The sequence below is a fragment of the Aegilops tauschii genome, chromosome 6 (genome assembly GCF_002575655.3).
Source record: "Aegilops tauschii subsp. strangulata cultivar AL8/78 chromosome 6, Aet v6.0, whole genome shotgun sequence".
Taxonomy (NCBI): Eukaryota; Viridiplantae; Streptophyta; class Magnoliopsida; order Poales; family Poaceae; genus Aegilops; species Aegilops tauschii.
The window spans coordinates 223,807,202-223,879,290 of record NC_053040.3 but is presented as its reverse complement, the minus strand read 5'-3'; the positions used below and the strand labels follow the sequence as shown (position 1 = coordinate 223,879,290).

The following is a 72,089-nucleotide window of genomic DNA, read 5'->3' as shown; positions in this document are numbered from 1 at the left end:
TTTGTTTGGGGAACATCCCAAGATATCGCTTTCAATGAGCTTAAGAATTTGCTTACTCATGCTCCCGTGCTTGCATTACCCAACTTTGACAAACCTTTTGAAATTCATTGCGATGCTAGTGGTAATGGCATAGGAGGTGTGTTAATGCAAGAGAAGCGCCCCATAGCATACTTTAGTGAGAAACTCTCCGGCGCGCAACTCAATTATCCCATCTATGACAAAGAGCTATATGCTTTAGTGCGAGTTTTGCGTGAATGGGAACATTACCTTCGCCCTCATGAATTTATCATCCATACCGATCATGAAACGCTTAAATATCTTAAGGGTCAAACTAAGTTGAACAAGCGTCATGCTAAATGGAGTGAATTTATTGAGTCTTTTCCTTATGTCATCAAGTATATTAAAGGTAAGGAAAATGTTGTGGCGGATGCACTTACCCGTATATGCATGCTTGTTACTCAACTTGAATTGAATGTCATTGGCTTTGAGCACATAAAAGACTTGTATGAGCATGATCCTACTTTTGCCATTCCTTATGCCAAATGTTTGACGCATACATCTTGGGAATGCTATTACATCAAAGATGAATATCTTATGAGAGCTAACAAACTTTGCATCCCCGAGTCTTCTCTTCGTTTGTTGCTTTTGCAAGAATCTCATGGAGGAGGACTAATGGGACATTTTGAACGCGACAAGACCCTTGCTACGCTCTCCAAGAACTACTTTTGGCCTAAGATGTTCCGCGACGTCAACCGCTTCACCAATCGATGCTCTACATGTCGCAAAGCTAAGTCTCAAACTCAATCTCAAGGCCTTTACATGCCACTTCCAATTCCATATCAACCATGGGAAGATATTAGCATGGATTTGTGCTTGGTTTGCCTAGAACTAGAAACGACAAGGATTCTGTTTTTGTTGTTGTGGACCGATTCTCCAAAATGGCTCATTTCATTCCTTGGAACAAGATAGACGATGCTTCACATGTTGCCAATCTCTTTTGTAGGGAAATCTTGCGACTTCATGGAGTGCCAAAGACGATTGTCTCAGACCGCGACGTCAAGTTCTTGAGTTACTTTTGGAAGACTTTATGTGCCAAGCTCGGAATCAAGCTACTATTCTCCACGGCATACCATCCACAAACCGACGGCCAAACGGAGGTGACAAACCGTACACTCTTCACTCTTCTCCGCGTGCTAATCAAGAAGAACATCAAGGAGTGGGAGGAATGCCTACCTATCGCCGAGTACGCCTACAACCGTGCAAGACATACGACTACCGGCAAGTCCCCGTTCGAGGTCGTCTATGGCTTCAACCCATTGTCACCATTGTACATTCTTCCTCTACCACTACAAGAGCGCACAAATGTGGACGCGAGTGCCCGAGTCAACTACCTCAAGAAGATGCTGTTGGGGATCGTTGCAGAAATTTAAAATTTTCTACGCATCACCAAGATCAATCTATGGAGTCATCTAGCAACGAGAGAGAGAGGAGTGCATCTACATACCCTTGTAGATCGCGAGCAGAAGCGTTCAAGAGAACGGGGTTGATGGAGTCGTACTCGTCGTGATCCAAATCACCGATGATCCTAGCGCCGAACGGACGGCACCTCCGCGTTCAACACGCGTACGGAGCGGAGACGTCTCCTCCTTCTTGATCCAGCAAGGGGGAAGGAGAAGTTGATGGAGATCCAGCAGCACGACGGCGTGGTGGTGGAAGCAGCGGGATTCCAGCAGGGCTTCGCCAAGCGCTACTTGAGGAGGAAGAGGTGTCACGGGAGGGAGAGGGGGGAGCCAGGGCTTAGGGTGCGGCTGCCCTCTCTCCCCTCCACTATATATAGGGTCTAGGGGGGCGCATGCCCCCTTGGAGATCCCATCTAGAGGGGGGGGGCGGCCCCTCGGGGGGCAACGGCCCCCTTAGGGTTTCCAACCACGGGGGCGCATGCCCCCTCGGGGGGCAACGGCCCCCCTAGGGTTTCCAACCCTAGGCGCCTTGGGCCCTTGGGTGGGGCGCACCAGCCCACCAGGGGCTGGTTCCCACGCCACTTCAGCCCATGGGGCCCTCCGGGATAGGTGGTCCCACCCGGTGGACCCCCGGGACCCTTCCGGTGGTCCCGGTACAATACCGGTGACCCCTGAAACTCTCCCGGTGGCCGAAACTGGACTTCCTATATATAAATCTTTACCTCCGGATCATTCCGGAACTCCTCGTGACGTCCGGGATCTCATCCGGGACTCCGAACAACTTTCGGTTAACCGCATACTAATATCTCTACAACTCTAGCGTCACCGAACCTTAAGTGTGTAGACCCTACGGGTTCGGGAGACACGTAGACATGACCGAGACAACTCTCCGGTCAATAACCAACAGCGGGATCTGGATACCCATGTTGGCTCCCACATGTTCCATGATAATCTCATCGGATGAACCACGATGTCGAGGATTCAATCAATCCCGTATACAATTCCCTTTGTCTATCGGTACATTACTTGCCCGAGATTCGATCGTCGGTATCCCAATACCTCGTTCAATCTCGTTACCGGCAAGTCACTTTACTCGTTCCGTCATGCATGATCCCGTGACTAACTACTTAGTCACATTGAGCTCATTATGATGATGCATTACCGAGTGGGCCCAGAGATACCTCTCCGTCATATGGAGTGACAAATCCCAGTCTCGATCCGTGCCAACCCAACAGACACTTTCGGAGATACCTGTAGTGTACCTTTATAGCCACCCAGTTACGTTGTGACGTTTGGTACACTCAAAGCATTCCTACGGTATCCGGGAGTTGCACGATCTCATGGTCTAAGGAAATGATACTTGACATTAGAAAAGCTTTAGCAAACGAACTACACGATCTAGTGCTATGCTTAGGATTGGGTTTTGTCCATCACATCATTCTCCTAATGATGTGATCCCGTTATCAATGACATCCAATGTCCATGGTTAGGAAACCGTAACCATCTATTGATCAACGAGCTAGTCAACTAGAGGCTCACTAGGGACATGTTATGGTCTATGTATTCACACATGTATTACGATTTCCGGATAACACAATTATAGCATGAACAATAGACAATTATCATGAACAAGGAAATATAATAATAACCATTTTATTATTGCCTCTAGGGCATATTTCCAACAGTCTCCCACTTGCACTAGAGTCAATAATGTAGTTACATTGTGATGAATCGTACACCCATAGAGTTCTGGTGTTGATCATGTTTCGCCCGTGGAAAGAGGTTTAGTCAACGGATCTGCGACATTCAAATCCGTATGCACTTTACAAATATCTATGTCTCCATTTTGAACATTTTCACGAATGGAGTTGAAGCGACGCTTGATGTGCCTGGTCTTCTTGTGAAACCTGGGCTCCTTGGCAAGGGCAATAGCTCCAGTGTTGTCACAGAAGAGAGTCATCGGCCCCGATGCATTGGGAATAACTCCTAGGTCGGCAATGAACTCCTTCATCCAGAGTGCTTCATGTGCTGCCTCTGAGGCTGCCATGTACTCCGCTTCACATGTAGATCCCGCCACGACGCTTTGCTTGCAACTGCACCAGCTGACTTCCCCACCATTCAAAATATACACGTATCCGGTTTGTGACTTAGAGTCATCCAGATCTGTGTCGAAGCTAGCATCGACGTAACCCTTTACGACGAGCTCTTCGTCACCTCCATAAACGAGAAACATATCCTTAGTCCTTTTCAGGTACTTCAGGATGTTCTTGACCGTTGTCCAGTGTTCCATGCCGGGATTACTTTGGTACCTTCCTACCAAACTTACGGCAAGGTTTACATCAGGTCTGGTACACAGCATGGCATACATAATAGACCCTATGGCCGAGGCATAGGGGATGACACTCATCTTTTCTTTATCTTCTGCCGTGGTCGGGCATTGAGCCGTGCTCAATCTCACACCTTGCAATACAGGCAAGAACTCCTTCTTGGACTGATCCATATTGAACTTCTTCAATATCTTATCAAGGTATGTGCTTTGTGAAAGACCTATGAGGTGTCTCGATCTATCTCTATAGATCTTGATGCCTAATATGTAAGCAGCTTCTCCAAGGTCCTTCATTGAAAAACACTTATTCAAGTAGGCCTTTATGCTTTCCAAGAATTCTATATCATTTCCCATCAATAGTATGTCATCCACATATAATATGAGAAATGCAACAGAGCTCCCACTCACTTTCTTGTAAACACAGGCTTCTCCATAAGTCTGTGTAAACCCAAACGCTTTGATCATGTCATCAAAGCGAATGTTCCAACTCCGAGATGCCTGCACCAGCCCATAGATTGAGCGCTGGAGCTTGCATACCTTGTCAGCATTCTTAGGATCGACAAAACCTTCCGGCTGCATCATATACAATTCTTCCTTAAGGAAGCCGTTAAGGAATGCCGTTTTGACGTCCATTTGCCATATTTCATAATCGTAGAATGCGGCAATTGCTAACATGATTCAGACGGACTTCAGCTTTGCTACGGGTGAGAAGGTCTCATCGTAGTCAACTCCTTGAACTTGTCGATAACCCTTAGCGACAAGTCGAGCTTTATAGATGGTAACATTTCCATCCGCGTCCGTCTTCTTCTTAAAGATCCATTTATTTTCTATCGCTCGCCGATCATCGGGCAAGTCTGTCAAAGTCCATACTTTGTTTTCATACATGGATCCTATCTCGGATTGCATGGCTTCAAGCCATTTGTTGGAATCTGGGCCCGCCATTGCTTCTTCATAGTTCGAAGGTTCACCGTTGTCCAACAACATGATTTCCATGACAGGGTTGCCGTACCACTCTGGTGCGGAACATGTCCTTGTGGACCTACGAAGTTCAGTGGTAACTTGATCATGATCGTCATCATTAACTTCCTCTCTAGTCGGTGCAGGCACCACAGAAACATTTTTTTGTGCTGCGCTACTTTCTGGTTTGAGAGGGGTCATCTCATCAAGTTCCACTTTCCTCCCACTTACTTCTTTCGAGAGAAACTCTTTCTCCAGAAAGGACCCGTTCTTGGCAACGAAGATCTTGCCTTCGGATCTGAGGTAGAAGGTATACCCAATGGTTTCCTTAGGGTATCCTATGAAGACGCATTTTTCCGACTTGGGTTCGAGCTTTTCAGGTTGAAGTTTCTTGACATAAGCATCGCATCCCCAAACTTTAAGAAACGACATCTTAGGTTTCTTTCCAAACCATAATTCATACGGTGTCGTCTCAACGGATTTCGACGGAGCCCTATTTAAAGTGAATGCGGCAGTCTCTAAAGCATAACCCCAGAATGATAGCGGTAGATCGGTAAGAGACATCATAGATCGCACCATATCCAATAGAGTGCGATTACGACGTTCGGACACACCATTACGCTGTGGTGTTCCAGGCGGCGTGAGTTGTGAAACAATTCCACATTTCCTTAAGTATGTGCCAAATTCGTGACTCAAATATTCCCCTCCACGATCTGATCGTAAGAACTTTATTTTTCCTGTCACGTTGATTCTCAATCTCACTCTGAAATTCCTTGAACTTTTCAAAGGTCTCAGACTTGTGTTTCATTAAGTAGACATACTCATATCTACTCAAGTCATCAGTGAGGGTGAGAATATAACGATAGCCACCGCGAGCCTCAACGCTCATTGGACCGCACACATCAGTATGTATGATTTCCAATAAGTTGGTTGCTCGCTCCATTGTTCCGGAGAACGGAGTCTTGGTCATTTTGCCCATGAGGCATGGTTCGCACGTGTCAAATGATTCATAATCAAGAGACTCCAAAAGTCCATCTGCATGGAGTTTCTTCATACGTTTGACACCAGTGTGACCAAGGCGGCAGTGCCGCAAGTATGTGGGACTATCATTATCAACCTTACATTTCTTGGCATTCACACTATGAATATGTGTAACATCACTTTCGAGATTCATTAAGAATAAACCATTGACCAACGGGGCATGACCATAAAACATATCTCTCATATAAATAGAACAACCATTATTCTCTGATTTAAATGAGTAGCCATCTCGCATCAAACGAGATCCAGATACAATGTTCATGCTCAAAGCTGGCACTAAATAACAATTATTGAGGTTTAAAACTAATCTCGTAGGTAAATGTAGAGGTAGCGTGCCGACGGCGATCACATCGACCTTGGAACCATTCCCGACGCGCATCGTCACCTCGTCCTTCGCCAGTCTCCGCTTATTCCGCAGCTCCTGCTTTGAGTTACAAATATGAGCAACCGCGCTGGTATCAAATACCCAGGAGCTACTACGAGCGCTGGTTAGGTACACATCAATAACATGTATATCACATATACCTTTGGTATTGCCGGCCTTCTTATCCGCTAAGTACTTGGGGCAGTTCCGCTTCCAGTGACCGTTTCCCTTGCAATAAAAGCACTCAGTCTCAGGCTTGGGTCCATTCTTTGTCTTCTTCCCGGCAGCTTGCTTACCGGGCGCGGCAACTCCCTTGCCGTCTTTCTTGAAGTTCTTCTTACCCTTGCCTTTCTTGAACTTAGTGGTTTTATTCACCATCAACACTTGATGTTCTTTTTTGATCTCCACCTCCGCTGATTTCAGCATTGAATATACCTCAGGAATGGTCTTTTCCATCCCCTGCATATTGAAGTTCATCACAAAGCTCTTGTAGCTAGGTGGGAGCGACTGAAGGATTCTGTCAACGACCGCATCATCCGGGAGATTAACTCCCAGCTGAGATAAGCGGTTGTGCAACCCAGACATTTTGAGTATATGCTCGCTGACAGAACTATTCTCCTCCATCTTACAACTGTAGAACTTGTCGGAGACTTCATATCTCTCGACCCGGGCATGAGCTTGGAAAACCATTTTCAGCTTTTGGAACATCTCATATGCTCCGTGCTGCTCGAAACGCTTTTGGAGCCCCGGTTCTAAGCTGTAAAGCATGCCGCACTGAACTAGGGAGTAATCATCAACACGTGTTTGCCAGGCGTTCATAACGTCTTGGTTTGCTAGGACGGGTGCTTCACCTAGCGGTGCTTCAAGGACATATGCTTTCTTGGCAACTATGAGGATGATCCTCAAGTTCCGGACCCAGTCCGTATAGTTGCTACCATCGTCTTTCAGCTTGGTTTTCTCTAGGAACGCGTTGAAGTTGAGGTTGACATTAGCGTGGGCCATTTGATCTACAAGACATATTGTAAAGATTTTAGACTAAGTTCATGATAATTAAGTTCATCTAATCAAATTATTAATGAACTCCCACTCAGACAGACATCCCTCTAGTCATCTAAGTGATACATGATCCGAGTCAACTAGGCCGTGTCCGATCATCACGTGAGACGGACTAGTCATCATCGGTGAACATCTTCATGTTGATCGTATCTGCTATACGACTCAAGTTCGACCTTTCGGTCTCTTGTGTTCCGAGGCCATGTCTGTATATGCTAGGCTCGTCAAGTCAACCTAAGTGTGTTGCGTGTGTAAATCTGGCTTACACCCGTTGTATGCGAACGTTAGAACCTATCACACCCGATCATCACGTGGTGCTTCGGAACAACGAACCTTCGCAACGGTGCACAGTTAGGGGGAACACTTTCTTGAAATTTTTAACGAGGGATCATCTTATTTATGCCACCGTCGTTCTAAGCAAATAAGATGTAAAACATGATAAACATCACATGCAATCAAATAGTGACATGATATGGCCAATATCATTTTGCTCCTTTTGATCTCCATCTTCGGGGCGCCATGTTCATCATCGTCATCGGCATGGCACCATGATCTCCATCATCGTGTCTTCATGAAGTTGTCTCGCCAACTATTACTTCTACTACTATGGCTAACGGTTAGCAATAAAGTAAAGTAATTACATGACGTTTCAGTTGACACGCATGTCATAAATAAATTAAGACAACTCCTATGGCTCCTGCCGGTTGTCATACTCATCGACATGCAAGTCGTGATTCCTATTACAAGAACATGATCAATCTCATACATCACATATATCATTCATCACATTCTTCTGGCCATATCACATCACATGACACATGCTGCAAAAACAAGTTAGACGTCCACTAATTGTTGTTGCAAATTTTTACGTGGCTGCTATAGGTTTCTAGCAAGAACGTTTCTTACCTACGCCAAAACCACAACGTGATATGCCAATTTCTATTTACCCTTCATAAGGACCCTTTTCATCGAATCCGATCCGACTAAAGTGGGAGAGACAGACACCCGCTAGCCACCTTATGCAACTAGTGCATGTCAGTCGGTGGAACCTGTCTCACGTAAGCGTACGTGTAAGGTCGGTCCGGGCCGCTTCATCCCACGATGCCGCCGAATCAAGATAAGACTAGTAACGGCAAGTAAATTGACAAAATCGACGCCCACAACAACTTGTGTTCTACTCGTGCATAGAAACTACGCATAGACCAAGCTCTGATACCACTGTTGGGGATCGTTGCAGAAATTTAAAATTTTCTACGCATCACCAAGATCAATCTATGGAGTCATCTAGCAACGAGAGAGAGAGGAGTGCATCTACATACCCTTGTAGATCGTGAGCGGAAGCGTTCAAGAGAACGGGGTTGATGGAGTCGTACTCGTCGTGATCCAAATCACCGATGATCCTAGCGCCGAACGGACGGCACCTCCGCGCTCAACACACGTACTGAGCGGAGACGTCTCCTCCTTCTTGATCCAACAAGGGGGAAGGAGAAGTTGATGGAGATCCAGCAGCACGACGGCGTGGTGGTGGAAGCAGCTGGATTCCAGCAGGGCTTCGCCAAGCGCTACTGGAGGAGGGAGAGGGGGCGCCAGGGCTTAGGGTGCGGCTGCCCTCCCTCCCCTCCACTATATATAGGGGCTAGGGGGCGCATGCCCCCCTTGGAGATCCCATCTAGAGGGGGGCGGCGGCCCCTCGGGGGGCAACGGCCCCCTTAGGGTTTCCAACCAGGGGGCACGCCCCCTCGGGGGGCAATGGCCCCCTAGGGTTTCCAACCCTAGGCGCCTTGGGCCCTTGGGTAGGGCGCACCAGCCCACCAGGGGCTGGTTCCCACGCCACTTCAGCCCATGGGGCCCTCCGGGATAGGTGGTCCCACCCGGTGGACCCCCGGGACCCTTCCGATGGTCCCGGTACAATACCGGTGACCCCCGAAACTCTCCCGGTGGCCGAAACTGGACTTCCTATATATAAATCTTTACCTCCGGAACTCCTCGTGACGTCCGGGATCTCATCCGGGACTCGGAACAACTTTTGGTTAACCGCATACTAATATCTCTACAACTCTAGCGTCACCGAACCTTAAGTGTGTAGACCCTACGGGTTCGGGAGATACGTAGACATGACCGAGACAACTCTCCGGTCAATAACCAACAGCGGGATCTGGATACCCATGTTGGCTCCCACATGTTCCATGATAATCTCATCGGATGAACCACGATGTCGAGGATTCAATCAATCCATATACAATTCCCTTTGTCTATCGGTACGTTACTTGCCCGAGATTCGATCGTCGGTATCCCAATACCTCGTTCAATCTCGTTACTGGCAAGTCACTTTACTCGTTCCGTAATGCATGATCCCGTGACTAACTACTTAGTCACATTGAGCTCATTATGATGATGCATTACCGAGTGGGTGCAGAGATACCTCTCCGTCATACGGAGTGACAAATCCCAGTCTCGATCCGTGCCAACCCAACAGACACTTTCGGAGATACCTGTAGTGTACCTTTATAGCCACCCAGTTACGTTGTGACGTTTGGTACACCCAAAGCATTCCTACGGTATCCGGGAGTTGCACGATCTCATGGTCTAAGGAAATGATACTTGACATTAGAAAAGCTTTAGCAAACGAACTACACGATCTAGTGCTATGCTTAGGATTGGGTCTTATCCATCACATCATTCTCCTAATGATGTGATCCCGTTATCAATGACATCCAATGTCCATGGTCAGGAAACCGTAACCATCTATTGATCAATGAGCTAGTCAACTAGAGGCTCAATAGGGACATGTTATGGTCTATGTATTCACACATGTATTACGATTTCCGGATAACACAATTATGGGCATGAACAATAGACAATTATCATGAACAAGGAAATATAATAATAACCATTTTATTATTGCCTCTAGGGCATATTTCCAACAGATGCATGAAGATACAAGGCACACCATCCAGCGCCAAGTACAACGACTCGCGACCAAGCTCAACGTAAACAAGCAACCCATGATTTTCAGTATTGGAGATCGTGTGTGGCTACACCTTCGCAAGGACCGCTTCCCCAACGAACGCAAGTCCAAACTTCTACCACGAGCCGATGGACCCTTCAAAGTGCTTGCACGCTACAACAACAACGCCTTCAAGATCGACATCCCACGCGACAAGTACAACGTGAGCGACGTCTTCAACGTCAAGGATCTCTCGCCCTACCATGGTGATGAAGATTTTGATCCGAGGTCGGATCTTTCACAAGGGGGGGGGGGGGAGATGATGCGAAGCATCCCAAGGCCATCCCCATGGACCTACCTACATCTCCCACGACACCACTTGGACCAATGACAAGAGCTCATGCGAGAGCCATCGAGAACGAGGTTAACTCTCTCCTTGTTGAACTCCCCCTTGACCCACTTGAGACATGGCTACTACCTCAAACGGAGATGCTTTGTGTGCTTAGGTACCATGTAAGCAACCAAGGGGAAGGAATGGTGCAAGATGGACATCAAGAGCATGGAGACAATCTGCCCAGCCCTGAAGGACCGGAACAACCGCCCAACTACCGCCAGCGCGGAACAACCGGCCGACTACCGCCCAACAACCGGTCCACCTTCTGTGATCGAGCGGTGCAAGGCCGGTACTGCACCGGATGTACCGGTAACTACCAAAAGACCGGTACTACCGCCCCGACAACCGGTACAACCGCTGGCCCCTTTCGACGTTCACCTCCAGAAGCCAGCGCCTGACCTCCCAGCGGTACTACCACCTTCCATGTCCGGTATTTCCGCCCTGCATGAGTTCCCAACGGAACAACCGCCCCCGTGACCGGTACTACCGGCCTGCCTGTGCGCAGTGAAAGGGTCAACGACCCGTGTGACCCCAACTTACCCCTTTTGACCATAAGTACTCGTCCCCTAGCTCTGAATTAGGGTCAGCAAAGGATTACTCATGTTTGTGTGAGAGCTTTGCTCATCCACTTGGTTACCTTTCTCCTCGGAGACGCGCCTCCACCGGAGAAGATCCTTCCAAGCGGATTCAAGACCCCCTCTTGGGTGGCCCCTTCAAGACCTCCTCATGGAGAAGAACCAGTTACCTTTGTATCGTCCTTTGTTGGACTTGGATCTTGTATCTCACCTTTGTGTTTATCGATCTAGCGCATGTGTGATCTATTCTTGTTGGTTGAGTGATTTCTCTCGTGTTTCTCCACGTTATCCCCTCGCGTTCCTCGTTGGGATCCGCTCCTTTCGTGAAAGATCGGCCATCTAGGGTTCCACCCTACATCAGGTCGCCTCCTCTCTCACTCGCTCCTGCAGCCGCCTCCCTCCCTCCCTCCCACACAGGTGGCTCCCACCAACCACGACGACGGCGACAACGGCCACGAAGGAGGGCGGCAGACCAGCGACGCTGGTGATGGCGTCCATGGCAGCTATGCAATGAACCCTGAACCATTTTTATTTGTATTTAAAGGTGTTGCTTATTTATGCTCAAGTGGTGTTCGTGCTAGGGCGATGATGATTACCTTGGCTGCAATTAGTGTGCCTTTGAGCAATTGAGGCACCTGTGGGTATCAAGTTGGATCCTCCCTCTTGTCTCTAGAATCCTTTTTTATCTTGTGATACTTGTTGTTGTTGTCCTTGGATGGTCATTCTTGTTGAGTGATAACCAGGGCAGCTCTACTGTATAAACAGATTGATCTGGTGATAAGAGATGATGGGGGTAGGTTATATGATCGAGGAAAGGCGAATCTGAGCCCACTATGCAATAAAACTATAGCTACCTCCCCTAATGTGTGTAGTATTGAAGGCAAAAAAAAGAACTTTTCATGTCTTGCTACTTTAAAATTCCAAAAAGGTTCATTCTTCCTTTCTGGTTACTTAACCATGATTTTTGTTTTGCTTTGGTTCTGGTTGAGATACTAAAGGTTGTTTATATATGAAAAGAACAAACACTTGTAGTTTTGTATGCCTCAACTGTTGCTTAGGATCCAGTGTTGTAGTGCTTTGCCTAATTACAAATAACTCTAATCAATAATAGTGGTTCTTTCCTTCTGATTTGAACTGAGAGAGAATCACTGATTCTTGATCTTAAGGTGACCCCATTTTTCTATGCCTCATGCTCATGCTGCTCTATGTTCCCTTTTAAAAATTCTTGCTTGCATTTTGGGTTGGTTTCTGCTCTATATTCCCTTTTAGCGTTTCTTTCCGTTGTTGGTGCACTCACTTTTGGCGTTCATTTCATGCCCAAGATCTTGCAAATTATGCCTGTGCCGAGCTTGCTTTAGAATACGGGCTGCAGAGACGTCGAGGACTCAAGGTGAGACACGTTCGATTAAAGACGCGAGACTCCTCTCCCCGTCAATCTCGCGCTGCTTCTGCTCACCATCCCTCTCTCTGACCGCTGCAGGTCACCGATGTTGTGGAGCTGGACAAGGTTTCCGGGCAGTTCATCGACCGCATGTTCCTCCTAGAGAAGGTGAGCAATCGTCATCGATCCATCAAGCTAGCTCTTCGTCATGCATGGAGATTGATTGTAGACATTCCTTTTTCTGCTGGTTACAAATTCCAGGGCTAGAGATGATTTACTCTGCCAGGCGGTAGCACTCAAAGCACACAGGATCCTGAACCTCAACAACAACCCCTACTTTTCTGGGCCCTAATGTAAGGTCAATCACGCCTGTTACTTCAAGCTAGAGTGTACTCTGAAGTAATCTGAAGTCTTAAGATTTTATAGCTCTGGATCATTATCATGCATGTGGGTGCTGTGTTGATACATGCTCTCTGCATGCATATGTTGTTGTTCATTCTGAAACAGACCTGAACTTAACTTTAAGTCAACTTCGTCCATGGCAGGTTGCAACGGCCGTGACCGCGTCGAGGCTCGGGCGTGTGGCCGTCGACGTGGAGCAGGCAGAGGAGGAGCGACTACTACCCCAACGGCAGCCTCTTCTCCCTTGTCCACGGTAAGTGCCTCTTCTCCATTGCTGGTTGCTTTGCTCCTTTTATGTTGCTATACACTGAAATGAAATGTATGCACTGAAATGAAATGAATATACTCCAATTTGAAAAGGAGTATATAGGTGTTGAGCCGTGCCATGAATAATAATGCAATAATCCTCTGTTCTCTTTTTCTTTTGCAATCCATCACTGCATTATTATTCATGCCACCGTCCTCTACTCGGGAGACACTCTGTTTCGGATGCTCTGTTTTTATTATTGTTCCTTCTGGTTTCTGCTGCTGTACACAGTCCAAATATGTTGTGTGTGTGTGTGTCTATATATATATTCTTTGTACTTCCCTTGATTATTTTAGTGAGCGGAGTTGTGATCTGTAATGCCAATTTTGCATTTCTTTTGTTAGCGGAATCGTGGTCTGTAATGCCAATAGGCAAGGAATCTTTTTGTTTTATGCATCAATGTGTCGGTACCATGTATTTGATTTTGTCTTGGTACACACATGACTTGATCATGTGAATGATCAATGCCAGTCACATTATGGTAGTTCTTTTACAAGCAACAGAATTTAGCTAATCCCTCCTACTGTATAGAGGCTGCCTCAACATATTCCCTCTTTAGTTTCCAGTCTCCTACTGTTACGGTTTAATTTCCTTGGAGTTTCTTTGTGATAGTCTAACGGGCAGTCATTGTTTCTTTATGCATGAAAGCACAAATTTTGAAGGAAATAAAATGCATGTATGTTCTGTTTACTCTCTCTTTCCCCGCCTCTGATATGTCCACCAAAATGTTGGGTTCACTTGAAGGCAAGGATGTTATTAATTTACTCTTGCAGGAATTTTTATAGAAAATATATAGTTTTACTTAACGACGAGGGCTCACCCTCAGATTTCTGTTATCATAAATCAGTGTCCTATAGGAGATAGAAAGTATATAGCAATTTTTTTAGTTTTCGCGATGTTTGTGTCTTTCATGTTCAGTTAGTCTATTAGTGCAGTGCTTATTGAACTTCTGTTGGAAAGGAGGCCAGTAAGAAGATGTCACCATGCATCTCAGTGCCACTGATTTTTTGCTTGGGTGCACTATTTTTGGCTGTAACATTCTGAATAATAATTTGAATTTGTCTAATTTAACATTCAATATACATAGTGTTTTATGTTTTTCACCACCGAAATCCATGGTACTAAGTAATTTACTTAATCTATTAACATCTGACATACTTCATATATTAGGCAAATGCAACCTATTATGCCTCAGCTATTTGATATATTAAACCTCCCTACCATATTCAGAACTGGCATGATGCAGAACTCGCATGGCGTACCCTGTTTCTGGATGACTATTGATATTTCTGGGTGATTTGCAGTTCGGTCGGTGCCGTGGCGGAGGGTTGTCTTGTGGTTTGACCGGAGAGGGAGCACACCAAAGAAGCGATCTCGTCCCCATTGGTCAGGTACCCTTCGTCTTTTTCTCGTTCGACCTCTCCAAGGAAGTTATATAGGTAGAGTAAGCTAATTGTGTTTTGCAGGTGTTGTATAGGATACTACGGTTAAAGATTGTTCTCATTTATATTGATGTTGCTGATTATCAAATCAATGGTTGTTATCTAGAGTGCTTCTCCTTCAGATTTGACGTACTATGTCTTCCAGCTTATACTATATATGATTTCTTTCCATGGTTTTAACTAATTATGGATATGTATCTAATTATGTTATTTTGGCATCAACAAATTACTCACCTAGCATTTATTCTGCTATATGGAAACAATCGGTGCCTATTTCTTTTTGATCTGAACTCAGACATAATTCTGCTATATGTAAACAATCATTGGTTCTTTCTTTTCTATCTAAACTGAGAAATAACTCTAATCAGTTGTTTTTTTATTTACTGTCCAAGTATCATTCTTACCTAAAACTTGTGCCAAAAATGGACATTGACCTCTAGGATGGCCTCACTGAAACTGACATACCCTCCCTCCTACTCTTCAGACTTCTACAACTATATGTATTACTCATGTTTGTTGCTTTCCCAATGAAACATACCACATGCCCAGCAAAAAACAAAGTCCCATCCTACTGCCCGCAGGACTTTAGTCTTTAAAGACTAAATGCATGGGTCGCATGTAAGCTGGTTTTTAAAATCATTTCCTATAGCATCTACAGAATTTATCAGTGTTTAAGCAGCATACATGCTCCTCTCTGCAGCTATCCACTGTTGTTGAGAATCTCGAAAGACACGCTTCAGTATTATGCCTCTTATAAGCGAGAAGCCTGAATTTGTGCTCTCTTTTGGTAGATGCAGTATGTAATAACGAATCACGCCGACCTCTGTCTAAATGCATGGAACTTGGTGTTGAGTTATCTGAATTGCTGCCCAGGATCCGGTTTGTACTTTATTTACCTATAATATGGTATGTAATGACAAGGAAGTCGAGGACTAGGTATGGATGTTGTTTAACTATATATTTGTTGGCGACTGTTTCTTAAATAGTTAGCTGGTCCCTGTAGTGTAATTTGTTGAGCCTTTTGATGCTCTCTTTGATTTTCGATCCATTCTTTGTGTCTGATTAAAATTACCAATGTTGCTACCAAATACTTAAGTACATGGCAACTCTAATAGAGTTTTAACTATCTAATTTTTCATAAGACTGGATCAGGTGCAATGTTAAACGACTGTAAATTAGTTGGTAAACACAACTACATTATGCTATTTTTTATATTTGCAATGCTTTAATGACTCTATTAGCAGGTTGGATATTACTATACCCGGCAACGGTGCTGCTGGGTGTGGCAAGCCGCACTTCCTACCTAGTGAACTTATGATGCATGGACAGAGGCAGCGTATCTAGGTATGGTCAACCTGAGTGGGTGTTATGTGACTAACGATTTTGTTTGTGGATTTTATCACTGAATTGATCTCCAACATACAATTGATAGGGTAAGTGACGTGGAGGTGTTCCTCACAACGACGAGGTCTTTTGGGGTCCGGCTGCCGGCCCTGGAAGCAGAGCGCCTCATGGAGGATGCCACTGTGCCGACGTCGGCCCTGGGGCCCTGACCACTCTCAGTGATTACCTTCCAGTCGCGCAAAATTTGATTGACTGCAATTTTTCCCTAGGTGTTATCTTTTCAGTTTTGATGTGGACCAAGATTTAACCAAACTTAGATTACTGATGTATTACACTCATTACATCATGTGTTCGGTTTAACTGTATCAAATCAATATTCCTGAGATCTTTTATAGAAGTCTCAACTTTACATGTATTTGTTGTTTTCTTTTTATTTGATTATTATGGAAACATTAGTGGTATAAGAATAACAATTTTGTTATTCTAAATTCTGAAAAATATGGTCCTGTAGTAATGAGATCTCCTTGCCATTGTTAATTTGAATCTAGCTTGGAGCGTTCTAATCTGACATATGTATAATTAAATCTTGATATCCTCCATCGGTTCATTCTTTTCATATTCAGTCAGATTTCAAATTTTCAATAGCTGCCTTTTTCTGTTGCAGATTAAGCATGAAGAACCCATTCTCGCAAAGAATACTGTGTACTCTGGGTTGTCTGGTAATAATCCATTGTAATGGATCTTTGTGCACATATTGTACTATTGTGCAATGGAATGGCGCAACATGTAATGGTTTTTCACTAACAAAAATTCAAGGCAATATGATCTTCAAATTTCTTCAATTAATTTAGAAGTAAGGCATAGTTGTCAGCAAGCATTTCAATTGTCACGTGATATTTCAATTCACTTTGCAACAATTGAGAAGCATAAGTCCCGCTGCAACACGCGGGGTATCATCTAGTTCTCCCAGCTCCCCACCCAGATAAATCTAAACTGTAACAATACATAATAGCTATGTCAAACTTATATTAGACAAATGGTACATCCCATAAGCATTTCCATCACATGAACAAAGAAATACACAACTATAATGGAAATTGCTTAATCCAAGACAATGGTGTAATATTCAGGATGCTATGAGAAGTTCTTATTATTATACTTAAGTTCGATAATTTACATCTCAAAGATGTCAAAATGGTGAAAAGGGGGAAAAGAAATGATGTATAAACCAAACCAATGTGTTGCCTCTAGCCGCTATACATACTAGCGCTAAAATAGCTCAACATAAGGTGTACTCGCAATCAAGCAAACGGGTCAGGATCTCCTGGCAGCTTGGTCGCTTCTCCGGTTCTGTCCAGCAATCTACCGAACAAAATTGCAACATGTTTCACACGGTCAACATCAAGTTCTTGACCGGAGCTTAGGTATCACTGAATTTTGTATGTTTGCATATATTTCAAAAGTAAGCAGATTTGGCAAATAGATGTATGCAGGTTGCCAACACATACCATTTGTATAATAGCACAGCAACTATTTTGTGTAACTAGGATTCCACCGTGGGACAAGTATAATTATATCTACAATCCTACGTAGTGCACCAATATGGACCAATAACAGCCACTGGAATTTCAATCAGGCGGTTCACAGTTGGGAGCAACTGGAACAGTTGGATCCTATGTATTGTCAGGCTCTAACTAACTGACGAACACAAACACATGGAATTTCAGAGGAATTCTTGCTTGATTTCAGAGGAAACTCGCTAGGGTTCTTACAAGAAGAGGAAAGTAGGCCAACCACTCCAGTGGCGGCTAGGGTTACAACCCAGTTTACATTCGATGCCTCTCCCGATAGGATCTGAGGTCTTTATAAAGAGGAAAAGTTTACTGAAGGTAAAAGCAGCCTGACAACGACATGAACAGGTACAGTAAGTGCCATAGCCGATGGATGGAGATCGGACGATGCTCAGATGACGGCTTAAGTAACTGTGTACCACTTCGGACTACACTCCAGCCACGCGATGAGGATATGACGGTCTACGGCTGTTGTCGGACGATGAACAGGTACAGGAGATTCAGAGAGCAAAGGGCCTGACAATACCCCCATGTGAAGATCAGATTTGTCCTCAAGGCTGGAAATCTGGGAAGATTTTCTGGATAAATGCAGAATCCTCCCAGCTAGCTTCTTCTACAGGTAAATTGAGCCATTTCACCAACCATCTGACCACAGGAATAGAGATATCACCTTGAGGTCGAGGAATTAATTTTCTGTCTAGGATAGCTTCAGGTTGGAGTTGTATCTGCCCTCGTTCAGTCACCAATGGCAGGTGGGGGGTGGGAATGACATGTGTACCAATGTGTTGCTTGAGCTGACTCGCATGGAATGTGTTATGAAGCTTGCACCCTTCAGGCAGAACTGATAAGCATGATTACCCACTCTTTTGAGAATTCTGAAAGGCTACTTGGGAGTGTAGTTTCAAATGTCTATGGATACTGAGAGAGGTATGTCTGTATGGTTGGATCTTGAGATACACCATATCACCTTCCTGGAAGATCCTTTCTTTTCTCTTTCATTCTTTCTTGTGCTTTCTGCAAATTTTGCTTGATCACTTGGTGAGCTAGGTCCTTGTTGAGCAGCAAGTCAGGTGAGTCCTCACACAGAAAATCAGGCAGACTGGATTCAGCAACCATGGGGGGTGGGAAACCATATAGAGCCTGAAAAGGAGTCATTTTCAGAGAGGTGTGGAAAGTGGTGTTGTACCACAATTCAGCTAGTGCCAGCCAGGAGTGCCACTTAGTAGGCTGTTGGAAAGCCATGCACCGAGGTAATTTTCCAAGCATTGGTTAACCCTTTCTGTCTGCCCATCAGACTAGGGGTGGTATGAAGTACTCATGTGAAGCTTGATGCCCAGTGTTTTGAAAAGTTTCTGCCATGGGTTACTGGTGAAAATTGTCCCTGTCAGTTACAATAACACTGGGGAGGCCATGGAGTTTGAATATGTGGTCTCAAAACTGTCTGGCGCCGAGTAAATTGCAGAAAACAACTAGTTTGAAGGTTAGGTTTGCGAAAAACACTACAATACAGTTTTTTTGCAGAAAACACCATGTCTTCAGTAATCTTTTTGCAAATAACACTGATCGGCGGATTTGTCTCCACCGAGCATGCTTATGACAGTTAGGGCCCTTTTTTGCCTATATGCGTGCCAGATCACTTCTATTCTGAATTTACAACTAGCCCTTAGTTTTGACACAGAAACCCCTGAATCAAAAAGAAGACATGCAATTAGCCCACTCCCTTCAATCCCCATCTCTCCTGCCAGATCCTCCGCCCGGCGCCGACACACAGGAGGCCGGGCAGCCGCTCCCTCGCCTGAGACACCGCATCTTCCTCTCTCCTTCTCCATCCTCAGTGGCCGCGGAGCGCAGCCTCCTCTCTCCATCTTCCTCCTCGGAGCGCGGCGGCGGCGGGCAGAGCAGGGCGGCCGCCGACACACAGGAGGCCGGGCAGCCGCTCCCTCGCCTGAGACACCGCATCTTCCTCTCTCCTTCTCCATCCTCGGTGGCCGCGGAGCGCAGCCTCCTCTCTCCATCTTCCTCCTCGGAGCGCGGCGGCGGCGGGCGCTGGCGAAGCAGGGCGGCAGCGGCGCGGCTGGCAGAGCAGCGGCGAGCGCGGACGGAGCAGGGCGGCGGTGGCGCGGCTGGCATTGCTGCGGGCACGGCCGGGCAGAGGCGGGAGCGCTGCAGGGCAGGGAGGTGAGCACGGCGGCGCTGGCGCATGGTGGTGACCGGCGCCATCGAGGCCGAGGAAGGCGGCGGCCGGCATGCAGTTCACCGGCTTTGTCTTCTTCCTGGCAACCTTCGCCCGGAGGAGGGAGGTGGCGGCGCTGGGAGGAGGGTTGAGAGAGAGAGAGAGAGAGAGAGAGAGAAGAGGGCAGACGAGGTCGAGGGTTGGAGCTCCGGCGGGCTGCTATGTGCGACGGCACGTGGGATGGGGGGCTTCTCTCCTCTGGCGGCTGACTGTGATGGCATGACAGGGCAAGGGCCTGGGCAGCACAGGGGGAAAAACTTGCGCGTGTTTTCGCTTTTTTACCCGTCTAGCGCTGTCTTTGGTAAAATGTTATGCCATGTTAGCAAAAAATGGGACCCATCTGTCATAATCTCACTTTACATAGCAAGATCCACCGATCAGTGGTTTTTGCAAAAAGATTACACAAGACGTGGTGTTTTCTGCAAAAAAAATGTAACGTAGTGTTTTCTGCAAACCTAGCCTTCAAAGTGGTGGTTTCCTGCAATTTACTCGTTTGGCAACAGATTGAACAGTGATAGGGTGCTTCATAGAGAGGAAATGGGCATATTTAGTGAACCTGTCAACAACCACCAGTATAAGGTTTTTGTTTTCAAACATTGACAGACCTTCCACAAAGTCCATGCTTATGTGGCACCAGGCAAAGTCAGGAATTGGCAAGGGCTGTAAAAGGCCAGAATATGGGGTATTTTCAGATTTATTGAGCTGGCAAACAGGGCATGCTTTAACATATGCAATCACATCTTATTGCAGGCCAGACCAGTGACATAGCAAGTGTATTCTCTGGTAAGTTGCTCTTTCTCCAGAGTGTCCTCCAAGTTCAAACTTATGGAATGTCTAGATTAAATCCTGTCTGAGGGAAGTGTTGTTGCCAATCACAATTTCGTTCTTAAATCTGAGGATGCCATGTTGGAATGTGTAATTAGGATGAGCTTGGGGATCAAGTGCCAGCTCAGTAATGATGGCCTTGTACTTGCGGTCCATGGAATAAGATTTGACAACTTCAGTGATCCACAAGGGAACAACAGAACTAGCAGCTAAAGAGCTCAAGCAGTGTCTCACTCTAGAGAGTGCATCAGCTGCTCTGTTTTCTCTTCCCTTACTCAATTGTGTAGTTGTAGCCCAGGAGTTTGACCAGTAACTTGTGTTGGATGCCTTGTGTAAGTTTCTGCTCATGGATTTATTTGAGAGACTGTTGATCTGTTCTGATGATCAGGGAAGAGCTGGCAAAATAATGTTTCCATTCTTTTAAAGCTTCCATAATTGCCATAGTTTCCTTGTCATAAATGCTCATGGTCTGGGCTTTAGGGCCAAGAGATTTGCTCATATAAGCAATGGGCCTTCCTTCCTGCATGAGGACAGCACCAAAACCATAGCCACTAGCATCTGCTTCCAAGATGAAAGGCTTGGAAAAGTTAGGGAGGGCCAAGACAGGGGCATCTGTGAGTCTAAGTTTAAGGTCCTGGAATGCTTGTTCTTGAGTGGTAGACCAGTGAAAGTTGCCCTTTTTTAGAGCATCAAAGAGAGGCCTGCCCACAACTCCATAACCCTGTATAAACCTCCTGTAGTAGCCTGCAAGCCCTAAAAGTCCCCTGAGTTCAGTGATGTTGGTAGGAGCAGGCCAGTTAGTGACGGCCTCAATCTTAGCAGGGTCTGTTGCTACACCTTCAGCAGTGATGATGTGGCCCAGGTATTCCACACTAGTTTGTCCAAAAGTGCACTTGGCTAAGTTACAGAGAGCTGGTTTTCTCTCAGCACTCTGAATACTTCTCTGAGGTGCTCTTTATGCTCTTCCAAAGTTTCACTCAATATCATCAAAGAACACAACCACAAATTTTCTGTGATACTTGGCAAATAAATAGTTCATGAGGGATTGGAAAGTGGCAGGTGCATTTGTCAACTCAAAGGGCGTGACAATATACTCATAGTGGCCCATGTGAGTGGAGAAAGCTGTTTTCTCAATGTCCTCAGGCTTCATTCTAAATTGGTGATACCCACTCTTGAGATCTATTTTGGAAAAATATTTTGCCCCATGCAGTTCATCTAGGAGATCTTCAATGACAGGAATAGGATATTTATTCTTGATTGTCATAGCATTCAGCTTCCTGTAGTCATTGCAAAGTCTTCAAGTCCCATCCTTCTTTTTGACTAATATAGCAGGAGATGAATAAGGACTGGAACTGTGTTGGATGATGTGTCTCAGCATCATGTTGTTGATAATTTCTTCCAGGGCATCTTTTGGTGGTGTGGAAGTCTGTAAGCTCTTTGGTTGATGATTTTAGCATATGGGGTCAGGGGAATGGCATGATCGCAGAATCTAGCAGGAGGTAGTGTTGTTGGCTCTTGAAATAAGTCCACATTTTCATTCAATATGTCCTGTATGGCAGGAGGGCAGCTGGTAGGTAGTTCTTTGCTTTTTTCCAGGACAGAGGAAACCAGCAGGAGTAGTCCACAATCAGGTTGATCTACTAGTCTTGTGAAATTGAGAACTTCAGGTACTGGTGCAGCAGTTGGTTTGTTTCATCATGGAATAAAACCTGAGCTCCATTAGTATCAGTGATCTTCATTGTCATGAGAATGAAGTTCATCTCTACAGGACTGTATTTCTTGAGCCAATCAGTGCCAAGTATAATGTCATAGCCTTTTAGTTGCATAATCCTAAAATCACTAGTGAAATCATTTCCCTGGATGGAGTAGGAGCAGGACTTGCACATAAATTGTGTCCACAAAGTTCCACCATTTGCAACTTGTACTTTCAATCTCTTAGTTGCTACAGTAGGGACAGATATTTTGTCAGCAAGAGCAGGAGACATGAAAGTGGATGTACTTCCACTGTCAATGAAGGCTGTTGCACTGGCAGATGATCCTATCTGCAGATTCACAATGAAGGTATTGCTAGTAGCAGCAATTCCCATAAGAGCATGCATGGATATTTTCAGTTGTTCTTCTCCTTGCAAGGCTTGGAATTCAGCCAGATCTTCATCACTTTCAATGATGTAAACAATCTCAGGTGGTTCCTCAGTTTGTGCTTGTAGTGCTTGGATCTGATTTTTCTGGCTGAGTTTACAAACTTGTCTATGTCCAGGTACCCAGGGTTCTTTGCACCTGAAGCAAATTCCCTTCTGTCTTGCTTGTTGGATGAGGGCCTGGTTGGATGGCAAGTTTAGTTGTGGAACTGTGGATGTCTTGGTTAAATCAAAGTTCACTTGTCTTCTGACAGAGAAGGGGGTAAAGACAGGCTTCTTTACAGTAGATGCTTGTTCAAGTCTTCTTGCCATCCACATGGCATCTTGCAAATCTTTTGGTTTGTTGCACTGCAAGTGGGCTTGGATATAATCAGATAAGCCAGCTATGAAACTATTTGTGTAGTAATCATCTGGAAGGCTGAGGTTATCTCTTCTCATTAGGTTCAAGGACCTCTCAAACTGTTCGATGTACTGTCCCACAGTTCCAGTTTGGGACACGCCATGAAATTGTCACAAATTGAACTTTCTGCAAATCTATCTCCTATGTACCTGCAGTCTGTGCCAGGGCAGGGTAGAAGCATGAAAACCAGTGCCTCTCCACCATTGAACTGCAGTGCCCTGGAGGTATGACACAGCAAGTTCAGTCCACTGTTCCAGGGGTGTTCGAGAAGTGTCAAAGTACTGCTCCAAAGTCTGAATCCAATGTTCAGTGTCCTCTCCAGAGAACTCAGGGATATGTAATTTTGCAGGTTTGACACTGACAAACCCTCTCCTAGTATCATGTGGGCTTCTGCTTCTGTTCCTTGCTTGTTTGTGACCCTGTTCTCCACCATCTTCATCAGTTAAGTACAGAGGAGTGTCTGGTTTGTAAGGTTGCACAGTATTGTGCTGTTGTTGCTGTCCATAATTGGGGTGCCTGTATGGGTGTCTGGCAGCCAGCTCGGCTGGATTTTCCTTGGTGGTGGGATCAGGCACAACAGTGGTCACCAGGCCATGGACTTTAGGTGCTGCTTGGTTGATGCTGCCTTGTCCAGGTGAAATCCCCGCATCTTTGTGGACTGGTAGGTTTTCAGGAGTGCCCGGAGGGCCTTCAGTCAGTAGGCGTTTGCCCAGATTCGGTTGGTTTGAGAAGAAACCATCCAAACTCGACTAAACTTTGGAAAAACTGCTTTGAAAACAGCAAATTTTTGATTGACCGAGTGGCTGAACTCGATGAATTCTTGGCGATCTGCAGCTCGCTGTTGTTGGAGTGTTTGCACATCTAACTGGAGGGACTTGAGCTCGAGGAGATCCGTGTCCGCGGAGTTAAGAGTTGAGAGCCATGATTCCGTCAGGGTTTATGAAAGCAGGAAGCTTTCACACCAAACAGAATAAAGAACACAAACAGGGAGGGCGAGGGAGGAATTCTTGCTTGATTTCAGAGGAAACTCGCTAGGGTTCTTACAAGAAGAGGAAAGTAGGCCAACCACTCCAGTGGCGGCTAGGGTTACAACCCAGTTTACATTCGATGCCTCTCCCGATGGGATCTGAGGTCTTTATAAAGAGGAAAAGTTCACTGAAGGTAAAAGCAGCCCGACAGCGACATGAACAGGTACAGTAAGTGCGCGTGCTACAGTGATTTGATCATAGCCGGCAGATGGAGATCGGATGATGCTCAGACGACGGCTTAAGTGACTCTGCGTACCGCTTTGTGACTACACTCCAGCCACGCGATGAGGATCTGAAGGTCTACGGCTGTTGTCGGACAATGAACAGGTACATGAGATTCAGAGAGCATAGGAGGGCCTGACATGCATCTGAAATACAGGGATTCGCAAGTGAAATACACAATATATCTTAAGGCTATGGATGAACCTGGAACCCATCAACAGAGAATCTGCCGCCTGCAGCCTGTAGCTTTCTCCAAATGCTGCTCCTCTCTTGATCTTCGCACGTATCATGTAGTAGTTTCAAGAATGAGTACTAGATCTTTGTTTGTATATGCTTTTATTTCTCCATGTCAATATTTTTTGCTTTTAGAAGATTACCAATTTTAAGTTGTATTGTACCCTTCATACGGAACCTTGGCGCAGTGGTAAAGCTGCTGCCTTGTGACCATGAGGTGACCATGAGGTCACGGGTTCAAGTCCTGGAAACAGCCTCTTGCAGAAATGTAGGGAAAGGCTGCGTACAATAGACCCAAAGTGGTCGGACCCTTCATACCTATTTATTGTACCCTTCATACACTGGGCTGCGTACAATAGACCCAAAGGGAGCGTACAATAGACCCAAAGGGAGCTACATGCACTGGGCTGCCATTTATTGTACCCTTCATACCTATTTAACGTGCTTCTGCACATACTAATTACCAGTATATTCTAGAGCTGGAAGTATGGGACGAGCCCTATGAGGTTTAATCTGTCTCTTCTATAGCTTTTAAGGAAATGGCTTTTGTCCATTTATAAAGAAGAATTGCTGTAGCCAAATGTTGGTCGACTACAAGTGTAAAATCCGGTGTTGTAACCTTCCTGAAGGCACCGCCTTGGAGCCCATGGTTCATCGTATGCGGCTTCATCTCTTCGCGGTGGCGTGTTCGCGGTTGAAGCCCCTGGTTGCTCTTGTAGTGCTAGGGGTAGTGTTGTTGCGCTCAGCACCTATGTATCCTGCCTTGGGTGTGTGCGTGTGTTGTGCTGGCGTGCGTTTGTACCGGGTTGTTGTTGATCGTTGCTTTATATATAATAAAGCAGGGCGAAAGCCTTTTTTCGTAAATAAACTTAAATATACCTGCTATCAAGCTACCCAGAGGTCCATCTGGTATTTCCAATCTTGCCCCTTCGTTCGCAACAGAGTAAACAACCTAAAATTACACAACACTTTGTGTGAGTTGATTTACATCTGGTGACGAGGTGCAAGGGATGTACAAAGTATGTTGGTTACCTGAACTGGCGGCTTTCCTGCCCAGGGCCTACTCAGAGTGCAAAGCTCCCACATGATAACTCCGAGGCTAAAGATATCACACTTTTCTGTAAATGGTTCGTTACGAATAAGCTCAGGAGCCATCCACTCTGGAGTGCCTGCAGATGAGTTGTCACTCATTGCAGAATTCGACAATAACCGAGAGAGCCCAAAATCACATAACTTGACTGTCCAGTGCTTGTTAACAAGGCAATTCGCACTCTTTAGATCACGATGAACTATCTTCAAACGGTGCATACACATAAGACCCCTTGTACAAACAAATAATCAGATGAAGATTTTACACAACTAAAAGGAGATGTACCAGGTACTCCAGAAAACCAAATGCTAGCGATAAACAAGTGTATCTGCTCACCTACAGATATCACGGAGCATTTTTAGCCTCCTTCGCCAACTGATCTTACTTTTCTGGCCACTTGTGTGAATCAAATAGTACAAGGAACCCATTTCCATATATTCAGTGACTAGGGATAAGTGAGGAGGCTTCATACATGCACCAAGGAACAATATGACTGCAGTCCAGCACAACATAATCATTGTCAGAAGACCTTGAATTACATCAGGTCTTGCATGAATAGAAAATAACACTTTCAAACAGTCAGACCGGTAAGATCAGCACAGAAAATGAAACCAAAACTGCAAACAAACAAATTGAAACTGCTATAAAGTGATTGTACAGGAAATACCATTGGGATGTCGGAGACGGCTGAAAATAAGAAAAAGGAAATAATAAGTGAACAGAACTGCTAGAATAACAGAAATTGCAGCAAAGCTATATGAAAACCTAAGTATGGAGATCTCATTGCAGAAATCTTCCATATTCTCCATTGTTAAATCTTGCTCCAGAAATACTTTTATAGCTACATCTGTTCCATTCCAGATGCCACGGAAAACTTCCCCAAAAAAACCTAAAAGGATAAACATGAGCATTAGCTTTAAATAATAGAAACGTCTCTAGAGAAATTCAGTTTCAAGAACATCTATTACATTCAAAACATCCCGTTTGTCTAGCAAGTTCATAAAAGTTACTCGAATATAGCCCGATTTCTAGAATATAGCCCGATGGATGAGACATAGTACTTGCCTATTCCAACACGAGTGCCAACAGCAATCTCTGAGAACCCAATATGCCATTCTTCAAAAGGCAATAATGGCTTGTTCAGAAATGGTGAAGATTGCAATGCTTTATTCCAAGTGGACATCAGATCTTCTGCTGTAAGGAAGTCAGCTGGCTCTCTAAGATTAGAACCATGGTTACCTAACCGCTGCGGTGATGAAGGTAATGACAATGCCTTCTGAGTAATAATGTGCCTTCTTGAACCCTCCTGAACATTTGGTTCTCTTACTGACACCTCATCATTGTTGAGGTCACCTACTGCTTCCTCCTATATATAACAAGGAACCAATTGCAATTGTCAACCACCAAACTTAGTAATTTAGAGCCGCTCCGACAAACTATCAAGTGTATTACAGAGTGAAAAGAAGCAGATTGTGCTGAGATCACTGAAATTTTAGTAAAAGATATGTCAACAATTAAAAGAACAAAAGCATACTTTTCTCTGTGAATCATTTGAATGTCCTGGACTACCATCATTATGTGCCCTTGAATGGCGATTTTTCCTCATGCTTTCACTCATTTCTTTAACTGCCCTGAAGACAAGCAAAACAATATACTATGTCAACCCAGAGATCAAAATTCTGAAAAGATGAAGTTGCGTAGAAATCCTTCAATTTGCAAGAGTGCAAATAAGTTCAGGAACTTCAAAACTACACAGCACAAGCAAACCCTACTAAAAAGTTGGCTAACAAAGGTTTGGTGTGGTCATATTAGCAAAGTAATACACTAGACATAGCGTGAACAAAGGAAGCATAGGCGTGCCTAAAATTTGGCAATCATCCATTGAGAACCAAATTGTTGCTCATGGTCAAAAGACGGTATTGTGGATTTGGGCACGAACCAAATATATCAACCTAAAACTAAACTTGTATCAGTCATTCAAATAGGTCCGACTGTTGCTTTGCATGCCTGACTAAGAATCTACACACCAACCATGTCATTCTCCTCCTTTTTTTCCCTCTTCCTCTCTTAACTGGTCTTCTCTGCCTTAGATGTTTTTATTACTTGCATACACTTTTCATGTATTATCCCGCTGTGTAAGCATCACCCAAGGGCTGATAAAGCTGACAAAGGTGACCCACATCTTGAAGACCGTAGAGAAACCCACAGCCTCAGAATAAAACTGAGGCAAGACACCAGCACAGAGGACAGCCACAGACCATGCATCGTCATCAAACCACTAAGTATAGTATCGTCAGCTCATCATGATAAGAGTAGAGCCACATTTTGAAGGCCGTAGAGAAACCCACAACATCAGAATAAAACTGAGGCAAGACACCACCACAGAGGACAGCCACAGACCGTGCATCATCACCAAACCACTAAGTATAGTGTAGGCGTCAGCTCATCATGATAAGAGTAGAGCCACCTGGTAGTCAGACACCTTCTACTCATAGGCAGCAACAGTAGCATCATCAGCAACATTGGAAGCCTCACAGCTGCTGGATCAGCACCCGGGACAAGAACCGGTGGTGAAGACTCCACATAGGCAACATGGCACAGCCGACAAGAGATCTTGCTACAGAGGACGCCCCAAAGACAAACACCACAAATGTGAATACACCTGTCGGTGACAAAGTCGGTGTAACACCGTCAAACATCACCAGGGAGCCAGTGTCAGTCCTGACATATTGGGCGCCTGGGGCAAAGACAATAAGGCGGGCCTTTTTTACAAGAACTCTTAGTATATTTTCCATTTGTATGGTTGTCGTGAACTTTAAAAAGCATAATATAACAAACAAAAATTAATAATAGGTAAACCCGGTCTCAGAGTTTTGACAATCTCTCTCCTCCTTCAAAGTAAGAGCCATAATTTTTAAAATATAGACTCAAGCAGCGGACGGGGACGAGGAGCACTCGGGTCTGCACCCCTCTCAAATCTGCACGTCCATTATTGTCTCGGGATGAATACAGTTAATGCAGTTTACTTTTGCCTCCAACCAATACGAGAAGTATACAACGTAGTAAGAACAATGAATCACATTTATTTCGGCCCCACAACTCTGTCATGTCCCATGCGAGGAAGCTCAGGCTGAGATGTGTTGGAGTAAAAGTTCGTGACCATCAAGTGGGAACAGGTCAAGGGACGTCGACCACGCGCAAAGCTCAGGTCAAGGACGCAGGCCACAAGCATGAAGCCCACGACCTCGATGCAGTACCGCTGGCTGCAGGCACGGTTGCTGAGGCGGAGCACGTCCATGCCGAGCTCGACGTCGATGGGGACAACCGGGACGCGGACGACGTACACGCATCTGGTGGCTGCAGGAATGAAGACCATGGTGCCGGCGACCTGGGAAGACGCGGTGCCATGCCGAGCTTGACGGCGACCATTGGATGTAGTACCGCTGGCAACAGGAACGAAGGCCATGGTGCCGGCGACCGGGGAAGACGCGGTGTCGCTGGCCGCTGTCACGCAGGACGCGACAAGCTAGAACGGCGATTGCATTTCTCGCTGGTCGCGGGACGCAAGACTTGGTGTCAGCGGCTAGGGCGGACGTCGTGTCATTGGCCGTGTCCGCACGGGACGCGGCAAGCTCGGACGGCTACCTCGTTCGTCCCCAACGTTGCTCCCCGTCGGCGACATAGTCTTCCTTGTTCCTCCTAGCTTTTTTTCCACGTCGCCGAAGGAGAAGACCAGGAATGAAAAGAAGAAACAGAAAAGTGGAGAGAAGAACATGAGCAGTGTCAGTTGATGGTAGAGGAGAATGGGCGACCAGGGGAAGATGGCTTTGTGAAGAGAAGGAGCGGCGTGGGTGCATTGATTAGGTTTTTGGGCGCTGGTGGTTGAGGTCTGTGCTCACTGACAACGTCAGTCCGAAAAGGATATCGAATACAAGCCTATATTATGTGACATACATGGTTCATAATCTCCTAATACAGACTGTCTAATATAATGGTATGAATCCCGAGGCAAATGAATGGGGCAGATTCCGGTGGGTGTGGTGCCGTGTGCTCCAATGCAATTTCACTCAAGTAGCAAGCTATTATCTCTTATTCATATCACAATATTGTGGATATTGCGGTTATTCCTCGATGCTATTACATTTATTTTCCCAATATCTCTTATTTCTCATTTTGACCAAACATGCATCAAAGAAAAAAGGTGAATTACACACAAGACACGAACTACTATTGGAGAAGTAAATATGTCGTATGTCGGCCCATGTTCCAGTCTGGCCCATAAGGCCCAAGCCCATTCACTAACCTAGAAGAGGAGACGTTGTCTCGTCATGGGCGCCGCTTCACACTAGATCGAGCAGCCGCCAGGTGCTTTCCTCTCTCAACTAAATGGTATCGGAGAGCGAGGTTGAGGGAGGAAGGCGACGGCGGTAGAGTCGCCGGCGAGGCGGCGAGGTCCGGTGGGGAAAACGGCAGCGAGCTGCGTGGTGGAGACAAGCGGCTGCCTGCGAGCTGCGCACGCGCACGAGGCGGAGGTGCTGCTGCTGGGTGAGCGAGTGGGACCGGGAGAGGCGGCTGAGCTGAGGAAGAGGGGCGGTGAAGTTGGCTGCTGGTGCCTCAGTTGCTGATTCTGCTGCTGCTGAGCTTGGTGCTGCTGCGCAGGTAGGAGAAGAGGTGGTGCTGGAGGCGGAGAGGAGCTGCGCGTGGAGGTGGTTGCTGCTACGTGTGTGCAGATTGAAGAACAGATTGGGACCAGACTGTCCGGTGAGTTGGACCAGACTGTCCGGCGAGTTGGACCAGACTATCCGGTGGTCTGCTCGTCGATCTGGAAGGCACTCTCGTACGACCAGACTGTCTGGTAGGGGCTGTGGTTCTGGAGGCGGCAAGGTGCTGCTGCTGTGTCTGCTGCTACTGAGAGTTGCTGCTGTTTTGCTTCTGGTGCTGCTGATTGGAGAAAGGGGAGGCGATCATGGAGGCTGAACTTACTTCTGCTGTAGAGAAACTTGAGCAGCTCATGACTGCGAAAGCTGCCGAGGAGTTACCTCCTGCAAGTGGCGCCATTGTTGTGCCCCACGTGGATCAAGTGTTCAAGCTTGAGCTCATGCCCAATGATGTCAAGTTGAATAGCGTGGGGGCGGGCCTTGTTGATCTTGAAGACAAAGGGACTGACGGGATATGTTCTTGGAACGGTGGAAGAACCGGCTGACAAGGAGAGCTCAGAATGGAAGAAATGGAGCGTCACTGACTCCCTAATACTGCCCTGGATGTTGAACTCCCTGATTCCAGCCATTGCACTGTCTGTTGAGGCATTGCCAAATGCTTTTGCTGTGTGGAACATGTTGTCCATGAGGTATTCCGGTAAGGGAAACCGATGCTCATGTCTCAAATTGAAGACAAGATCCATGATGTTCATCAAGGTGATAGACTGGTGTATGTGAATGAGCTGCAGCACCTTTGGGCAGATCTGGATCAGTGTGATCCACTTGAGCCTCCACATGCAAAGTCCATGGAGATTGCCAGGAAGTGGGTCGAGCACAGGCGTGTGATGCAGTTTCTAAAAGGCCTAGATCAAACTTTTGAGAGTAGGCATGCTGCGCTGCTACATCAGCCGACGCTTGTGTCCCATGATGAGGCCATTGTTGTGATGTCCCAAGAACAGGTACGCCTACAGTCGAGAAGAAGAGATGGAAATGAATCTGCTTACAGAGTGGCTAATTAGCAAGGTTTCGGGGAGTGCTATAATTGTGGTCAAACAGGGCATATCAGTCGTTTCTGCACTGGACCCAGAAGAGATAGAGGCCGAGGGTACAGTGGTGGCAGCAGCAGCCAAGGTGGTCGATATGAGAGTGGATATGAGAGTGGTGGTTCCTGGAAGGCCCCTCACCAGAAATCCAACGCCTACCGGACGACCGAGCCTCCGGACGACCAACGCTCACCGGACATCCGACGCCGACCCAACAGAGCCAAACCGTCGAAAGTCCGACGCCCTCCGGACGTTCGGATCCGCGCGAGCCACCGGACGTCCGATACCTGACTGTGCGCAGCCACTCAGGTTTACACCATGTATCCCCCTCTCTCTCCCTAGACTATATATACCCCTTCACTTGGACGAACTAGGGTCAGCAAAGGATTAGCTCAGATTTGAGATAGAGCTTTGCTCATCCACTACCCTCTCCCATGGAGATCAAGGCCTCCATGTAAGAAGATCCCCTAGTGGATTCAAGACCCCTTCTAGGGAAGATCCTCTTGGATATCAAGCCCTCAATTCCTCTAAGGATTGGGATGAACTAGTTCCTCTTTACCTTCTTGTGTTGGATTTGGACCTTTGTATCCCTCGTGTGTATGTGGATTTAGCACATGAATGATTCGATCTTTGTCAACTGAGTGTTCATCTTGTGTTCTTCTCTTGATTTGATCCTTTCCTCACCTCCAAGTGTGAAAAGATCATGAACTAGGGTTTTTTCCTACATCAGCAGGTGTTGTGGGAGATTCTCAAACGGCGGCGGCGACTACAACCAAACGGAGTAGGGCAGCGGCGTAGTGAGACCTTGCTGGCTTACGGTGTATCCATCAATGGCAGGATGGGAGAGATGTATACCATAGTATATAGTTTGATGGCTCGAAGGCGGAGTTGCGACCTGGGGACTTGAGGAAACCAGTGGAGCGACGTACAATGCGGTGGATTGCCTGGTAAATCAACGTGAACTTTGCACACTGTTTGGGATAAACATTCATCGATTGTGGTTGCGATCCAACAACTGGCCCAGCTTGACCCCACATCATTCCTGGCCCTCGATCTGGGTCGATCGATCCCAACCCCGGCTCAGGGAATGGACCTTCGACCCCCAAACTAGGCTACTATGGGGAAAACTAGAGTGATAGGTGTTTCAAGAAAAGTCAGGAAGGAAATATCATCCACGGAGGCCAAAGGAGAGGATCGACATAGATAAAGGATGGGACTCATCGAAAGTCACATCCCGAGAAATCTGCATCCGACAGCCAATAGAATCCCAACACCGGGAGCCCTTGTGCTCATCACTGTAACCTAAGATGACAAAGTCAACAGTCAGTTTGTTGCATTCACGAGGTGCCAAAAGGAAATAGCAAACGCAACCGAACAACCGAAGTGCAAAGTAGTCAGTAGAACGACCAACAAAGACACTCAAGGGAAGTGCCACCCTGCAAACCGGAGGAAGTCTGAATTCGGACGATAGGTTGATGTGGAAGCAACCTCACCCCAAAAGTGAAGGGAAGAGAAGTGACAATTATCCACATGAGTCGTCTCAAGAAGGTGATGATGCTTGCGCTAAGCAACACCATTGTAGGTGTGAGCACCGGGACAAGAGAACTAAGCAAAAGTGCCCTGCTCAGTAAGGAAGTAACACAACAAACGAGATATACTCACCAGCTGAATCGACACGAGAACACAACTAGGGGCATAGATCCAGGAGAGAACTGCGCACTAGATGACCCTAGAGAAGCCAATCCACAAGGAGGTGATGTATTCTCTCTAATATTTGGCCGCTTAACATGCATGATGGGTTGTGCAGTAGGTTTTGGTGAGCAAGGCAATGATGGTCCAACAACGGTTTATGGTGGCAACCCGGGACTTCCATGTAAGCTTCCAACTGCAACAGTCAATTGAGCCATGGACGGTCGCCTTGTAGCACGAACAAGGCGTGAAAATCCCGGACTCCGTTCAGCACCAAATGAGAGGTCGTCAGAAAGATTTGTGCGGCTACTATCTGCCACAGTACGAACTGCGAAAGGTCCGACTACGAAATGCCTCCGAAAACTATTGAGAGAAAATACGTAACCAACACCAAGATAATTACTTGAAATATAAAGTGGTTACATGTCTAGTTGGAACTAAAAGACGCTAGGAGAGTAATTCATGAAAATTCAAACCACACAGCTTCACTGCGCGCACAAGGTAGGAAAGAGTAATGGCAGGAATGGAGCATAAGGTAGAATGTGTACTATACACGACATGGCCATCGATAAAGTGAACCCGAGTAATCATATACCTAGTTTGTTTCCTTTTTTCATATTTTATTTTTGTCCAAAAATGAAAAAAAATCTAATACTGCCTATTTAGAAGTTAACCAAGTATTTTAGTCAAGTTGATCATTTGAGGAAAATATAAATATCAAGGTCATCACTAAACTTCGCGCAAATCTTCTTATTTAGCGAGTGAAGTCCTTTTTACAAACCTCGCAAAGTCATCACCAATTTCAGGGGATGTACTCATACTTTTTGGACGTCCTCTCCGCGCACTTGACGTTGATGCACCATCTGACCTAACATCAAGTAAGACACAATTAATTAGGCCAAAAAGAAGATAATACTGCAGCATTAGCAACAATGTTAACTGCAATATTGTTAATCACTAATAGCTTGTAAATATGAGCTGGCTTCCAAAGTTAAGTACAGATTAACAAAGCATAGAAGTGCAGATTAGTTTTCCTTTAAATCATGGCAATGAGCTATTTAACAATCTTCTTATTTGTTGATTAAGTCCTAACAAATTAATAAAATAGAAACTTACTGAGGTACCTTGATACAGCTACACCATCTCCGTACTGTCTATCACCCAAGTTTGAGCGCCCATGTGCTCTGGACAATGGATGGTCTGGACTACAGGAACAAATAAATACATTTTAATCTAAATCCATTCTGAATCTTTAAAGCAGTTACAGATTCTATTATATAGCAGAGAAGAATCGATATAAATAATATAGGACGGGAAGATAAAGCAAGCAGGAAACAAAACCCTCAAAGAGATATAAATATGGGACAATTAACTCAAATTAAGAATCGTCTGCCTCTGACATATTAGTTGCTTAAAAATCAGCCTTTGTTGTGGTCAGCTTTTAGATGAAAAGCAGCAATCTGGAAATGGCAGGGCAGTATGATGCGGTTGGGGCCATCCGGAGCTCACCATCAGAGTGAGAGGATAATGGTGCTGAGTTAGTTACATGTAGCGTTAACTCAGTTTCACGCCATGATATGCCATGCCGTGTCATGTTATTGCTTTATCCTGAGGGTCAGACTACACCAAGTCTCAAAGTGGAGGGATCAATATGTTGGACGACGTCATCCTCCTCCATGTCTGCAGCTCTACCAGCTCGATCGATTCCTGCGCCTAGTTCGTCATCGCGCACGAAGCCCATGCCTACACCTAGATAGGCGTGTTGTACACACCTTATCATGTCGTTGCTCCACGGCTAGTATATGTAGCGTCATGTACAGTGTATGTAATCATCATGTGAGTAATACAACATTCTTCTTGGTAATCAGAGCGAGAAGCTTTCCCTCTCTTTCGCCATGGCTGACACCACCACGGCCCTCAGCCCTAGCTCCTCGTCCACCTCTGTTGCTACCGATCCTTCAGGATCTCAAGCAGCCGGCCTCAACGACACCGTGATCTCCCCACCCGGCTCCCCTTCCGCGGTGCACGGGCCCTCGCCATAGTACCGTCGATCACCTAGGTACCCTCCGCCAATTCCCTCTCAACCCTACCCGCCATAGCTACCACCCTCTCGATACACTTCAAGATCACCGGCTACGTCACGTTCTATGTCAACCTCGCCGCCCGCAACTACCCTTAGTCATCTGCAAGTCTGGCGTCCAAGAACACGTGGAGGTGGAGTCCAATCCCCTAAAGAAACGCACAATGGCGCAACAAAGTAACACCCCCAAAATGAATTTGGGGTGTTACTAGAAGCATATGCATTCTCATAATCTTTTGCTTGCACATTTAGATTTAAGGAAGGAATATTTAAATTGATTTCCAAAATAAAAACAAAAAAGAGTCGAGGATGACATGACTTCCTCAAATTATAGGGAATGATTTAGATATACCTCATATGCATATTTGGAGTTCTAGTATAATTATAGGAATTATAAAACCCTACACACTATTTTTTAAGGAATTTATAAAGCCTATAATGGGTTTACAAAAATAAAAATGCATTTATTAAATATATTTAGGACTGGAATATTTACCTTAGTCCAAAATATCTAGTTTATTTTTTGTGAATTTTCTGGATTTTATGGATAAGCTTTGATATTTTATATAAGAATCAAAACCTAATCCTATTTTAGAAAACAATAAATAGAAAAAGAAAACCATAAGACTATCAGGCCGAAACCAGCCCACAATACCGCACAGAGCAGCAACACAACAGGCCCACCTAGCACCAGCTTAGTCTCTCCCTCTCCCAACGGCAGTTGGGTCCCACCTGCCAGATCCATTCCAACCTCCTGATGGCCAGGCTTCCGACCAACCGACTGCGCAACGGCCAATACCGCCTCTCACCTCTCCCTAGGACCACAAATGACATGAGAAGCACCCAAAAGCTCCGCCACAATCACTCTGTTAAGCTTCATGCACTACCCAACGCAATCAAAAGTCTGAACTGATGGAAAGGGCTAATGGAATCCACATATACTGTAACACCCCCTCTCACGTGTGACGGGGAAGACAAGTCAACACGTGCAACCGGAAGAGAGCGACGGCGCGCGAAACTCACGTATGACTCAAGAGGCCTCTACGTGCACACAAAGGGGGGCAGCAGCAATTTTTTAGATAAACTGCGAAAGCCAGGACTTGAACTCAAGACCTTAGGCCCTGATACCATGTTAAGCTTCATGTACTAGCGGGCCCAGCTACGGTTAGCATCAGAGCGCCGGCTGGAAGAGCCATGGAAGCCCAGAGGCTCGATGCAGGATTGGAGCCAGCGATGTTGACCAGACGGAAGCATCCAGACGACGGGTGCTTCGATCGCGAGCGATGAGCATTGACTTGGAGAGGAGAAGCACGGGTATGGAGCAGCTGGCGACGGGAGTAGCAGCCGGCGGCGGGAGATAAGGCAGCGACGACCAACGGCCGTGCATGATTGGATCGGGAGGGTGAGTTGTGGCGCCCGAAAAAAGTAACCTAAGCTCTAATACCATGTTAAGCTTCATGCACTAGCCAACGCAACCAAAAGTCCGAACTGATGGAAAGGGCTAGTGCAATCCACATATACTGTAACACACTTATCTACTCAGTGCACTTTAATGAACCCCTAACAGCCCTTAATAACGAAGACTGAAACCGCCAGCACCCATCCCTCAACCACCTCGCCAGCGCCACCTTCCCCTTGCTATAAAAAGCGCAGTCTGAGCACCCCTACACTGCATTTCCTCTCCTCGTTGAAGCACTGCACATTGTCGAGCACAATTGCTCTATGGAGCCCCATTTTCTCCTCGGCTTCCAACAAAGGCCATGCCACCTATAAGGTGAGACAAGCCCCGATTTCTCCCTCTTTCTTCTTCTTTTGTCCTTGTGAATCTCGCTGACACCTCTGCTGACTTGAGCTCTACGCTAGAGCACGAAGACATGATGTCCTGTATGCATGCCCACTGCCTGACAACTGTAACCAGCGATCTCCAACGCCAGAGGACAAGCTTGACGCCATCACAACCAGGAATGAGATCGCCTTGACGCCACCAAGCCCATCTGCTATTCCTTCAACCTCCCCGACGACTAAAAACAATAAAAACAACCACTTCCAAGCGCCACCATCTTCTTCCTCAATGTCGGCGGCCTTTTAGCCCAGTCCAGTGAGCCTTTGATCCCCTTTTCTATCAATAGTTGGATCCATAGTAGGCGCATACGATTAGATCACTTATATCGGCAAAGAGGTATGCGCTATCATTGATCATTGGACCAACGTCCTTGGTTAATCCATTAAACTTCCCGAAGCAGTACGTGGTGGCAGTCGTTGATCTCTGATAAGACGGATATGTTTTTTGATCATCACAACGAAACGGTACCGGCCTATCAGAATCCGCCATGTGTGAATGTCCTACTATTTTCTAAAACCATTTCTTTTAGCCAGAAAATCATCTAATCTTCAAAAAAAATGAAATATATTTCTGGAATACTTAGTAATTGCAGATTCCAAAACTACACTTAATTCACCCTTTTGACCATATAAAAAATATTCAAATGTGCATCTAGGCATATTTGTCATATCTTGAGTTCCACAAATCCAAATTGATGCAGAGCATCCCATGGACATCACCATGAACCCATCGTCAACCCCACAAGCTCCAATTGGACCGATGACAAGAGCTCGGACACGTGCTATTGAAACTTAGGTGACTTAACTCCTCTATGAGCTTCCTATGCATCTGGATGAGACATTGCTACTACCTCAAAGTGGAACTCTACATGATTAGGTATGTCGACGACAACAACGGAGCGAGGTAGGAATGCCAAGCCCATGATAAGGAGAGAGAAGGCGTAGCCCAAAGTCCCTGTTAAGGAGTATATTAGTATTGGTCTAGGAGTCCTTATTAGTCTATGTTTAGTTTCCTTGCACCTCAAGTCATGTGTAATATATATATGCCCCTTGGGCCTTCAATAAAGATAAGTTGCTTTCCTAACATGGTATTAGAGCTTAGGTTATTTTTTTCGGGCGCCACAACTCGCCCTCCCGATCCAATCTTACGGCGTCGTTGCTTTCCTTGCCGGCCGTTGTTGCCTTCCTCTTTGCGACCGGCGCTACTCCAGTCACTAATGTCCACCACTATGCCCGCTGGCCGCTGCCCCGATCGATATCCTCTGCCACTTTGCCTTGCTAGATCTCTTTGTCTGTTGTCAATGCCTAGACCAGATCGGCCCGCCCGTTTCCTTCTCCGCTCGGGCCAACGCTGGGCTGCCACATCCGCATCACGGACGCTGCCGCCTCTAGTATATGTCCAGCCATCCGGTCAAACCTGTGTTCACTAGATTGATTCGGCTCTTCATGCAGCTACAACGCATGGTTGCATGCTGCTACTAGCTGCTTGCTGTTGCTACGTGATGCTGCTTCCTGCTGCTATGTGATGCTCCTGTCACCTGCCGTTCCATAGTCTACTATGCGCTTTCTAGCTATTTTCTTTTTTGTTTTCCGCTGCGTCCATCAAATCCGTTGATATTTTGTGTTTCTCATGCCATGCGAGTCCACAATAGCTTTGTCTGTCAGCCTTTTTCTGGTCATTGTCCTCCGTATAGGATTTCTGTGGCCTCTCCTTGCATTGTTGATCTAAGCCCATTCTCTTGTCGTCGAGCTTCTTTCGCCGTCGGTTTTCATGGGCCATGATTCTTAAGCAATGCTTCATTCTCTTGATGTGCCATCTTCTTTTGACAACCCATCTTCTCTTTAATACTTCTCTTGTATCTTCTATCGATGCGGTGTCTTCCTCTGATGTGCCATCTCTTTGTTATCCCCTTTGGCGACTCGACAGGTTTTGAAGACTCTTCATGCTATGACGACCCTCTCAAGATGCGGATTTGGATTATCATTTTTTTCTTCTTCTAGTATTACACTTCTTCAAATGCAATGCTATTGCATACGCTTTGCATTTGAGGGGGGGTGTTAAGGAGTATTAGTATTGGTCTAGGAGTCCTTATTAGTCTATGTTTAGTTTCCTTGCACCTCAAGTCATGTGTAATATATATATGCCCCTTGGGCCTTCAATAAAGATAAGTTTCTTTCCTAACAGTCCCCAGCTGGTGGCACGCCCTCTGTACAACCCGGAGATCCAGCCCAAAGGATCGCGGAGCTCAAGGCCACTGATGGCACGCTCTCTGGATACCCATGAGAACCAGGCCTTCGGACCCCCGGAAATTCGAGCTCGGGATGGTTTGCTCTATGGACATCCAGCATTTCCACCACCTCCCCCCCCCCCCACCCCACCCCACCCCACCCCCTCCTGGTCTTCAGCTGTGCAAATGACGGGAAATGTCCCTTATACCCTCACTTATCCCCTCATCTTAGAAAACGTAAGAGACTTTACTCAATCTATCTCCTCTTGGTAGGATCAAGTCCTCTTGATTGGGGAAGAATCCTATGAATTTCAAGACGTCCACTTCCTAGAAGTTGAAGAAGAACTATCTCTCAAGATCCCCATCTTTCCTAGAGATTTGGGGTAGAACTACCCTTGTTTACCTTTATTTCCTTTGTTGTTCTTGGATCTAAGATGCACCTTTTAGATTGACTTGGAATTTGAGGAGCAAGTGGTGCGGATCTTGTCCTGCGAGTGATTTTCCTCTTGTGTTCCGTTTATTTTGCCTTGATCCTTGGGTTACTTCTCAAATCCAGTTCCAATTCGTGAAGATCGAGCCACCCTAGCGGCTTGCCACATATAATTTGGTATCATGAGCAAGGTTGCTATGAATTAGATCCCCTCCATCTCCATTTTCAAGCCTCGATTTGAATTTTGCTTACCTATTTGGAAAATCTCCACAAAAATAGCCATGTGCAATTTTGAGCGATTTAATACATGGATCCAGTGTTGTGCAAGTGGATCTACCACAATTTGCGTTACATCCCGAATTTTTTTCTTTTACACGTCGGTTACAAGTTCAAAACTTGTCGCCTCTGGATGTCAGGTACCCCAACCCCCAGACATTCGACCAAGCATGGAAATCCAGAATAGCACCGAAAACCCGATGTAGCGCCCCGGATGTAACTTTCCATATTTGTAACTCCAACTCTTGCCATTTTCGGCTATGCGATATGATATTTCCTTCGTGATTGGGCTTTTGTCTTTCGTTTTTGCATTTTGTTCATGTCATGCATTTCATGTCATGTCATCATGTGCATCTCATTTGCATTCGTGTTCGTCTCATGCATCCGGTCATTTTCCCTGTTGTCCGTTCGCAATCCGACACTCCCACATGCACCCATTGCACCCCTCAAATCTCGTTTCGTGAGTGGGGAAAAAACGTTCTCGAAATGGGCCGAGATTTGTCGAGTGGCCTTGGTATATCACCAGTAGGCCGCCTATCAAATTTCGCTCCATTATCAAATTTCGCTCCATTTGGAGGTCGTTTGATGCCCCAACGGTTAACCGGGTAACCGCAAAAGCCTCTCTCTCTTGTTGCAGCCCAACACCCCTCCAAACAGCCCACTAGCCCATCTAAACCCCCTCCATGCTCTCCGTCGTTGGATCACGATCGTGTGGGCGAAACCTGCACCTCATTTGAACTCTCCTAGCTCCCCCTGCCTATAAATATGTGCATCTCCCCAAAAATTTCACAGATGAAACCCTAGCCACCTTCCCTCTCCGCGCCGGACGTGTCCGCCGCCGCCGGACACGCCCGCGCCGCCCCCCGCAGCGAATCGCCGCACGCCACTGGCGCATCTCCGCCGCCAGCCGCTGAAGCCCGCCGGGCCCGCGGGAGGCACTCCCGGCCCGCGCGTCGCCGCCCGCTCCCTCCTCCGGCCGCCGCCTGCCTCCTTCGCCGCGCCGCCGCCGACCCTCGCAGGCGTCGACCTCGCCACCACGCCGCCGCACGATGCCGGACACCGCGCCGCGCGCCGCCTCCTCCTCCCTCTTCTCCGGCCGGTCCCGGATCCAGTGCCACGCACGTCTCCAGCGACCTCCCCGCACTCCGGCCGTCGCCACCTCTTCCTCTCCGGCAAGATCCCGGCGAACCTTGTGGAACGCGCCGAAACCCTAGATCTGCAAAGGTTGACCCCGAATTCCACTAAGTCCCTGGCATCTCTAACTTTTTATGCACTTGTTCATCATGCCATATCTCCATGCCTGTGACTCTGATTTGTGCATATGATATGTCAAAATGTTCGTCTCGTGATGCTCTTCATGTTAGTGTCATTTGCATGCATGTTACTGTCCATATTGATGCCATTATCCTCGTTGCAAAAGTGCTATATGATATTAACTGCTGGCATTTATCAGAACTTGCTGATTTGTTATTTTCGTTGCATTTTGTGTGTGCATCCCATGAGCATGATGCCTATATGTTTTTGGAGCATCTCGATGCCATCTTTACAGAGGTGCAAGCCTTGTATTTTTATGAGCTCTGTGGTGACTAGCACAAGCATGCAAAGTAGGCTCCATGATGTTGCTGATTTCAGACAATTAGTATTTTGCTAAGTCCTTTTCCTGTTACATTTTGATGCTATGTAAACTTGTTGCTACCAGTAGATCCATGCACATTTAGAGGTAGTTCAGTAAGAGTGTTTTGAAGATATGGTTATGCTCTATCAATTCATGCCTCTGGTTGCAAATATGGAGTACTCTAGCTTGTCATTTCCATGCTCCACTTTTGCTAAATATTGTTCCTGGCAGATTGTTAACATGAGATTCAGTTTTGCCATGTGTTTTGCTAGTGATCCATGTACCCTATGAACTTGCTCTTGCCATTCTTAGCTTCATAAATATGTCTACTTACTGTTGGTTACCTTGTGATGCCATGAAATGCTTTATGGTGAGTGGCATGAGCTTGTAAAGTTGCTATCATGAATCTGTTTCTACCATGCTCTGTTTTTCTTCTAAGTCTGAAACTGATCATATCACTTGCCATGTTTGCATGGGTGCTACCATATTTTCTATGCATCTTTGGTTAAAGTTCAGTAAGGGAGTTTTGTTATATGCCTCTAGTATTAACATGCCATGCCTTTGTTTGCCATGATATGTTCTTGTAGCATGTTATTTGCTAGCTCTAAACATTGCTACCTGATGCTGTTTATGCCATGTTAGTATTTTCACCAAGTCTGTGAAGCTGTTATCATTTGCATTTTTGCCATACTGTTTTAAGCTTGTTCTAGAGAGTTCTAGCAGGAGCTCAGTGTTCATGATTTGTAGAGCTTCATGTGTACTTCGTTGCCATGTGCTTTGTTACTATGTTGGAGTGTTGTAGCATAGTTTCTTGTTGCATTCCAAGTGCTATGATGCTGTTAAGCGCAGTTTTGCATCATTCTTGTTTTGCTTGTCATTTGCAAACCGTGCATCCGTTTCCGGTGATCCTTATATCGATTTTGACCGAAATCACCTCATCTTTCCAGTGGCATGCTTGGTTTGCCAAGTTGATGCCTTGATCATCCTTTCCCTTCCGGAGTACTCATATGCATTGCACATCATACCTTGCATGTCATGCCATGTCTTGCATCATGTTGCTTGTGCATTGCACCGTGATTGATTGTTGTTCCATTGCTTGTGTTCTTGCTTTGGGTAGAGCCGGGAGACGAGTTCGTGAACGAGGAACCTGTTGAGTACGCTACCGAGCAAGCTTTCGACAACTCTGAGAACTTTGCAGGCAAGATGACCATTACCCTCGATATCACTTCTATCTTTGCTTGCTAGTTGTTCGTTCTATCGCTATGTCGCGCTACCTACCACTCGTTTATCATGCCTCCCATATTGCCATGTCAAGCCTCTAACCCACCTTCCTAGCAAACCGTTGTTAGGCTATGTTAAGGCTTTTGCTCAGCCCCTCTTATAGCGTTGTTAGTTGCAGGTGAAGTTGAAGATTGCTCCATGTTGAAACATGATTATGTTGGGATATCACAATATCTCTTATTTAATTAATGCATCTATATACTTGGTAAAGGGTGGAAGGCTCGGCCTTATGCCTGGTGTTTTGTTCCACTCTTGTCGCCTTAGTTTTCGTCATGCCGGTGTTATGTCCCTTGATTTTGCGTTCCTTACGCGGTTGGGGTTATGAGACCCCCTTGACAGTTCGCTTTGAATAGAACTCCTCCAGCAAGGCCCAACCTTGGTTTTACATTTGCCTAACAAGCTATAACTTTCCCTAGGGGTTGCAAACCCGAGGGTCATCTTTATTTAACCCCCCCACCCTCCCCCCCCCCCCCCCCCCCGCGCCAGTGCTCCTCTGAGTGTTGGTCCGAACCGAGTAGACTGCGGGGCCACCTCGGGGAAACTTGAGGGTTAGTTTTACTCGTAGGATGTCTCATCCGGTGTGCCCTGAGAACTAGATATGTGCAACTCCTATCGGGATTTGTCAGCACAGTCGGGCGGTCTTGCTGGTCTTGTTTTACCATTGCCGAAATGTCTTGTAACCGGGATTCCGAGTCTGATCGGGTTATTCCGGGAGAAGGAATATCCTTCGTTGATCGTGAGAGATTGTGATGGGCTAAGTTGGGACACCCCTGCAGGGTATAAACTTTCAAAAGCCGTGCACGCGGTTATGTGGCAGATGGGAATTTGTTAATATCCGGTTGTAGAGAACTTGACACTTGACTTAATTAAAATGAATCAACCGCGTCTGTAGCCGTGATGGTCTCTTTTCGGCGGAGTCCGGGAAGTGAACACGGTTGGGTTATGAATGAGCGTAAGTAGTTCATGATCACTTTTTGATCGCTTCTAGTTTTACGACCGTTGCGTAGTTTCTCATCTTACTCTTGTATTCGTATGTTAGCCACCATATTTGCTTAGCACTTGCTGCAACTCCACCTCAATACCACATACTACCCATAAGTTTAAATAGTCTTGATCTCGCGGGTTTTGAGATTGCTGAGTCCTCGTGACTCACAGATACTACCAAAACAGTTGCAGGTGCCGATGATGCCAGTGCAGATGATGCTACCGAACTCAAGTGGGAGTTCAACGAGGTCCTTGGTCGTTACTACGTGTCTTATCCTGATGATCAGTAGTGGAGCCCAGTTGGGACGATCTAGGATCTAGCATTTGGGGTTATCTTCTTTTCTTTTGGATTTGTCCGTAGCCGGACTATGTGTGTACTCTGGATGATGTATGAATTGTTCATTGTGTGAAGTGGCGATTCTAAGCCAACTCTATTTATCCCTTTCTTGTTCATTACATGGGATTGTGTGAAGATGACCCTTCTTGCGACAAAACCACAATGCGGTTATGCCTCTAAGTCGTGCCTCGACACGTGGGAGATATAGCCGCATCGTGGGCGTTACACCCGACCACCCCGAAGATCCGACCCTTGTAGATCACTTTGGCATCTTCGCCAACACTCCAAGGCCATGTGTACCGCTACATCAATCCCAAGTTCGCCTTCGACGACGATCATCCCTCAAACACAGACACCGGAAGCAAGACCGTCACTCTTCTCGTGGTACAGGTGTCGACGAGGTATATGTTCCATCACACAAACCTTACCTTCCTTGCCATTACCTTTGAGAGCCATTCGATCCTTTGTAAATACATTTACCTATCGAGACTAGCTATTTGAGAATTGTCGAGCCTCGTTAACTTGTGCAGCTTAGTGATCACTTGTGCATCATATCGTGTTATAGTTACTCCACGCATTATCTCAATGCAAGGAACGTCATGAGCTACAACCAAGGGCACATGCACCTTGCATTGAGCGCACTCGACAAGACGACAGCAATGAAGAGAACCCACCGCCTCAATGACAAGAACAACACCAAACTCGCAATCGTCAAGACGGAGGGGAACGTTTTGGCAAGCTCAAGTTCGCGATTGCTAAGTTTTCCGACGGCATAAACGCCGAGGATTACATCTCTTTGGCACTCAAGGTGAACAAGATCTTTCGAGTCCACAACTATGAAGAGCCAAAGAAGATTGCCATGACCCCACTCGAGTTCGACGACTATGCACTCATATGGTGGGAACAAATACAAGAACTTCAACAAGAGCAAGGAGATTCTCCCATTGCTACTTGGGATGACACGAAGCAAGTCATGAGAGCGAGATTTGTGGCGTCCTCAAGCAAGGAACAAAGATCGTCGAAGAGTACTACAAGGAGATGGAAATCACAACGATTCATGTTAATGTCAAGGAGTCCGATGAGCAAACGATGGCGCAATTCCTCAATAGACTCAACCCCCAATCAAGCAGACTTGCGGATCTTCAACCCTACACAACTTTGCTTGAGTTGGTTCATCAAGCGACAACTCCAAGATGACATCAAGAAGTACTACAAGTACACGGCATACACTTCAAGGAACTTCACCACCAACTTTCAAATTACTTGAAGCATGGTGCCATACCAACAAGCTACACCCACTAGTGGTGCTAATGCAAGTTCAAAGTGATGTGGAGCATCCCATAGGCACATGCATGTTTCACATCATACATATAAAGGTGAATCTTCTCCTTTACACGTGTCTACTTGACCCCTTCAAGGATGGTATACTACTTGACCCTCCTTCCTCATGCATGCATCACTCACATTGTGCAGCAAGCGTGTTTGTTCATGCACGCGCTGCCCGAGCCCCATCTTCATTGTGGTATGTGCACAGCGCAGCTCACCAAGGTCTCCAACTTCATTGTGCCACTCCGCCGCACGAACTTGTGGTGCACTCCGACGGTGACTGGGTTGGGTGCACTCGTTCGACGTCGGGACTCCGTGCCCCCCCCCCCCCGACTCGAAGGATGTCATCGCCTTCCATGTCCTGATCTCTTATGCACACACTTCCCCAAGCCTTCCAATGTCCCACCCCACGCCGCTATCCCACCATTTCCCGGTTCTTGCTCGACACCATACGTGCTTTGTTTCTCTCATGAAGCATCCTTCATGACCATGTGTTTAGTTTAGAAAAAGAAACAGAAAATGGGTATCAAAAAGGTACAGTGGCATCAAACCTCGTCTCTCTCGTTGTTGGCGATTCTTGATTTCTTACGGTGGTCATTTCGCGGACACGTCTCACACATGCACCTTGCATCGGTGTTGGGTATTGATCGGCATTTCACTTGCAAGGCCTCCTCCCAAGCCGAGCCTTCCCTGTAGACACAATGGCTCGTGTATCAGTCTCCTGAGTGCTTTCTAGCTTCAAGCTTTCTACTTTCCGTTGTGTCCACCAAATTTGTTGCTCTCTCGTGTTTATTATGTCATGTGTGTCCACCATACATTTATATGTCAGCCTTCTTTTCTAGCATTGGCCCTTTCTGTACAATTTTTGCGGCCTTTCTCGTCGTGGTTGTCTTTGTACGATTTATGTAGCCTCCTTTTGCACTGCTGTTGATCTACACCCCTTTCTTGCCCCCGAGCTTTTTGCGCCACCGGTTTCTTTTGCTATGATCTTTGCAACATGCTTCTTCTATCCCTTTTTGGCTTGACTCAACATGTTTCTAAAAACTCCATGCTACTATGATACTCTCAAGACGTGGATTTTGGGATTTCGCTATTTATCTTAGTCTTACACTTTTTCAAATGAAATGCTTTGCTTACGCTTTGCATTTGAGAGAGGGGGTGTTAAGGACTACTTGCGGACGTTCAAGAATCAACTTTCGACTAAGGGTATCGTTAGCAGCGTGGTTGGGAACGAGTAGGCAGGGCTGCATACGGCGGCCTTATAGTAAAGGTCGTCGTACACTCGACTCAACGATGTTTTTAAATAGGTTTGGTCGCCTCGTGGGAGCACGACCAATATCCTATGGAAGGGTCGTCAAGAGTGGTGCCCGCTGCACGGTAACACTTGTGTCGCCACGACTCCCAACTAGTCCACACCTGGTCCCTCGGACTCCAGATCTCGGCCTTCCTAACTCTTAAGAGAGCTAGTGAGGGAGAGTGACCCCCCTCTTAAGTTTTTTCAAGTGGGAGTGGGTGATTTACATGCCTATGGAGGGCCTTGTATAGCCTAGGGGTCTTTGGCAAATGACCAAGGCTACTAGGTAATATTCCCTCCTTTGGTCCCATATGTCTCTAGTTGGGGTTGGAGATGGGTTGTAGCCCATTAGGGGAGAACCCCTAAACTACACATCTTTGACTTTTTGGGATCTTCATTTGACTAGTTGACCATGAAGCCTTGCTTGGACTTTTGTTGGCCAGGGTGGCTTGCTTGGACCCATGAAGAGTTACTCTGACTTGTGTTGACTGCCCACATGGCATGTTACACAGGGTAGGGGTGGTGCCTTAAGAAGGGTCAGAGCCATTACTGCAACACTGCAACAGTACGTATTGGTCTAGGTGTCTATTAGCCTAGATTTCCTTCCTTGTACTCTAAGTCCATTGTATTGTATATTTACGCCTTGGGCTCTGCAATATAAGACAAGTGGCTCCTCTTAACAAAAACCATCTGACCTAGATAGTTTTTGGTTGACCTTGTGACCAAAGTTCGCTTTAATTGTCTCAACATATGCTTAAAGCTAAAAGACAGACGTGCCCTTGAAAAGATAATTTTGAAAGCCAAATTCATGGGCATATTTGTCTTTTGAGAGCCATTAGAATATTCCATGTATATCATTTTGGATCTGACGGCTGGACATAAGAAATGTGGGTTTTAGGCAGTGGCTCAAACCTTGTCTTTCTTGGCGATAAGGTGACCCACACTCCTACGGGCTACAGCTCGACAATGACAACGGCAGTTATACAGACAAACCCCGCTGACCCGGATGGTTTTTGGTTGACATGGTGACCCAGGCTGGTGTTAACTGTCTCAGCAAGGTCACGTGGTTAAATCTAAAAAGACACAAGTGCCCTTGAAAAGATAATTTTGAAGGCAAAATTCATGGGCATATTTGTCTTTTGAGAGCCATTAGGATATTCCTTCTACCAGATATTCGGGCTTTAGGAGGACCTCGTCTTTTTCGGCGACAAGGTGACCTGCACTCCTAAACCACCATGGTAAGGCTGCATTTGGCATTGAGATGGATTATGATAATCCAGCTTTTGCTATTTTTTCTATTTGGCTAACCATCTTTTTTCCTGCTTTCGTGGCTACTTACCGCCCAGAATTTATAAGGAAAGTTCAGTACAACATAGTTTAGTGCCAATAAACTAAGTCTAAATCTTAATAATCAAGGAAAATATGAACAATTTAGTAAAATTTCAATAAACTTCGGAAAATCAAAAAATAATGAGGAAAATAAATTTGGAAACCAGTAATCATAAGCAGAAATGGAAAACATAAAACTGGTATAAATAAAAGGAAATTAAAAGAAGATAAATATCTAGATACATTTGATCTAATTCTTCATATAATTTACAACATTTTCATCTTTCCTAAGTTTATAGTCAAAACAGTGAAATATTAAAAAAAAACTCATCACTGCAGATATTCCCATGTTTTTGAAGATCCTATCAATCCTGTGTTATTCCTATTCCTACGTTCTCGAATTTCTACAGTTCAGGTAGGCCCTTAGAAGTGCTGGATAGATAGAACATGATTATCTCTCTAACAAACAACTGCTAATCTCTGCACGAAAAAACCATAGCCTCTAGTTGCTAACATTCTACAGAAGTGTGACCCTCCGCCATCATGTGTAGAACTAAGTTCTGATGGTGAACGGAGTCTGAGCAGCTATCATGCATATTAGAGGTAGAAAATAGTAAGATACAGAACTTTGACAGTGCAGAAGATTACTACGGCAAAAGAGATCTCACGCCAGACTAAAAGAACCATGTAATGAACAAATTTACCAGATTGAACCATGTAATGAACAAATTTATCAGATTGGTGACAATAGCTACTGTGTAAACAGAAAAGGATAAAACTAAGAACCTTGAACTGGCAGTTCTTTGATGTTCATTAGCTTTCCTCCCACGGCGTCCACATAAGGCATTGGCAACATTTGGTTCACTATGTGATGAACTTGTAAACCATGAAATGGAAAAAATAAAAAGGTAATTCTGAAACGTGAACACTGAAAAAACAGAGCAAAGATGAAAGAGAATGCAGAAGAATGGAAGAAAATTGTTATATTTATTTGAGGCTTACCATCTCAATTTGCCCTCCATAGAGTTTGAAGTTCGGCGCATGATGTCTCTTAGGGACGGAACTTTAAATGACCTATTGTTTTCATCTTGCTCTTGCCTGAAAAGTGACATAAATTGGCAATAGTGCTTATCAGGAACAATATCAAGGCACTAGAAGGCTACAATTGTATAGTTCTAAGACTACAGATTGATGTTTAGAAATATAGATTGTTCCTGGCAAACAAGACGATGATTTTAAGTTTGCACAGGTATTTCTATGCCCAAAGCTGAAGTCAAACAGAGCAGTATCATACTATCATATGTTGCTAATGCAGTATCAGCAATAATAAGATCCCTGCAAGGGACCAAACATAACCAGAACCAGAAACAGGTATATCAAAAAGGGAATACACAAGCATACCGTTGAGAGCACAAAGGACTATTCGGTTCAAGAGGAGAATCACAAGAATCATAGTCAGCAGAGTCACTCTCTCCAGCAGCAGATATATGGGATGTGATTATAGCTTTGGATGAGAATGGAATTAGTTGTCCTGGAAAACGCATTAGATCAACGAGGAACTCCATGGACTTCAGCATAACAACAACAGTCATATGTTTGGGTGAGTCATCGTGTTCATGAGATTCTTCATCTGAAATGCCCTGCATATATTAAATAACATAATAATGTAGGGTTCAGGAATTTCACGAGTGGGAAGAATCCTATTTCAAAGTGCAGACGCACTAATGAGAAGGTAATAGAACTTACCACCAACAGCTTAGAATCTATACCAACAGAGTCAGCAAGGACTTTAAATAAAATTGCTCTGGGCCGACAAGATCCATGTCTTATCTGCCCCAATAATTGAATTCCCTTGTTTTCCATGAAATGAAAAATTTCTTCAGAAGAAGTTCTTGCAGGGCTTAGCTGTGGGTTTGGTCGCTTATAGAAGTCACAAACCTGCAATTATCATTAAAAATTATGCTCACACGGAAATATGTAAATAGTTTCACATCAGTACAGGCCGGAAGAAATGTAACTAAAGGCAGCCTTTTAAAATGTGTAATTAGAACCATATCTGTACAGGCTTGGAAAAACAAGAAAAAACAATCTATACTTCAGAAATGAGTTATTTTATACATCAAGCAGCAACTAAAATCCACGAAACACTTCAAGGAATAAATAGGTCAGTTAAAATGGTTGCAGAACAACAAATTGAACAGTTCCAAGTAGTAAGAGTTTTTGTAATTTATTTACACAGCAATTGATCATAGAGAAATTGCAGCAAACGGTTTTTCTAAAGAAGAAAAGAAGATGGCATCATTGTCCCCCATTGCATAAAGGATCTCAGAGAGAACTTACCAAACCTGCAAGCTTTTTTATCATTGCGGCTGGGTTAGAACTCAATCCTTTTACCAGAGCTACACATAGCTGCCTTATCGCAGATAGCTTTTTATCCTTCTCTAAGTCCACAAGAATTATCTCAGCCTTGAAGCCCTCTATTCCAAGGGAATATAGATCATCAGGAGAAGGAATGGCGTCAAAACACTCCTTCAGTTTCTTATCCTGCAAAGTTCAGAATGATAATATAAAATAAATAAAGAAGTACAGAGAGAGTGCTAACAAATTGGTACCTCGAATAAGATCCACTTACCGGTATAATTGAGTAAAATCCATTGGGTATTGGACTCGATAGAGATCCAGTAGACCATAATTCCTGAGAAGCGCAAAATGAATGGTCACTTTTCATACAGTTAAGAGAAGAATCTGCCAAATCCGAATTGTGGTCCTGCTTAGCCAAGGAAATGGATTGGAACTTATGCTCTTCATGTGAGGACAGCCAATTTGCATCAGTAGAGTGTGTATCAGATTGCCCTTCACCATCTGGCAGATCATCCATCTCAAATATATGTTAAAATACAGTATCATTTTACAAATGTCATCATACAGATCAACCAGTCTGCAAACGAAAAAGTACAACAAATAGATTGAATTAGACGAGTGTTGACTCTTAGTGTGCATAAGCTAAAAAGAGATAGAATGTTGATTCTTGTATTTGGCCAGTAAAAAGGAAAGAGCAGATACCAATAGCACAGCTTCTATTATTTAAACTTCATTGGTTATACACACCCTACTTATGCAGCAAGAGTTGCTGCATTTAGCTAGCAGTGTGTATACAGTATGGGCAGTATTTACCACGATATAAGTGATCCTAGTTTTCGCTTAGTGTTAGCTGTAATCCTTGTGCCTTTTGTTTTATTGGCACATTAACACAGGTCAGCTAGAACTTTCTTAGTCAGTAAGACAGTATATGCAGGTACACAGCGTAGTCAATTTGCCTATTACATGTACTAGCAGATGCCTTTTGCATATATGGGTCGATTGCTAGCAATCAACTTGTCTATGTACTATATTTAGACCTCACAACAACAATACAAGCTCAACCTCCCTTGTTCAGCCCACAGTTACCTGATTCGCAATTCGCTCGGTTCACGATTCAGGATTCGCTACATCTACCAAATCAGATTCGATGGGGGATACACATCTACGATTCGCGAATCGTAGTTAGAGAAGGGGTTCGCGAACCCGGCGATTACGATTCGTCGCCTCTAGCATACAATGTATTTTTCTCTTTATATGGAGGGCTTCATTAGTTCATTGACCATCCATGGCAATCCCATCGATGAACATTGGGTTGTCGAGAAGTTTTTGTGTGTCATCCCTTGGAGGTATGTGTAGATTGTGCCGTCAATCGAGACTATACTCGATACAACGAAGCTCTCAATTGAATAGGTGACAAGCCAGCTCAAGACTGCTTATGATCATTGTGAGCCGTAAACCAAGTTGGAGCAGCCGATCCTATCCAGCAGCAAGGTCTACTTCTCTGAGGAGTAGTGACTCACCCAGATGAAGCAAAGGCAGGACGGAGAGGGAGCTCCAGGCCTCCCAACCAAAGGCGGGAGGGATAGGAAAGCTCCAAGCCTTCTAATTCACATTTACCCATTGGGTACCCCTACCACATCAACTTACACCACATACATCGCCCACGTCGGCGACAATTTCATCCTCTTTTGACAACTTTACGTGAAGCGAGGCAGGTCATTTTGATTTTGTCAAGGGTGCTGACTTGAGGTATCCATTCCAACATAAGCTTACTCTTCCCTTGACATTACCTTTGTGAGTCATTCAACCCCTTCACGACAAATTTGAGCCCATCGAGACTAGCTATTTGAGTATTGTTGGGCCTCGTGGCCTTGAGCATCGTAGTGACATCTTGCACACCATTTGGTGCCTCATAGTTAATCCGTGCAATATCTTGTGATAGTTTGTCTTGCATTTTTGGTCAAGTCTCAAAAAAGTGGCAAAAGGAAGTAAAGTTCAAACAATAAAGATACAAAACTTAAATAAGCGAAAAGAGGAAGAGCAAAAGAGATATATGTGCCAGGTATACTTAATATAGAGATACATCTTGTGATATATAACCAAAAGAGATACTTAGTATCTTGCGATAGTTTGTCTTGCATTTTTGGTCAAGTCTCAAAGGAAGTGACAAATGCAAGTAAAGTTAAAACAATAAAGATACAAAGCTTATAAGCAAAAAGATTAAGAGCAAAAGAGATATATGTGCCAGGTATATATAATATAGAGATAAGTCAAGCATGCAAGTTTGCAAATCTTTGCCCTATCATGAAATCAAGCTAGCGTATTTTCTTGTGTTTGTGTAACAAGAGCTTAGTCTTCGATAAGCCAATCATTCTTACATTTGTGATCAAATTGCATTACATTGAGTTCATTGTGGATATTTACCAATCTTTTCAATATCTTGGTCCACTTAATCCTTGATTTTGTTCCACTGACCTTACCAAGATCCACATATAGCCTTGTTGCGAGTGTGTAGGTGCGCAGACAAGGTTCTTTGCCAACTTATCTCTCATTTCCAACTGTCAATCGGGAGGTCCTTTTTACTTTTCAACTTCATCGGAAAAAGGTGTTAGAAATATACCCTAGAGGCAATCATAGCAATGATTATATTCCATTGAATCCATGAATTATTAAATGTTCCTTGAATAAGATCATTTGTGTTGATTGGCAAGTATGTGACTTGTTTGTGAAACTCTATACTTGAATGGTTATTCTGAAGTAGTCCCTAGTGGGACTTAATTTGAGAACACATATGAATATTCGACTAGCACATGTATTGGTTGATGACCATGTTTCACACTTCATGGACATGGAGATGTCAGACCAACAATGTGAAATGTTATGTGGGGTTGGATAAACCCAACTTGAGACATAGCGTGAATGTTAATTACCTCTTACAATGTGTATGTTATGTCCTTAGATGTGAGACGGTCATATGTACTTGAGATGTGTGGTGACTTACTTAGGAGTTGCCAAACACTACCTCATAACTGATTAGTTATAAAGTTCGCTTTCTTGTTTGTCATGAAGCATACTTCGAGCCATGGCCGGTTGATATGGGATTTGCCCCTCTCTTCAATGAGAGAGATATCTCTAGGGTCATCGAGTGATCAGATCCAAAAATGCATGGTTGTGCTACTTGAGCTTAAGAATTAACCTAGCAATGGATTCCAAGTACACAACATTGTGTAGGTTCATTTGATATGATCTTTCCGTATGTTTGGGAGTTGCCACATACTGCTAGGGGCCGCTACCCTAGAAAGCCTCCACCTTAACTGTTGTTCGGAGTTGCCGGCACACCATACTTATGGGCTCCTTGGAGGTGTTGCTGTTGCGACGCTTGTATGATCGCTCAAGGGATCCACAAGGAGGAAACACGGTTCAACGGCTCTCCTTCCGCTAGGTGACTACGCGTCTACTGCTAATCCCTTGACCTACAACCGCGGCATATTCTTGGGCATTCGTGGTAGAATTTTTTATTTGCGATAACGTAGTGTATCATGTTTCCTGCAAGAGGTAACTTTGGTACAATTCATTCCCTTTTAGCAACTCACATCTTTCGAAGAACCTACCTACAAGTTGGTCCAAGTTAAAGGACATTGTCAATGTTCTGAGATGGATAGCTAATTTGTTCGAAGGGGCGTACGAGTGGCAAATAGGGATGGCTACACAGAACAAACAGCGATCTACCTAGGTTTGGGCCCCCCATAGAGAGGTAAAACCCTACTCCTGATGCTGAGATGTATTGCACTGTGTGTCTGGGGTACCCAGGCCCATCTGCCTTCGGCCCAGGGAGCGAAGCACAACAAGGGTTCAACCACTGGCCCACCAGCAAGCGGTACGAGCAAGACCCCTTGCAAGGCCCCCACGCGAGGCGGTCTCCTGAGGCAGCCTCCCGACGCCCCCTCGCGGGGGCAAGCAGGTCAAGAGCTGCTTAGCCTGTCGCGCGGCCGCGTGCCTTCACGTGGGGTGACGCGCACAACGACGAGCGGTGCCAGAAGCTGTGCCAGCAGGCGCGGATGAAGAGGATTTCCCCTTTGGTGCTAAGGGAGCAAGGCCGGCCCGCCAGCTCCCAAAGCAATCCCCAAAGGTTGCCTGATCGGTGCAAGAAGACCAAGACGACGGACGCGCCAGGACGGAGGTCATCACCGAGCCCACCGGCGTGTCACGGGCGGTGGCTTTGCAGACGAAGACCCCCCTTTTGTCGGGATAGACTGCGACCCTGTCGCCCTTCAAATTGTCGTTGTGTGGCAACCCTCCCAGGCAATGTTTTCAGGGAAGAGGACCAAGGCATGTATAAAGGCAAGGTGTCGTTGTGATGCGGAGCATCCCAAGGTCATCCCCATGGACCTACCTACGTCTCCCACTACATCACTTGGATCAATGACAAGACCTCGAGCAAAAGGCTATCGAAGATAAGGTGAACTCGCTCCTCTCCGAACATCCACTCTCTACATATGAGACATAGCTACTACCTCAAGCGGAGACCCTATGCGTGATCAGGTACTTGGAGGAAGGCCATGGAGCAACTACACCCAACGAACAAGACGGCGAGGACACCAAGTACAAGGAGCGAGAAGAAAAGCAGCCTGGAAGTCTCCAGCCGTCGAACGACCGACCCCGACCGGACGACCGACGCCTGAAGCTCCAGCCAGCCGAACAAGTCCCAGCCAGCGAACGCTACAGCGGTCGAACGACCGACTCCTCCCAGCGCCCGGACGACCAAGCCCCTCCAGACGATCGGCACCACCATCACAGCACCAAAACATCGGAAGTATGGAAGCGCCCGGACGACCGACCACGACCGGACGACCGACAAAGCCCCAACAGAGCCAAAACATCGGAAGTCCAACCCTTCCCGGACGTCCGATCCCCCGCGAGCCTCCGAACCGATGAAGGTCGGACGTCCGACGCCTGTATACCGACCGCGTGTTGGGCCCTAAGCCCACTTACCCTTTCGTAACACTAGACTATAAATAGACCTCCTCCTCCCTCTTTCTAGGGTTAGCAATGTGATAGCTCATTTGAGAGATAGAGCTTTGCTCATCCACTTGATTACTTCTCCATTGGAGTTCACGACCTCTTCAGAGAAGATTCCCCAAGCGGATTCAAGACCTCTCACGGGAAGACCCCCTCAAGGCCTCCTCACGGAGATGAACTAGTTACCTCTTGTATCGTCCTTTGTTGACTTTGGATCGTGTATTTCTTTGTGTTTCGAAGATCTAGCACATGTGTAATCGAATCTTGTTGGTGTGAGTGATTCCCCTCATGTTTTCCCTCGTGTTCTTCGTGTTCTTCATAGGATCCCCTCCATTCGGGCATCTAGGGTTCTACCCTACATCATCTTGGTATCATGAGCCACGTTGATCACGAATTTGGAGCCTCTACCCCTTGTTTTCTATCCTAGTTTTGTTGATTTTGTCCCAATTTCGAAAATTCCCCACCAAAAATAGCCCCAAAATTTTTTGTGATTTGTTGGTGTGATGAAGTTTGTTGGATTTGATCCATGGATTTGCTTTGCCACGAGTGGATCTAGCTTTCCCCCATCATCTCCACCATTTCCATCCAAAAAATCGCTCGAATTTGACCAATTTTGCCACCTCTACCTCGAAAACCCGAGTTCATCCCGTGCCCGAAATCGCCCAGGCACCGAACGTCCGACGAGTACCGGTCGTCCGACCACCATAGGACGACCGACGATCCCTGACGAAACTGAACATTTTTAGTTCGGTCACCTTCACCGATCCGCATCCACTTCCGCATACACACTCTATCCCCATACCTCCACTTCCGCATACGCACTTGCAAACCACCATTGCTTACTCATTACGCACCCCGACAAATTTTGACACATTTGGTTTTGAGAAGTTGAGTTGTGGTTCATCGTTTCCTAGGGTGTTTCGGCTAACTAGGAACGGTTCGACATCGACATCACCGCCGCTCATCTTCGCCACGGACTCGTCATCGACATCGACCACTCCACCATTTTGACACCATCACCGTAAGCAAGAACGGTAACCTCTATATCATCTCGGTCTCGTGGTATCCCATCATTGTACATTCTTGCCATTGCATTGATAACCCCATAAACCCATTTTGCGTACCTTGCCCATCGAGACTAGCCTTTGAGTATTGCCGGCAACGTTACTTGTTCACATTAGTGATCATACCTCCCATTGCATACATACCATATCATCTTGATACATATCTTGATATCATCTCTTGTGTCACAAGGTTGTCATCGCATGTTAATTGCTATCTTGGTTCGTGAAGTTTTGCATAAGTGGCCATCAAAAGAGCTCAAAAGAGAAAGAGCCAAACAAGCTTTTAAGCAAAAGGGAAAGATAAACAAAGAGCTTTTAAGCAAGAACCATAGCATCATACAACATTTGGACTATTGGGACACTTTGGACGCGACAAAACATTTGCTACGCTCTTCAAGAACTATTTTTGTCCCAAGATGTACCGCGACGTCTCACGCTTCACCAACCGATGCTCTGCATGTTGCAAAGCTAAGTCTAAAGCTCAATCTCAAGGCATTTATATGCTACTTCCTATTTCATATCACCCATGGAAAGATATTAGTATGGACTTTGTACTTGGTTTGCCTAGAACTAGAAATGGCAAAGATTCCGTCTATGTTGTTGTGGACCGATTTTCTAAAATGGCACATTTCATACCATGCAACAAGATAGATGATGCTTCACACATTGCAAATCTTTTTTGTAGGGAAATCTTGCGCCTACATGGAGTGCCAAAGACGATTGTCTCGGACCGCGACGTCAAGTTCTTGAGTTACTTTTGGAAGACCTTATGCGCCAAGCTAGGAATCAAGCTCTTGTTCTTTTCGGCATACCATCCTCAAATCGACGGCCAAACGGAGGTGACGAACAGAACGCTCTCCACTCTACTACGCGTGTTGACCAAGAAGAACATCAAGGAGTGGGAAGAGTGCCTACCCATCGCCGAGTACGCCTACAACCGCGCAAGACATTCGACTACCGGCAAGTCCACCTTCGAGGTCGTCTACAGCTTCAACCCGTTGTCCCCATTGGAAATTCTTCCTCTACCACTACAAGAGCGCATCAACATGGATGCGAGTGCCCGAGTCAACTACCTCAAGAAAATGCATGAAGATACAAGGCACACCATCGAGCGTCAAGTACGACGACTCGCGACCAAGCTCAACTTCAACAAGCAACCCATGATATTCAAAATTGGAGATCTCGTGTGGCTACACCTTCGCAAGGACCGCTTCCCCAACAAACGCAAGTCCAAACTTCTACCTCGAGCCGACGGACCCTTCAAGGTGCTAGCACGCTACAACAACAACGCTTACAAGATCGACCTCCCACGTGACAAGTACAACGTGAGCGACGTCTTCAATGTCAAAGATCTCTCGCCCTACCATAGTGATGAAGAATTTGATCTGAGGTCGGATCTTTCCCAAGGGGGGAGACGATGCGGAGCATCCCAAGGTCATCCCCATGGACCTACCTACGTCTCCCACGACACCACTTGGACTAATGACAAGAGCTCGAGCAAAGGCAATCGAAGATAAGGTGAACTCGCTCCTCTCCGAACTTCCACTCTCTACATATGAGACATGGTTACTACCTCAAGCGGAGACCCTATGCGTGATCAGGTACTTGGAGGAAGGCCATGAAGCAGCTACACCCGACGGACAAGACGGCGAGGACACCAAGTACAAGGAGGGAGAAGAAAAGCAGCCTAGAAGTCTCCAGCCGTCGGACAACCGACCCCGACCGGACGGCCGACGCCTGAAGCTCCAGTCAGCCGGACAAGTCCCAGCCAGCTAACGCTACAGCGGTCGGACGACCTACTCCTCCCAGCGTCCGAACGACCGAGCCCCTCCGGACGACCGGCACCACCATCACAGCACCAAAACATTGGAAGTATGGAAGTGCCCGGACGACCGACCACAACCAGACGACCGACAAAGCCCCAACAGAACCAAACATCGGAAGTCCGACCCTTCCCGAACGTCCAATCCCCCGTGAGCCTCCGGACGACCGATGAAGGTCGGACGTCCGACGCCTGTATGCCGACCGCGTGTTGGGCCGAAGCCCACTTACCCTTTCGTAACACTAGACTATAAATAGACCTCCTCCTACCTCTTTCTAGGGTTAGCAATGTGATAGCTCATTTGAGGGATAGAGCTTTCCTCATCCACTTGGTTACTTCTCCATTGGAGTTCACGACCTCTTCGGAGAAGATCCCCCAAGCAGGTTCAAGACCCCTCACGGGAAGACCCCCTCAAGGCCTCCTCACGGAGATGAACTAGTTACCTCTTGTATCGTCCTTTGTTGACTTTGGATCGTGTATCTCTTTGTGTTTCGAAGATCTAGCACATGTGTAATCGAATCTTGTTGGTTTGAGTGATTCCCCTCGTGTTTTCCCTCTTGTTTCTCCTGGTGTTCTTCGTGTTCTTCGTAGGATCCCCTCCATTTCGTGAAAGATCGGGCATCTAGGGTTCTACCCTACATCACGTTGTAGAGGAGATCGACCATTCTGGCTCTCCAGCCCTTGTACTCTTGTCTCCTCCACCATAGCAATCTACAAGCCAAGCAGGAGTAGGATTTTACACCGCAAGGTGGCCCGAACCTGGGTAATTGTTGTGCCTCCGGCCTGCCCCGGCTAGCTCACTCTCACCATAGCATCACCGTGGTTAGAAGCGGGAAGGAGTAGGGCGGTAGGAACGAGTGCACCCGAGAGTTCGAACCTCTTGGGACCCCGCAGCCCCGATTTCAACATTTGGCGCGCCAGGTAGGGGTGCGCCGCCGTTCTCCCGCTTCGTTTCGCCTCCTTCACCAAGCTTCATGGCTAAAGCTCGTCGCGAGCGCGCTAAGCACCGGGCAGGGCGCATCGCCCAGACGGCGCCTGTGGGCCACGACGGACGCCGACGCCCTGCTAGAGCCGCGGCAGCTGCCACCATCGACCCCGCTGCCCACGAGCAGCAAGACTCCTCCATGCACCCCTCCGTGCAGTCGGACGGCCGCACCGATACGGCCTCTTCCTCCCTCGGCCGCCGAACACGCAGGCCATGCTGCTCATGGCGCGCGAGCTGCTACGTTACCGCCCGGGCGACGTGGGCTACGACGCCTTGCTTGGCCGCATCACCGAGCTCGTCAACGCCGCCGGAGACGTCGCCGGGGCCCTCTCACTCGCTCCGCCCTCCGCCGTCTCGCGCTGGGGACGTGGCCCACGGTGCGCCTCCGCCACCTACCCTGCACAGCGACCTCACCGAACCCTGACGCTACGCACGTCCACGCGAGCCACCTGCGGAGCGCCCCCGCCGGCCCGAGATGAGGCCAGTTGCCAAATCGTCCACCGCGCACCGCCTGATGCGCGTGTGCTCCTCGAGCAACAGCGTCAGCGCCAAGACCGGATCGTCCAAGAAGTCGCAGCGGCCAGGCGCCAGAAACTCGCAGCCCTCGCGCGCGGCATACCCTCAAACAGCGTGGGCTGCCGGGCTTTCACCCGCGAGCTGCGTCGGGTGGTCTGGCCCGTTAAGTTGAAGCCAGAGTTGCCCCCACATTACGACGGCGTCCCAGACCCCACGGAGTTTCTCCAGCTCTACGCGTTGAGCATCGAGGCTGCGAACGACGACGACAAGGTCATGGCAAACTAATTCCCCATGGCCCTCAAGGACGGCGCGCGCTCCCGGCTCATGAACCTGCCCGATGAGTCGATCTCTTCATGGAGCAAGCTCTGTGACCAGTTCATTGCTAACTTCAAGGGCAGGCACGACCGCCCCCTCACCGTCAACGACCTGCGACGTGTGCGGTAGCGCCCTGGCAAGACCCTCCGCAAATATATCCAGCGCTTCAGCCAAGTGCGCCAGAAGATTCCGCACGCTTCTGATGAGGCCATCATCCTGGCGTTCTCCACCGACATCACGGACGTCAGGATGCGCGAGAAGCTCGCCATCAACGACGATCTGGCCGAAGAAGGCCGCCTCTTCATCCACAACGACCCCGACGTCGCGCCCGACGACAACAAGACCAAGGGCAAGGAGGTGAAGCGCAAGGGCCTGCCGTGTTGGCAGCGGGGCCTGAGCAGAAGCGCGGCCGCGACTGCGGTGAGACCAGAAGGACAACCGCCCGTTCTACGTCTACCACAACGTGCGCACCCACAACACTGAAGACTGCCAGCTCAAGTCACTCCGCGACGAGCGCTTGGGCCGCGGTGGGGATCGCAATGATCGCGGCCCCGGCCGTGGGGGAGGCCGTAGCGGCGGCTGATGGGACAGCCGCAACGGCAACCAACGCCAGGCCTGGCGCGGCCAGCCGCGTGAGAGCGCCTTGCGTGATCAGCCTCGCGAGGCGCACCCTCAGGCCAATGTTGCACTTCCGCCGCTGTCGTCACCGCCCAGAAGGAACGACATCAACCAGCATGACAAGGGGACTGGGGGCCTCGCGCGGTAGTCTACATCCTCGGCGGAGCTCAGGCCCCACGTCGAACCACGTCTTCAAGCAGTTCTCTCGCGAGGTGAACGCCGCCCTCCCGAGCCCTGAGACCGCGCGGCCCCTCAAGTGGTCGCAGTACGCCATCCATCACCTTCGACTCCAAGAACCACCTCAGGTGCATGGCCGCTGCCGGCGCGCTCCCCATGTTGTGCACCCCCACCATCGGCAACGTCACAGTCACCAAGACCCTCATCGACGGAGGCGCCAACCTCAACATGATCTCCATCAAGACCTTAAAACGCTCCAAGTGCCCTACGACCAGTTGGCCCCCCACCCGTCCCTTCTCCGGGGTGACCAATGGGTCAACCATCCCTCTGGGGCAAGTGGGCCTCCCAATGACCTTCGGCACCCGCCCGCCACAACTACCACACCGAGCTCATCGACTTCGACATGGTGCATTGGTCTGTCATACAACGCCATCCTGGGGTATCCGGCACTCGCCAAATTCATGGCGGCGACCCACCACGGCTACAACGTCCTCAAGATGTCTAGCTACAGCGACGTCATCACCATCGCATGCGACGAGAAGGACGTGGTCTGCTCCCTCGAGCACGCCTACAGGGCCGCCGCGGCCGCACACTTGGATGGCGAGGATGCCACCGGGCCTCCCGAGGCCGCTCCCGCAAGGAAGAAGCAGCTGCTCTCTCAAGCCCACCGTGAGGCAGAGAAGGCATCGGCTGACGGCAGTGGCCCAGGCCCTGCCCTCACCGTCGGCTCCTGCTTCCCTCCCACATAGGAAGGCGCGCTCGACACCTCCCTTCAGGCAGGCTCGGGTGTTTTCGTCAGGAAGGCATCAGACTTGTCAAGTGTGCCGAGGGAGGTGATCGAGCACCACCTAGCGGGGTGCCCCAGCGCACGCCCCACCAAGCAAGGAATATGACGCCAAGCGCTAGAGAAGCAAGAGCTCATCACCCAAAAAATCTCCAAGCTGCAGGAAGCTCGAGCCATCTGTGGGGAGCACCGCCTCGAGCAGCCTGTCAACCCGGCCATCGTCCCCGAGAAGGGCGGCAAGGCACGCATGTGCATCGACCTCGCGAGCCTCAACAGGGCTTGCTCTCAGGACCTCTTCTGGTCGTTGCGCATCGGCCGGAGCATGGGCCTCGCCACCAACTACACCCGCATGCCCTTCGTCCTGATGAACGCCGGTGCCACCTTCCAAAGGCTAGCACGGCTCACGTTAGAACCTCGCGAGCCTTCTGGCTGTCGCGAGCCCCCTGGGCGTTGGGAGCCTCCCGGCCTCTGAGCAACGGACCCCCATGGCACACTTCGTCAAGCAGCTCGACGCTCCTACAGCGACATGTCGCCAGGTGATTTTTTGGTTGCTTAAATTGAGGGCGCCCCACGGGCTGGATCATCCTCAAGCTGGCTAGGGTTCGTCCCGGTAGCAGCATCACTTTTTGGTTGTGTAAAGAATCTTAATTATGCCTTGCTAAGCTTGTGTTTTTCCATCACTATGTGTCGGGTGCCGTGCCACCTTGAGAGCGCCATGCGCTCGCGACTACCCTCTTGACCGTCCCACGAGCAGGGGCTACTGGCATGGCGTATGTGCTTGGGTCCGTCTCTGCATCGTAGATAAATCCAAGAGATCGAGCTCTGGCTTGCGGGCCTGCCCCTGCACACGCCACCTCACCAAGGTCCTTGGCGCCCCGTGCACCAAAAAGCGACGGCTCGCGAAGCCCCAAGGAGACAAGCCTCGAGGAGTGCACCTCGAGCGGCCGCGTTCACGGGTCGTGGCTCTATCGGCACTGCCCTTCGCAAAAGCTAAGTCTAACCACCTCATGAGGTGCAGCTATCATCCCTAGAATTCCCTCTTCTCGCGACCTTGGCAGAGCCTGTCGCCTCTTTTTCGCGCGAGCCGCTTGCACATTAAAAGGGGGGTTCCCAAAGCGTCGCGTCTCTGGAGCCCTCACTAGCTCCCGGCGCCCCTCACCTCCTGCCCTTGTTCCAGGCATCGCGACCTGACATACCAGCGACGGTGAGGCCCGCCCGAGGGCTGGGTACTGACAATGTAGAGCATTTGGGCGAGCAAGAAAAAAAGGAGTGAGCCTTGTGAGGAATTTTTAGGGGGAAACACAGGATTCGAATCGCAAAAGCATTAAACCTAAAGTGAGAGAGCCATTCTTCTTACACACCCCCCGTGGGGCCTACGACGGTCTAAGTGCAGGAAACAGGGCAAAATAAAGAGGGAAGCCTAAGACGAGGCGCGACCATCCTCGAGGCTCCGGCTCGGACGCCGTCCGCGCCTAATCGAAGTCTTCATGCTCGCTCTTGACACGGCGGGAGCCGTCGCTGCTCCCGCTCCCGACGAAAGAGGACGCGTCGTTGTCGCCGTCGCCTACACCGGAGTAGTCGCTACCCTCGCTCTCCATGCAGCACTTCAAGCGGGAGCCGGTGACCACGAAGATCTTCATGAAAAGCGTGGCGGCCCGGTCGTACTTGACGCGGAGGACGTGCCCCTTTTTCAGGCCGCGTGCGAGGGCGAATGACTTCCACCCCTGCTTCAAGAACATGAAGCCCATGGGGGTGAACTCCGTCGCCACCCAGGAGGGGCCGTTGCAGCAGCCGCCCGGCTGCACCCACAGGCCCAGCGGCGTGCGGTCCGCCATTTCCTCCGTGAAGGAGTCTGGGAGCCGGAGCCAGGTGCAGGGTTGGCGGGGTGCATGCCCACGATGAACTCGCGGGCCGCGTCGGCAGAATGGCTCCGTACCTGGGGACTGGGGAGGCAGGGCGGCCGCGCCGCCTCGACCACCTCGCCCCCCGCGCTCGCTGGGGCCAACGTAGGCGGCCACAGGAGAGCGTCTGCGGCACCTTGGGCACTGCAGCAGCTGCGGGAGCGAGATTGGCTCGGACCATGGGACAAGAGGGAGGAGCTGGAAGGAGAAATGAGCCAGGGGTCCTTCCCCCTTGCCTTTATATAGCGTTCGACGGAGGGGCAGTTCGCGCCCCCTCGCCTTCAAAAGGCGGACGAGAACAAGGAAGGCAATGATGGCTCCACGTCGCGCGCAGGCAAGCTTTATGTCAGCCTAGGCGGTTGCCGAGGCGTCGTGGGAGGAGTGTGGGCGTCCCCCGCACCATTGAATGCCACGTGTCGCACCTGGCACGCAGGCGGTTAGGGCCCACACCGCTTCGCCCCCCCCCCCCTCCCAGAGGGCGGAGACGTGCACGCCGCGGGCCCGGGGGTACCCAGGCGCGGCGCACGACAAGGGTTCAACCCCTGGCCCACCAGCAAGCACTACGAGCAAGACCCCTCGCAAGGCCCCCTCATGAGGCGGTCTCCCGAGGCTCCCTCGCAGGGGCAAGCAGGTCAAGAGCTGCTCAGCCTGTTGCGCGGCCGCGTGCCTTCACATGGGTGACGTGCACAATGACGAGCGACGCCAGAAGCCGTGCCAGCAGGCGCAGATGAAGAGGATTTCCACTTTGGTGCTAAGGGAGCAAGGCCAGCCCGCCAATTCCCAAAGCAAACCCCAAAGGTTGCCTGATCGGTGCAAGAAGACCAAGACGACGGACGCGCCAGGACGAAGGTCATCACCGAGCCCACCAGCGCGTCACGGCCTCACGGGTGGTGGCTTTGCAGAGGAAGACCGCCCTTTTGTCAGGATAGACTACGCCCATGTCCCCCTTCAAATTGCCGTTGTGTGGCAACCCTTCCCGCCAATGTTTTCGGGGAAGAGGACCAAGGCATGTATAAAGGAAGGCAAGGTGCCATTGTAGAGAAGATCGACCATTCTGGCTCTCCAGCCCTTGTACTCTTGTCTCCTCCACCATAGCAACCCACAAACCAAGCAGGAGTAGGGTTTTACACCGCAAGGTGGCCCGAACCTGGGTAACTGTTGTGTCTCCGGCCTGCCCCCGCTAGCTTGCTCTCAACGCAGCATCGCCGTGGTTAGAAGCAGGAAGGAGTAGGGCGGTAGGAACGAGTACACCCCAGAGTTCAAACCTCTTGGGTCCCCGGAGCCCCGATTTCGACACTGCCGGAGATCAAAGGGATCTCGGTAAGAGCTCTTGGCTACAAGGTGAGCCACCGGAGGCGACGAAGGTGGGAGATGGAGGGTTAGGTGAGGAACCCTAGACCTCGATGGTGTAAGGAATGTCCCAGTTGGAATCCTCCCAATCGAGAGGCCCCTAACTACCTTATGTACCTTGCTCGGTTAGGGTTACATGGTTGGGGGCGATTTACAAGTCAGTATGTGTTGTTGGGTCGCACTCGTCCATGGCTCACTGGGTGTGGTGGATGGTTGCCTTGTCCCTCAGGTTGATGTCGGCGTCCCGTCTCGAAGGTAGGGCCGAGTCACCATGCCAGCCCATGTCGAGGCCGCACTCGTCCATGGCTCACTGGGTGTGCTGGATGGTTGCCTTGCCCCCAAGTTGATGGAGGCGTCCCGTCTAGAAGATGGGCCCGAGTCACCATGTCGGCCCATGTCAAGGTTGTTGGGCTGGCTTCCGGCCTTGCTGGCCATATCCGAGTGTCGTATCCTCGTCAGTAGCTCTCAAGTCCTTCACGAGCAAATTAATGTTTGTCCTTGCGGTTCCCGTCCGAGTCCGAGTGCGACGTATTGGAGCTTGCAGGTAGATTGCGAGGGACTCATTAAACTCATGGAAGAAAAAGGACAAGGAGTCGAGCAGTATTCACCACGAGAGGTTGGTAGTGACAGATGAGCTAATAACGGGTAAGTTTCGATGGTACCCAATTATCTCCAGCAGATGGAAACTGGCTCGTGACCCGGCTAAGGACATACCATGAATCAAGTTTGAGGCAGCGAACGATACTTGGTTCCTGAGTAAATCGAGGGCAGCTAGTGTCCCTCTGGGGAATATCGTCATGCTCCTTTCAGGATGGAACCAAGGCCATGGTACTTTGGTGCCTGGGTGGTTTGGCATCCGTCTAGTGACATATTGAAGGTGCACCACAGTAGCCCTTCACTCCCGTGAGTGGTTTGGACCATAAAGGCAGCCCATTGTTGGCAGTATAAGAGTCTCGATTAACTCGGTTCTCGGCCGAAAGCCTGGTGAAGGCGTACTATGGTTGGACCGGCCGAGGCACATCACGACGAGCATGGAGCCCACTAAGTAGTTGAGCGAACAGCCGTCGCTCCTTTGGTCTTCAGTCAAACGATTGCTTGGGGCCAAGAGATTCACATGATCTCCACCCCTTCAGTTGATTTGGCGCGAAAAACTAAGTGGTGGAGGAGTGGTAATCAATGTGTCGTTTCTGCCCTGAGCATGGAACTCGAGGGGTTACGCGTGACGTGGGGCGTCATGCCACCTCCTTGGCGATAGTGGGGGAGCCAATGCATGGCACATGATGGGGTTGCACCGCCTGGGCTCATACCCCTAAGATAGGAAGGTGGGGTATAAGTGTGTTTTTACCCTGTCACCTTCCAAATCCTTCCTTGACCTTCCTTACACTCCTTGCGTAGTGTTGCTTCTCACATCTTGCCTCGCTACACGCTCGAGCTTCTGTACACCGTGCTCGCTTGTGCCGCCGCGGCACCTTTCGCCTGCCACGCCCGGATCCAATTCCAAAGATTCAGATCCACGCCATTTCGACAGCGGGTAACTTGCGGCGACCGCGATTCACAGCAAAGTCATTGTCGACCACCTCTTCTTCGAACTCCGATGGAGCAAAATCATCAGCTGTGTGCGCAATCAAGAAATCCATTTTTTTAGGGATATTAGGGAATTCAATTGATAGAGAGAGCCACGACCAGCTTGTAGGTCTCTCATCTATATATGTCACATGACACCTATCCACGCAGTGAGTGTGGTCAGCCGCTACATGCATGATCCAAGAAGCAGGCACTTAGAGGCAACACACCAAATTTTGTGCTATCTAAAATAGAGTCCTCAAAGAGATCTATGGTTCAATGCCAATGGGCACTTGAATGTAGAGGGCTATTGCTAAGCTGATTGGGCTACTTGCTTGGTGGATAGAAGGTCAACATCTCGCTTTTGTGTCTTTGTTGGAGGAAACTTGGTATCTTGGATGAGCAAGAAGCAGCAGGTGGTCCCCCGATCAACCGCAAAAGCAAAAGTATAGAGTAACATGTAAGTGTTTGAGTGGGATGCTATGGATGAAAGGCCTCCTATCCGATTCGAGTTTATTAAAGAGAGGGCCGCTAAATCTCTGGTTCGATAATAAGTCAGCCATTAATATTGCAAACATCCAGTTCAGCATGACCGAATGAAGCATGTGGAAACAGATCAATTCTTCATCAAAGAGAGGCTCCATGAGGTACCTTGAAGTAAGCCATGTAACCTCTGGAGAACAAATAGCAGATTGTTCTACAAGCAGATTATGAATGGTGTGTGTGTTGGTACTCATGGCACGCGAGAGAAGAGAGGTGATTCCAGAAAATCCCCCCCCCCCCCCCCCCAAAAAAAAATTATGTACATGTTCTTCCATGTGCTACTTTCAGAACAGGCAGGGGATCTCAACATAGATATATGAGTTTGCCGTGGTAGTTTTGCGACATTTTTTTGTTTTTCGGAGATCCAAGCTGTGGAGGTCACAGTAACCAGATGTAAATATATATGTGACCAAATCAGACCGACAGCACAGTGCAGTTTACCACCAAAAGTTGAAAAGCAAGAAATCCAACTCCACCCAGTAATCCACGTAACTACTCTAGTACTGGATGAGGTACTATACTATCAATATGACAGGTTATAGGGAAGGGAAGCATGGCTCTTTTCAAATAAGTCAAACAAAAACTTATACAACAGCCCAAAAAAATCACCAATTTCCAAACGGGTCAGTAGATTGGCGACATTCACTTCACCCACCACAACGCTCGGCCATAACCAGCGAAATGCCTAATCCATATTCGGGTGTCAGTCTCTTTCAGCACGCAGTCTGAACCCCCTTTCTTGATCAAACACCACAACCTCGTTTGACCATTGAGCGTCCGCAGCCTCACACGCATTCACGCTGGTGTGGCACAATCTATCAGACAACCAAGGCAGACGAACTCTATCTCTCTCCCATCCAACTCCACCTAAAACCCTCGCGGCGTTGACCAACGCAGCGAGGTCAACGCCGGGAGCAGCATTACCACCATTCCCGTACCCTCCGCAGCCCCCTCCGCTCCACCACCAAGTCGCGACCCACTCACAACGACGAATGCCCCGAATGCCGCACCGACGCATCAACAGATCCCCTTCGTGCAAGGAACAAACAGCGGTCGCATTCGGCAGGACGAGACGGGAGTGGAGGGAGGGGAGTAGGCATACCTGGGGACGCGGCGGGGAGAGGAGAGCCTCGCCCGCGGAATTCCGGCGGCCACGCGAGCCCAAGCCCCGCGTGAAGTAGCGCGCGCGGGGGACGACGTCGTTCGGTGGTTGTGGGAGAGAGGAAAAGGGGATCTTGTGACGTGATTAGTAGTGCAGCTGAGGGTGGGTGGGTTGGGAAGAGAAGGTATTAGAGCACATCTTTATCTTTCTTTACCTAATACTTTCTTCGTTCGAAAATACTTATCATTAAAATGAATATATCTAGATGTATTTTAATTCTAGATACATCCATTTTAATGACAAGTAATTCCGAACAGAGGGAGTAATACTAATGGAAAAGGCGTCATATCAAATGCATCCGGGATAGCTCGTACATCCCTATATCCGGTGGCTCCTCGGCCAGCCGACGAAGATCTCACGCATGGGATCAAAAGCAACACCGACTTAAAAAAACACATCCGCAGCCGCTCTTGCTAATTTGCTAAGAGCACTCCAATAAGACGACCTATTTCATCCGCTGGCGTCCGTTTGGGTTCGCGCAAACAGAAAAAACGGCCCAACGCGCCGACTAAAACGGACGCGCGTTCGCTTGGCGTCCGCATGGCGATCCATTCCCGGCCCAATTTTGAGCCGGATTTGTGTCGGCGCGGATATGAGACGCACGCGCGTGCCTACTCCTTTTCCCGGGCCGTCGGTCGGTGGCAACCACCACCATTTCCTGCAAAAACCCTCCCGCTCGCGCGCTCCCGCCCCACACCCGCCATGGGCGACGCCATCGACCTCGACGCCGCCGCCGGCCTCGCCTCGTCCGGCGCCGCCCCCCCCCCCCCTCCGGGAAAGGCAAGCCTCGTGCACGTGCAAGACAGCCGCCGCGGCCAATCCAAAGAAGCCGCTGACGCCCGCACAGCGGGCAAGGGAGTCGGCCAAGAGGAAGGACCGGAGGCACGCCGCGGATGCGAGGGATGAGGCCGCCGCACCGGCCGCCGCCGCCGCGCAGCAGGAGGTCACCAACGCCCGCGTCGCAGCGGCAACGAGGGAGGCGCTCTACATGCTAGGGTTAAACCCTGGCCAGCACGGCCTCGTCAACGCCGTCGTCGCCGCGGCCAGCACCGGCTCATCGGTGTTTCCTCGGATGGTGCTGCCCGACTCGCCCCGCGCGTCGTCTTGCAACCCGATGCCCGGCTTCCACGTGTACCCGCAAGCCTCCCGCCTCTCCGGGGAGTGCTCCCCCGACGTGAGCGTGGTCGCGCCTTCCACGCCCGCGCCCATCGACCTCAACGCCACCCCGGTGCCCGGTGGCTCGTCATCCGGCGGCGCGAGGAAACGCGCACGGCAGACGCCGGCCGGCGTGCTCCCGGACGCCCGCAGCCTGTTTGAGGGAATGTTGTTCGTCGTCGACGAGGACTACATGCAGAACTGATACGTCTCCAACGTATCTGCTATTATATATTCTGTTTTGGATGTTTAATGAGCTTATTTATACACTTTTATATTACTTTTGGGACTAACCTATTAACCCAAGGCGCAGTGCAAATTGTTGTTTTTTTGCCTATTTCAGTGTTTCGCAGAAAAGGAATATCAAACGGAGTCCAAACGGAATGAAACCTTCGGGAGAGTTATTTTTGGAACAAACGTGATCCAGAGGACTTGGAGTGGACGTCAAGCAATCAACGAGGAGGCCACGAGGCAGGGGGCGCGCCTACCCCCCCCTAGGCGCGCCCTCCACCCTCGTGGGCCCCTCGTGGCTCTACCGACCTACTTCTTCCTCCTATATATACCTACGTACCCCAAAACCATCGAGGAGCACCACGAAAACCTAATTCCACCGCCGCAACCTTCTGTACCTGTGAGATCCCATCACGGAGGACTTCTACATCAACACCATAGCTTCTCCGATGATGTGTGAGTAGTTTACCACAGACCTTCGGGTCCATAGTTATTAGCTATATGGCTTCTTCTCTCTCTTTGGATCTCAATACAAAGTTCTCCTCGATCTTCTTGGAGATCTATTTGATGTAACTCTTTTTGCGGTGTGTTTGTCGAGATCCGATGAATTGTGGGTTTATGATCAAGATTATCTATGAACAATATTTGAATCTTCTCTTAATTCTTTTACGTGTGATTGGTTATCTTTGCAAGTCCCTTTGAATTATCAGTTTGGTTTGGCCTACTAGATTGATCTTTCTTGCAATGGGAGAAGTGCTTGGCTTTGGGTTCAATCATGCGGTGCTCGATCCCAGTGACAGTAGGGGAAACGACACGTATTGTATTGTTGCCATCGAGGATAAAAAGATGGGGTTTATATCATATTGCATGAGTTTATCCCTCTACATCATGTCATCTTACCTAATGCGTTACTCTGTTCTTATGAACTTAATACTCTAGATGCATGCTGGATAGCGGTCAATGTGTGGAGTAATAGTAGTAGATGCAGGCAGGAGTCAGTCTACTTGTCACGGACGTGATGCCTATATACATGATCATGCCTAGATATTCTCATAATTATGCACTTTTCTATTAATTGCTCGACAGTAATTTGTTCATCCACCGTAATACTTATGCTATCTTGAGAGAAGCCACTAGTGAAACCTATGGCCCCCGGGTCTATTCTCCATCATATTAATCTCCCGTCAACAAGCTATTTATATCGCCGTTTATTTTGCTTTCTTTACTTTTAGTCTTTATCATAAAAATACCAAAAATATTACCTTATCATCTCTATCAGATCTCACTTTTGCAAGTGGCCGTGAAGGGATTGACAACCCCTTTATCGCGTTGGTTGCAAGGTTCTTATTTGTTTGTGTAGGTACGAGGGACTTGCGTGTGGCTTCCTACTGGATTGATACCTTGGTTCTCAAAAACTGAGGGAAATACTTACGCTACTTTGCTGCATCACCATTTCCTCTTCAAGGGAAAACCAACGCAGTGCTCAAGAGGTAGCAAGAACCTCATCTTCGAGGGCGGTGCGCCGGCCGTTGGTTACGATCCTGATGAGACACAAAGGCAGGACGGTCGCGGGGCGTTCACGCCGGTAGCTGGCTATGATCCCGACTAGGCGGCCTTCATGTGTGATCAGGTCGGCATCGACCTGGACGGCTTCCCACTCGACCATGAGTTCCCAGACGACTACGGCTAGAGGAAGAGGACGAGTGCGACACCGAAGTGGGGCCTTTGTTCGAGGACGAGCTCGCCAACCAAGCCGCCGGACCTAAGCCGAAGCGCATGAGCAAGCGCACGAAGGCATACATGGCTGCCGAGGACAAGCTCCTTTGCGAGTGTTGGCGAGACATTGGACAAGACCCCAAGACGGGCGCCGAACAAAAGCATTCAACCTTTTGGATTCGTGTCCACCGAGAGTTTCATGAGCGCAAGAAGTTTCTGCCTTACCAATTTGTGAGCACGCGCGGGTGGGTGTCCATTTCCAAGCGATGGAGGGTGATCCAACAAGAGTGCAACAAGTTTTGCGCCACTCTTGAGAGCATCAAGGCCCGCCCCGTGAGCGGCATCGGCATGCAAGACATGGTATGCTAGCAAGCCGCCCTCTTTTGTGTCATCAAGTTCATGCTTGCATGTTCATTTGCATATCATTTGCCCATATGCTTGCATGGAAACATTTTGTAGGCATTTCAAGCTTTGGAGGCATTCAAGGTTCAACACAATGGCAAGTGCTTCAACCTCTCCTATTGCTTTCGGGTCATCAAGGACGAGGAGAAGTTCAAGGCGCAATATGTCTGTTGGGAAACGTAGTAATTTCAAAAAAAATCCTACGCACACGCAAGATCAT

The 72,089-nt window shown here is 47.8% G+C and overlaps 1 protein-coding gene and 1 long non-coding RNA gene across 10 annotated transcripts; one reads left to right on the top strand and one right to left on the bottom strand.

The window, feature by feature from the left end:
* Positions 1 to 12,769: 12,769 nt before the first annotated feature.
* On the top strand, positions 12,770 to 14,631 carry LOC123494358 (uncharacterized). The gene is made up of 3 exons (XR_006665313.2): positions 12,770 to 12,851; positions 13,044 to 13,153; positions 14,512 to 14,631. It is a non-coding gene; the product is annotated as an uncharacterized lncRNA (long non-coding RNA).
* Positions 13,071 to 68,517, bottom strand: LOC109733095 (serine/threonine-protein kinase EDR1). 9 transcript variants are annotated; one of them, XM_073501331.1, is made up of 17 exons: positions 68,306 to 68,466; positions 50,818 to 51,123; positions 50,526 to 50,729; positions 49,932 to 50,123; positions 49,587 to 49,825; positions 49,188 to 49,283; positions 48,972 to 49,061; positions 34,280 to 34,368; positions 33,945 to 34,026; positions 27,269 to 27,365; positions 26,800 to 27,100; positions 26,500 to 26,623; positions 26,402 to 26,421; positions 26,071 to 26,227; positions 25,677 to 25,965; positions 25,524 to 25,596; positions 13,071 to 13,207 (listed from the first exon to the last, which is right to left on the bottom strand). In XM_073501331.1, the coding sequence occupies exons 2-17, from the start codon at positions 51,061 to 51,063 to the stop codon at positions 13,119 to 13,121; spliced, it is 2,388 nt and encodes a 795-aa protein (XP_073357432.1). In that variant the 5' UTR covers positions 51,064 to 51,123; positions 68,306 to 68,466; the 3' UTR covers positions 13,071 to 13,118. The 9 variants fall into 9 exon arrangements, with proteins under 9 accessions (XP_073357432.1, XP_040248320.1, XP_040248319.1 ...); XM_020292296.4 differs by lacking the exon at positions 13,071 to 13,207 and adding an exon at positions 17,003 to 17,355 and having other exon boundaries at positions 33,945 to 34,031; positions 34,288 to 34,368; positions 68,306 to 68,517; XM_020292295.4 differs by lacking the exon at positions 13,071 to 13,207 and adding an exon at positions 17,003 to 17,355.
* Positions 68,518 to 72,089: the final 3,572 nt, after the last annotated feature.

Bases quoted from the DNA above. Each gene is read 5' to 3' on its own strand.
- LOC109733095 (XM_040392385.3), bottom strand. From the start codon at position 51,063: ATGGATGATCTGCCAGATGGTGAAGGGCAATCTGATACACACTCTACT. The intron at 50,730-50,817 runs GTAAGTGGATCT...TGAACTTTGCAG, and splicing joins GATTTTACTCAATTATACCG to GATAAGAAACTGAAGGAGTG. The intron at 25,597-25,676 runs GTAACCAACATA...GTGTAATTTTAG, and splicing joins CAGGAAAGCCGCCAGTTCAG to GTTGTTTACTCTGTTGCGAA.